Raw genomic sequence first — 72,089 nt, 5'->3', positions numbered from 1 at the left:
ATCTCATGTGTTGGTTGCACAACCATGTGAATGCATTTAATGTCACTGAACGCTGCACTTAAAAATGGTTGTAAGTTTTAAGTTATTCATGTTTTACCATGATAAAAAAAATAAACACATGGATGGACCTAGAGATTATTATAGTAAGTGAAGTAAGTCAGAAAGAGAAAGACAGATATCATATCACTTATATGTGGAATTAAAATATGACACAAATGAACTTATTTATGAAGCAGAAACAGACTCACCGACATAGAAAACAAACATAGTTACCAAAGGGGAAAGGGGGTGGGGGAGGGATAAATTAGGAGTTTGAGATTAGCAGATACAAATTGCTATATATAAAATAGATAAACAACAAGGTCACACTGTATAGCACAAGGAACTATATTCAATATCCTGTAATAAACCATAATGGAAAATAATATATATATATATATATATATATATATATATACTGAATTACTTTGCTGTACACCTGAAACTAACACAACATTGTAAATCAACTATACTTCAATTTAAATAAATGAATAAATAAATAAACAAACCTCATGAGTGTTATACAAAAGAGAAAAAGAGAGAGAGGATGATTTCTGGTTCTTCCTATGGGGCTTTTGAAAGGATATGTAATAAACTACAAGCAATAAGAAATTCAGTTTCTCCTTTAATTCTGTAGAACGAAATGATCTCTTTGTTTATAGGCTTACCTGCTATTCCTTTTTAATCTTAATGATAAGTCATTGGGTTACTCAGAAAACATCTGGAATAATTAAGATCTTACATAGTATATGTCAGTAACATTTCTTTGGTAAAGATATATGCTATTCCTCTCATACATTTCTTCTTTCTTCCATCTTGTTTAGTGATTTTTTTTCAAGCAGGTATCTGAGGGATATTCCAAAGTTTCGTCTGCAGTTAAGAGTCCATTTATTTTCATCCATGATGCCTAAAAATACACTGTTCACATGAATTTCCTGCCCATTTAGGTCCAACCTCTCTGGATAATGACTAAAGTTAAATAATTTTTTCTCTTATTGGAGCTCAAACTCTGTTCCAGAGATTGTGCTACACTGGGACAACAGAGATGAGTAGGACATTGTATTTTTCTCAAGGAGTTTTTATTTGTCCAGATGATAGATAACAAATAACTTCAATATACCATAGTAGTTATAAATGTCAGTCTTTAATTTCTTCATTCATTCATTAGAGAAACAGTAGAGCATAACAGTTAGCAGGTCTTGAAACATACCTTTCAGGCCTGATTTCCAGTTCTGCTTTTTTATAGTAGCCATGGGATTCGGGGCATATTACTAAACCCCAGCTTCTTCATCCCTACAAAGGGTAAAAATATATTACCTAACTCCTAGGATTATTGTAAAGATTACAACATGCAATAGGTGCAAAGATCTTATATGTGGCATATAATGCACATTATACAAATATTAATTATTCATTCATTTATGCATGCATCTGTAAACATTTCATTTTGCAGAGATTCATCTCAATTCCATTGCAGTGTCCAGCTGTCCTGGGTGTGAGTTTGTCACAGTAATTGTCTCAAAGGGTGAATGCTTTATTTCCAGCTTTGCTCCTTGTGTAGGGCAGAGAGACATTTAAAAAATAACCTGTTTCCCGTTATCTGTGAATACTTATATATACCTATGAATCAAGCATTTTGACCTGCTGACTTTTTAACTTAAATTCCTTTTCTTGGTAAAAAGACGCCTAAGTTTCTTGTGCTATTTCTGTGATTTCTTCTTCCCAATCTGGAGTTTTCCATTTGCTTCTGTTGGGGAGAAAAAGCTTTTCCTATATCCTGTTGGATTCACACTTGGGAACTGAGAATTAAACTGACAAAAACCAGACTTCCTTGGTGGTGCAGTGGTTAAGAATCCATTCGCCAATGCAGGGCACTTGGGTTCGAGCCCTGGTCTGGGAAGATCTCACATGCCGCGGAGCAACTAAGACAATGAGCCACAACTACTGAGCCTGCACTCTAGAGCCCATGAGCCACAACTACTGAGCCTGCGCGCCACAACTACTGAAGCCCATGCGCCTAGAGCCCATGCTCCACAACAAGAGAAGCCGCTGCAATGAGAAGCATGCACACTGCAACAAAGAGTAGTCCCCGCTTGCTGCAACTAGAGAAAGCCCGTGCAGCGATGAAGACCCAACAGAGCCAAAAATAAATAAATACATAAATAAATAAATTTATATTTAAAAAAATGACAAAAACCAGATTTTCAAGAGAAAAGACAAATTTGATCATTTACACATGAGAGTTCACAGAAAAAATGTGACTCAAAGATGTGGGTAGAATTTGAGGAGGACAAGAAGGGCACTAAAGGGCAAACAAATGACTTTTTGGAAAGATACGGACCTTTAGCAGGATAGATGGGAGATGATAAGTTTGTGACGATGGCTGTTTAGTGGGGTGTGGAGGCTTCTTATCGCCAGTGATAAGAGTCAACCATCTTCTCTGGTTGCTCCTGGGGAAGGCATCTGTGGCAATGGAGGGTTTTGAGTTCTTTTGGGAGGCTCTGCTTTTAGGCAGATGAGAGACTTCAGGAGCTCAAATGCCTTCTGCTCAAAATAATTTTTTTGCCACATGTATTCTGGACCCCTTCACTTGTTCCTCAGGATTGACTGACACACCATCACCTTTCATCCGGTGATCACCCTCCCACTCCTTTACTTCTACTAAAGCTTTGCTAAGCATTCTCTCTACCCAGCACCTTTTCTCAATTCGAATTTCCTTTTCAGATTGCCATTCCTTCATCACCTCTTATTTGTTTGCCCTCTGGAGCAGACCTCCCAAGCATATCTGTCTCCCTCTTCTCTTCTTTTCATAGGGAATGCAAGAGTTAGTAATGGAACTTTTCTTTCTCAGCAGTCAGCTTTTTTTCTGAAGGAAATTAATGGAGATTTATCATGTCAGGCACTCTCTTTAAAAAGGCACAGAAGGGCACATTGATTTTCTTGATACTCCCTTTGATGTGAAGTTGAAAGCCAGAGCCACTCACTGTCCTCTTACCTACAGTGATATTTAGCGTTCCATTTCACTCTTACTGTTGACTTTGTATTAATCTCAACTTTTTAAAAAATGAACACATTAAACTAACAATAAGGAAAGATCAAACTGACTTTTCTCTCTGGCTGTCTTGACCCTTATTCCCACGTATGGGTTTTCCAGCATCACTTGAAGGTCTCTGGGTAGCTGCCTTCCCTCTACATCTGGCTTATGGAAAATAAATGCTAGACTGACACTGAGACATCATAATTTTGAATTTTTTTGTTCTGTTGTTCATCTGGGTTATGACACACCACTCAGACGCTGATAAAAATTCACCAGTTTACCAAGCAAGACAGGCAATAGTAAGGGACACATTTTTCTGCTACAGGGATGATAACTATGAAAAGCACCTGCTGAGCAGGGGATAAAAAACAGGGATACCAAGAATTATTTTTGCTCAGATATTAAGTAGGTGTTTTATCATGAGCATTTTTTTGCGCTCCAAAAACTTGTACATAAGAATTTTTATCATGTCAATAAAACAGTAAAAATAGTGGATGTATACGAAAGCAATTTAAAAAATAATCTTAAGCTACCTGCAACAGGATCTAAGTGCATAAAGTGTTTAACCATGAAAAGCACATCAATAATTCCAATAGTTTGTATTCACCATGACCCAAATGCTGCCATCATTATGGGAGATATGGGGCACATGTGACCTCCAACAAGAGAGCAGAAAAGGAAAGAGCCTTGCTGTGGACTCAGGCTTTGGAATCCAGCTAAATTCTAAGAGATACATCATACTAGGAAATTTCCTATGGCCTGAAGAATGGCCACCATAACCCAGGGGTATTCCTTCTCGGTTGCCCTTAACATTAATGGGTTAGCCACCATGTCTGAGTTTCTAATGGCAGTCACCAAGAATTTTTCACAGACCAGAACTCTTAAATTTTAATTAATATAGATAAGGACCACTGGAATGTTTGCTATAAATGCAGAGTCCCAGACCCCATCCTCAAAAATTGTTGATTGTGAAACAGAGTCCATGCCATTACCCACGAGACCTTGCACAATTGAGTCCCTGCCCATCCCTTCCACCTCAACTTGCACCAGGTTCCCCTTTTGTCTTTCAGCTCCAGCCCTTCCTTTTTGCCTGCAATGTTTCCTCCTGCCAAAAGTCCTTGTCACATACTATTCTTTGCACATGAAACACCTTTTCCTTCTTGCTTCACTTAGTAAATTCCTAGTTCTATTTTAGATGTTAGTTAAAACTTTCCCTTCTACAGGGAAGTATTCTCTGACTTTCTAGGCTCAATCAGATACCTTAATTATAAGTTCCCTCTCACACTGTATAGCTTCCTCTCAGTAGTAATTTTATGTGTGTTTATCTAATTACTTAACTGATGTCTGATTCCTCTTTCAGGATATAAGCTCCATGTGAGCAAGAAGTTTACCTTTTCCACGTTATCACCAGTGCCCATGACAGAGCTTAGCACACAGTAACTGTTCAGTATATGTTCAGCACATGTTTTTTATCAAGGTTTTTTTGATGATTCTCTGAAAGTGGTCTATAAATAAGACCTTGAGAAATAATGAATTAAGAAAGCACTAACCTATCTTGCTCCTCTAAGAACCTATAAGGAAAAACTCAAGACTCTTTTTCAGGAAATAATTTTATTTCCTGAGCAAATTAGGAGTCACAGAAAATTAACAACACAAGTCCAAGGTGTCTGACTGATAAGCCACACCACATAAATTTGGAAATCAGTCATCCATCATTCCATATCGTTTGTGGGCTCAAGTTCATCAAGACTATATACCCTTTTATGTAATGCATATATATTTATATTTTTAGAGAAGCGCTTTCTTTCTTTATTTCTTTTTGGCTGTGTTGGGTCTTTGTTGCTGCGCCTGGTCTTCCTCTGGTTGCAGCAAGTGGGGGTTGCGGTGCACGGGCTTCTCATTGCAGTGGCTTCTCTTGTTGCAGAGCACAGGCTCTAAGCACATGGGCTTCACTAGTTGTGGCATGCAGACTCAGTAGTTGTGGCTTGTCAGTTCTACAGCACAGGCTCAGTAGTTGTGGCGCATGGACTTAGTTGCTCCGTGGTATTTGGGATCTTCCTGGACCAGGGCTCGAACCCGTGTCCCCTGCATTGGCAGGCGGATCCTTAACCACTGAACCACCAGGGAAGTTCTCTATGCAATACATTTCATATTGGATATTTTCTCAGTCTTCTTGTTTTATTTTAAAATCAAAGAAATTGTAGTTTTTAATAGGAGGTCCCACATGCTTTGACACGTTCATGCCAATGTGACTTTAATGATACTGTGGGACATCTTCTGGGCTCCTCATATAAGCATCATAGGTGTGCCAGAATGAGACAATATGTCAGCTCTCTTAAGCAGTATTTTATTCTGCCCTAAGCAATATTTAATTCTTCTATTTCTAATTAACTATTAAACAGGGTCACTTGCTCAGAAAGTATATTCTTTAACTCTCTTAGGATACATTTTAGCATTCAAGAATTTCACAGGTAGGACATTTTTATTAGGATACAGAGAATGGGCAATATCTACAGCAAAATCCTGGACTCCTCCAAGGCTGGATACATAATTTGCAGGACCCAGTACAAAAAGAAAATGTAGAACCCCTTGTTTAAAAACTAGGAGTGGGAAAATGCCATTAGTGGACCACGCGGGCCTCTCACTGTTGTGGCCTCTCCCGTTGCGGAGCACAGGCTCTGGACGCGCAGGCTCAGTGGCCATGGCTCACGGGCCCAGCTGCTCCGCGGCATGTGGGATCTTCCCGGACCGGGGCACAAACCCGTGTCCCCTGCATCGGCAGGCGGACTCTCAACCACTGCGCCGCCAGGGAAGCCCCCATGTGTTTTTATTGACTATTTAATGTTCCAAGTAAAGAAAAATTAAAATTTTAATTTACTAGCATATTTTGTTTCTTACTATTCATCTTTTATGCAAGGCCAGTTTTGAGTGAATGCACCATTTAAATTGCATGTGGAATCACTGAAATTAACAGAATTCATAAGTTTATGGCTTGACCAGGGAGGGTGCCTAAAACAGGCCAGAACAATAAACACAAATCATACTCAGGAAGATTGGAAAGAGAAAGAAAGCATTGCCCCACTCACAGAGCTTGTCAAGAGAGTTCTCCTAGGCAAGTGACACTCATGGGGCACGTGCAGACTCACAGAAACCAGTAGCCCCATTTTACCACAAGCCTGAGGATGATAGGTTAACACTTCCACCAGCTGCCAGACTGATGTGCCATATCTTCAACTGAAGCAAACTTTAGGATCATCTAAATAAATCCACACATATTTTACATGATGAAAGTGAAGTACAATGAGTTAAATAACTCATTCCTTGGATCACTGTTCATTAGTGACACAGCAACAGTCACAACCTTCATTTTCTAAATTTCACCCCAGAGATTTTTCTCTAACAAAACATGTTTTCCATAATAACATCTCCAAATATTCTCCAACATCATAAATGGAAATATCCAGTTGTTTCAATTTTTTTTTGCAGGAAGGCAACTAAACTTTACTGAAGAACTGCTATGTACATATTGTTTTTGTTTAAATTAAACTTTTTAGGACATAATTGTAAATGCATATGCAGTTACAAGAATAATATAGAAAGATCTCGTATACTTTTGAACCATTTTACCCGAAGGTAACATCTTACAAAACTACAGTGCAATATCATAGCCAGGACATCAGTTTTGATACACTCAAGATTGAGAATCGGGCCTCCCTGGTGGAGCAGTGGTTGAGAGTCCACCTGCCGATGCAGGGGACACGGGTTCGCGCCCCGGTCCGGGAGGATCCCACATGCCACGGAGCGGCTGGGCCCGTGAGCCATGGCCGCTGAGCCTGCGCGTCCGGAGCCTGTGCTCCGCAACCGGAGAGGCCACGGAAGTGAGAGGTCCGCGTACCGCAAAAAAAAAAAAAAAAATACTGAGAATCCTTCCATCACCACATGATCCTCCCTATTGCCTTCACATAGGCACATCCACTACCCTCTCCTACCACGTTCCTGACCCCTGGCAATCACTAACATGTTCTCCATTGCTATCATTTTTGTCAATTCAAAGTTGTTATATATATAGAATCATACAGTATGTAAACTTTTGGAGTTGGCTTTTTAAACTCAGCATAATTCCCTGGAGTTTCATCCAGGTTTTTGCAGGTTTATTATTTATTGCTGAGTAGTATTTCATAGCTTGGATGTACTACAGTTTGTTTAATCATTTGCCCATTGAAGGGCATATGTGTTGTTTCCAGTTTGATACTATTACAAATAAATTTGCTATGAGAATTTGTGTGTATGTTTTTGTGTAAACATAACTTTTTGTATTTCATGTGTATTATATAGTCTCCATAGTATAGATAGTATACAGTATGGTGGATATCACATGTATATATACTAATATACATATTATGTATAATATATATTGTAACACATGGTGTCTACATATAATGTAACTTTTATATTGTATTAATTTTCTGTTTACCACAATCTTAGTGACTTGAACAACACAAATTTACTATCCTATATTTCTAGAGATCAGGGGTCCTAAAATGAAGGTGTCAGCAGGATGGCTCCTTCTGGAAGCTCTAGGGAGAATCTGTTTCCTTTCCTATCCACCTTTGAAAGGCCATTCTCACTTGTCACCTTTCCCTTTTCTTCCATCATCACTTCACCTTCTCTCTTACATTGCCTCTATTGCTTCCTTCTTATAAGGACTCTTTTGATTACATTGGGTCCATCTAGATGACCCAGGCTAATTCCCTCACCTCAATATCCTTAGCTAGATTATATCTGCAAAGTCCCTTTTGCCATGGAAGGTAACATATACACAAACTCTGTGGTTTAGGGGATGTACATCTTTGTGGGGACACTATTCTGTGTACCATATGTAGTGTAATATACTATATAGCATATATTACATGCAATATATTTATATCAATGTATAGATAGATTGCACATACATAAACATTCATACACAGACTTACAGGATAGTGTCTATCTTCTTCACTGCTTTATTGCCAGATCTACTGAGAATAATGCTTCACACTGAACCTCACTCAATAAAATATTTGATAAATAAATAAGACCCTGTATCTTCTTCAACTTATGGAGAATATTTACTAACAAGCTTCCCTTACTTAAAGAAAAAGATAACAAGGATTTTGTAATACGTATACTAAAGCTTGTTTTGAGGCAAACAATAATTATGATTGTTGTAACATCAAACATCATTAAATCTATTGCAAAAATCTTCCATCTAAATGTAGGGATTTGAAAATGTCTTGATTTTGCTTAAAGCTTTGTTTCTGCAAAATAAAGAGAAGATGGAGGAATACTGCCTTAGATCTAATTGCAATCAATGAGGAATAACGGCTGGTGAGATAGACAGCTGAGACCGCTGATAGTGGCCCTCGATTCACTGAGGGTGGTCATTATTGAAGACAAGACAACATGGTTGGATCAGACATATCTCTTGGGTCCTAAGTTCCTAAAAGACAACACAGATCACAAAGAATGGGAAAGGATGAAAGGGATGTTCTGACAGTACTATTAAGAGCTAATACTCTACTGTGAGGTGATGGATGTGTTAATTAACTCAGTAGTGAGAATCCTTTTACAACACAGATGTACATCAAGTCATCACTTTCTGCACTTTAAATATATCACAATTCTACTTGTCAATTATACTCAGTAAAGCTGATAAACAAACAAACACTCTTGAATCAACTGGGTGTCACTGAAAGAAAGGAAATAGGGATTGAGCAACCTACCAATGGACACGCAAACTTTTAACCTCCAAATGTATATTCTACTTTTACTACTAATATTAACTCATAAACAGTTTATCCTGTCATTAGAATCTTTACATACACAATGACTTACATATAATTCCATCGTTTCCTGTATTTGCCTTGCCGTAAAAATGGTTTGGAAACATTGATCTCTCCTACATCTCCTTACATCCTACCTATAGTTCTCATCATCTTCTTAACCATTCACCTTTATTGTACCTTCAAGTAACCTCAAAACGTGTGCTCTCTTCTTATTAGACTGTCTTTTGCAAACTTAAATGTTTGATGCAAACAATGCAAGGAAGAAAATACAGGAAAATTAGAAGATTTTTTTTAACTTTATTTTTTTACCAGTTACAGGTTCATGGGAGCAAACAGCTAGTAACCAGCTAAACAAGGGAAAGTCTATAACACAAATCCTGTTTAATAGGACTAGCAAGGTCTGGGGTCATGAAAGGTACAGGAACAGTTTCACTATGAAACTAGTGACTGTTTATGTTTATAGAGTAGCAGAGTCATCTCAAGAAAATAGGGTCACAATTCCAAACAAGCTACTGCCCTGACCTTGTTAGCCTGCTTACAAATGCCTTATTATTCATTTCACCTATGTTAGCTTTTTACAAGTTCTCAGAGCAACTTTATAAAGCAGATATCATTGTTCCAACTTCACAGAAGGGGAAACATAAACTGATAGTTTATTTGACTGGATCCTCACCATTTGGTTTTTTAGCTCAGAAAGCATCTGCTTAAAAATGTCTTTCTTCAACACCTTATCCATCACTACCAACCCTTTCTTTAATCTGCATCATATAACTCTCTTATTTTTCTGTTACAAGTCTCATTTTATATTACATTTAAATATATTTATTTTTTGGTCTGTCTCTACCACACAAATATGTAAACTGTTTGAGGGTACAGTATGCATTTGTCTTGGTTTCTTCTGTTTTCCCAGAGCCAAGAATGATAACTGGCCCATAATCAGCACTCAGCATTTATTTTGGAGAGATCAAACACCGAGGTTTTGTGGACTGCAGAGATGTGACTACATGTAACAGGAGAATTCAGAAACATACATAAGTTTAGAATCAGGCATTTAAATTTAGCCTGGTATTTCTTTTATGGAAAATATGAAAAAAAATTCTTTTTTTTTAAGAAGATGTTTGGAGTAGGAATTAATTAATTTTTGCTGTGTTGGGTCTTCGTTTCTGCGCGAGGGCTTTCTCTAGTTGTGGCAAGCGGGGGCCACTCTTCATCGCGGTGCACGGGCCTCTCACTGTCGCGGTCTCTCTTCTTGCGGAGCACAGGCTCCAGACACGCAGGCTCAGTAGTTGTGGCTCACGGGCCTAGTTGCTCCGCGGCACGTGGGATCTTCCCAGGCCAGGGCTCGAACCCGTGTCCTCTGCATTAGCAGGCAGTCTCTCAACCACTGCGCCACCAGGGAAGCCCAATAACTGTAATTTTCCTGTACTTATGTGACAATTTTGTCTAGTTGCAGAGTGAAATGCAGTAAAAATCATTGTGCTGGCAATGAAATTAGCAAGTATATCAAAGTTCCTTGATCCTTTTATTTATTACATTTCAAAAATGCCGCTCGTCACACACTGCAAAATATCTTCATGTAATATGAACATATCTTCCAGGTCATTTTTGCAAATGTGGATAATAAAATTCATTGTTTTCCTTTTTGCTACTAGCATGATATACTCTCATGCTATTGGTGCTTTAAAAAATGTTGGACATGGGCCAAGTCGTAATCAAGTAAAAATATCTTAGGCTAGGCTAGATAATTCAGATCATTTAGATTAGGCTAGATAATTTCCCAAGCACTTTAAGCGGCTGCAACTTAGTTCTCTTAAACAGCATTGGCTCCATTCCCGTCAACAGAATGCAAAATAGAGATACCTGTCAATGGGAAATTTTTCAAAAAATCCTTTCAGACATTGACAAGATGAATGATCTGTCTTGCAGGTGCACTATGTTCAGGTTCTTTGTGTCTAGTAAACAGACACCACAAGTGGTTTCCTGTCAGGCAGGTGCCATGAAAAGTTTTCTTTTGCCTTTTTGAGAATAGGTAATTCACTTCATTAAGCAGAAAAAATATCAGGCCCATTTTGTTTCTACACCACAGGTAACAAGTGATTTTTTAGTAACAGACATAGTTCTAGGGTCCCCACATATCACATATTCCTTTAGATTTAATAACTAGTATACCTAACAGCCACAGACATTAGGATTTGAAAATATTTGTTTTAAAAGGATAAGTTTGATCACTTTGTAGGAAGTAACACTTAAGCCTTAAAAACAAATTTCTTCCAAAAAGTGATAGGAGTTAGAGGAGAGCATATTAAAAATGGAAAAAAAAATATTTGTTTGTTTCAGTCCTCAAATCTTTACTGAGTACTGGCCAGATGCTATGTCCTATGTTATACAATGTCTATCAGGTCTTTTTCTGAGTTATTTCTACTTTCCCTTCAGGCCTCAGATGAGGAATCTTGTCCACAGAGAAGCCTTCCAAGAGTGGACCTTGTATTGTTTCATTCCCTTGTCATATATCCCTATATCTACCTTTATGAATCAATTATGAATATTATCAGTTAATTTACAATGTGCGCATTTCCCAACTCTCTGTAAGGTTCCAGAGATTAGAAACTCTGTCTGTTTTGTTTATCAACCCATCTCCAGTACCTATTACTGATTGCCATAAAACAGTTGCTCAATTGTTTCAGTATATGTATCTTGCATAAATGCAAATAATGAAAAATAAAATAATAATACGTAAAATGTAGATCTGCTAAAAGATACAGTAGGGGCCTATGACTTATATAAACCCTGGTACCTGTAAAAGTCAGGAAAATTTTCATAGGGAGAAGACAATATAATTTACTTTGCAAAGAAGGTAATCAGGGCCAAGCAGATATAAGGGCAGTAGAAAGGAAATAAGGGTGTAAGCCCAGAATGTATGGAAATCTACAAACTGGAGCATAGACTGTGAGGTACAGAAGTGCCAGGAAATAAATCCAGGGAAGCAACGCTTTCTAGTGGTCAAGCATCAGTGACAGTGGCAGCTGCCACATCACTCCCACATTTCCATATACTGTGCCAGTAAAGAAGCAGTGGACCAAATGGATTTCAACAGTTTAATATTCACTCTGCAGCAGGCAGCATGAGCTTCGTGTTTCTTTTCCCCTGTCCCCAAGTCCCATGGGGAAGATAGGAAGCAGGCCCAGGTGAACAATGCACAGTGGATCTATAATACAACTGAAGAACCCAAGCTTTGTAACCCCACACCCCCATTTTTATAAAGAGAAACCTGAACAACCTTTGCCTGGCAGGGAGGCATTATCTTTATTATCCTAGTTCAGAAATATATCTGCCTTCTGACCAAGAGGGAGAGACTACCTCTAGCTTCCGCAGCTGTCTGCTATGCAAACCTCCTTGGGAACAAACTCTGTCACAAGGTAATGTAGAAATGTCTTGGAGAGAACTCCTTCTCAACAGTGGTGAGAATACATTTTTGAAAAGGCTTCTTTATTCATTAAGACATTTTAATTTATATTTTTCTGTTGATGGGGAAATAATGACTAACCGAATGTGAGTGAAAAGTGGTACTATATTTCTAGATGAGAGAGTTAAAAAAATGTTCTTATCAAGGATGATAGGTGAGTAGTAGTTGCCTCATATCTCTAATACCCAAACACTAAATGCCTAGAATATCCAACCAATTTAGTCACTGGACCTATCTTTTGAGATATATGCATAGAAACTCTTAGTGGAATGTAAATTTATAGTGATGACTAGAGTTCAAAACTTTTCTGGGTTTCTTTAGAATTTTGTGTGTGTCAATTCACACCTTTGAATTACTTCACGTTTTATAGCACATAAAACCTTTATGGCATGTAATGTGATTTTTTTGTTCATATCACCTTCCCAAAAGCCATATTTCCTTTCGTCTTCCAAATTTCAATAAGAGATGTTTTTTTTCTCCCTGCAATGACTTATTTCAGAACAGTAACTTTTTATGAACAACTATGTCTATTACAAAGTTAAGTTTCAGAGTTGCTTTACACTTAGATCTTCTTCTAGTAAAAATGTTCCCACAGTGAAGATTTTCTCTTTGAAACGTTAATAAAGCTGAGGAGATGATGTTAGGTGTAGAAAATGAGAGCTATATTCTTTGCTTTCTAGACAGGTATTAAATTAAAATTAATCATAAATTTAATTCACCAGAGATGGTGGATGTTTGAAGAAAACGAGAATGAAAATGGGTCTAATTCACCCATTTGACATTTATTTAGTGTTTTATATAGTCTAGGCCTTCTCATGTTTTCGTGGAATCACAAGAAAAGAATAATTCTTGGTGTATACCCTCAAGGAGCCTTCAGCATAGTGATATAAACAAAAGAAAGAAACCCTTTTTAAAAAGCACGGAAACCTTGAATACGTTAATACACACAGTAGAATAAGAAGTTTCTCCCCATGGAGTTTTATACAAAGTTGTTTAGCAGAGAACCAGAATGAGATATTGGTTTTGAGGTATGAGTAGAGATTAATAAAGTAGAGTCTGAAAGGAATGATAGAAAGAATGGTATGTCACATTAAAGGAAATATGTGAAAATGTGTGTTATTTTAAGGAAATCCTAGAATGTGTGTGAGGGGCAGGGCTGGGATTACAAACTGAAGGAGTCACAGGAAAGGGACAGGATATGAGACTACGAAGTTAGGTTGGAGCAGGTCACAAATGTCCTTGGATGCCTTGCTGCACAAGCGCTTTGATTTTATTTTTTTAGAGGTGATATAAATCAACAAGAAACTTTTGACCCCTGTTCTAAAAAGGGTAATTCAAAAATATTGTGGGAGTGTTTTGGGAGGAGACAAACCTGGATGCAAGGTAGGACTCCAGTTGAAATTGGAACATTAGAAGTGAGAACTGTGAAAAAATAAGGAATTGGAATATATTTCCAAAATTGATAATATTTGGTAACTGGCTGGGGTATGGGTATGAAAACAGAAGTAAGAAAGGTCATGAGATCTGGAGTTCAAACTAGAAATAGATTAGTATTTTGAGGAGACTGAAAATGAATTCGAAAGTAGGATAACATGAAAAAGAGCTTAGAGTTCATCCAAGTTGTCATCCAGATGCCTTAATGCATTCTATGAAGCAGAAAACTTTATTTAATGTGACTGTGTATTAGTAACTTCACTGGAAGGTCTAAACCTAGAAAACAGATATGAACAATCTGATTCATGTCCCTCTTTGCACTTAATCAATGAAATTGCAAATCAACAAAATGGAGTGTAAATAACTTGGCAGTTTTTCTAATAGTGTTGTGAGACTAATTATCAATAAAATCAATGTATTGTATACCAGAAATATCCTATTGAAACTTTGCAAAATCAAAACAAACAAATCATGTGTTTATTTTCTTCCCTCGTGAAGGAGGAAATGATTGTTTGGTCAATGTAATTGATATATCATTATGTGAAGTATAGTAATAACAATTGTACACCTTTCTCTGGAGCACTGCCTAGAAAATAGTGTGTCCTTAATAAGCATTTGCATGAAAGAAAAACTCAGTTCTCCAGATGTTATCTGCAGACTCTAGTATGTCAGTAGAATTAAAAATTTTACACACGACCTTTGATAATTCAAGTTATTCTTGTGTTAACTATTTTAACATCTGATATTAAGCTTATAGTTGCATAAAAGTCTTTAAAGGTGCTCAGTAACTTTTTGTTTGAGGTCACATTTCCCTATAGCTGAACTCAGGCCCAGCCCAGGAGAATTCAAGGATCACAGCGGTTTAGTGTGTCAGTGAAGAGATGGGTGCCCCTCTGTGAGTCTGGCACTGTCTAATCTGGGTTATAAACTAGCAAAGCTCAAAGCATACATGCCTTCCCTGCTCAGACTCAGATCTACTCAGAGAATGTGCCTCTACCTTAAACATGAAAACTCCTAGTAATTCCTCACCCTTACAGGGCTGGGTTTGTTCAAAACTGGTATGACAATTTGGCATTTGGAGAGTGTGAATTAGGATAAGGGAAAGTCAGTAACCTTGAGTTATGAGGTCATGATTTACAGAATACCGGTAAGAGGTCTTGGCTCCAGAGGAACTGTATTTATTTGAATCCTGGTACTGCCAGTTACTTATTGTAAGTATCTAGGATACAACAGACTTGTCTGATCATTCCAAAATAATAGTTGGTGTTAATTATATGCCAATTATCATCCTTGGCTCAAGGAATACAGAAGAAAACAAGACAAATGCATTCTGTACCCTCAGAGAGTTTACATTCTTACGGTAGAGAAAACCAAAAAAAAAAAAAGTTAAATGAAATATAAAATTAATATTGTAGTAAAGAAATTAAAATAATATTACATGATGGGGCAATACAGGAAAGGGAACATATTGAAAGAAAGGCCAATTCAAGTCTCTACTGAAAACCTCTATGGGATTTACTAGGAGCAGGGCATTCAAGGGAAATACCAGGGTACTGTACATCATAGACAATCAGAGTGGGGAGGCATCTGCTAGTCCAGGGCTGCTCTAATAATCACTTACTGAAGACCAAAGATAAAATAATCAGAATGGAGTAAACTGACGAGATACCAAGTTTAATTTTTATTGCATGCTTTTCTTCTTCAATTGTGCACATATAACATTCCTGACTTGCCCACAGAACACACCCTAGTTTTAGACAGGACCCACTTCTTTAAACTAAAAATTTTACTTCATCATTATTACACAGGTATGGGGTGATAAGGCAGATACACCAGTATAAATTCAACACCACTCCAGAATACAGAACTCAACATGCCCACCATCCTGTTTGCAGGACACAGATATCCTTCTCCTATGTAGCACACAAGGAACACATCTATTACAACACTTAGGTATTCAAAATTTACATACAATTTCTCTATATATATCCTGTGATACTGTTTGATATTCAATCTGGGACAGAAACTGAAGTATTACTCCCTCCCTTTATATTTTGCTAATATATTTTGAGAGTGCACACTGAGATTAATTATATAAGATATATATTGGTGGTTATGAAGAGTGGTGGTTAAAGCACCTGGAGACTGAAAATAAGCCCATATGTCCTTGACTTAAGAGGGTTTTTTAAAGCTGATCAAAACTGATCAAAAAAAAAAAAGGCAAGTATCTCCCTGAAGCCATCAAAGAAGAGGTTCTTTACACACACCACATATGCATGTACTACTTTCTGGACAGTGTATATTGTTGAGACAAATGATAATAAAATGATTTGTCAAACGTATGCACCAAGGACAAATAATAAAATACTAAGAAATCCAATTTGTCTTTCAAATGCCTAAAACTGAACTCCTGATTAAACTGGTTATTACCTGTGATGATTTTAAAAATTTCTCTGAACATGGACAAAACACAGTAGAGAAAATACTTCCAACAAAAAAAAGTGACATTGGTTATGAGAACTAAAAACTGATGTTTTTTTCATATTCCTTTTATTTAAATTCATGGCACTGAATTTGTGATAAAATTATAAAAATAATAGAGATTCACTAATGTCACCATTTTAACAAGGACATTTGGTTTTAATATAATAATGGATATATGAACACATTTCCATTCTGAATTATGCATGTACAGTTGACCCTTGAATAACTTGGGGGTTAGGGGCATGAATCCCCTGCATAGTCGAAAAGGATAACTTTTGACTCCCCCAAAACTTAACTACTAATAGCCTACTGTTGACTGGAAGCCACATAACATAAACAGTCAATTAACACATATTTTGTATGTTATATGTGTTATATATGAATTCTTACAGCAAAGTAAGCTAGAGAAAATAAAATGTTGTTAAGGAAATCATAAGAAAGACAAAATACATGTATAGTACTATACTGTATTTATCTATACTGTAAGTTTACTTTGCCTGTTTACAGGATGAATTGTCTGTCAGTACCTACATCAACATTGTCTTATATGATACAAAACACTGTAGATGTTATACATATTACTAACACTAGACATAAAAAAGGGAAAAGATAATGTGAAAAAAATCATATTTTTTTACAGATATAATGATTCATGCATTGATAATGAACAAGTAGCAATATGATTGCTTTATGGTAGCCTAATGCCAACTGCCAAATGACTACATGACAAAGGTATAAGTTGAAGATTCTTTGTAGTTTAGAGAGTTTACACAGTTTATACTGGAGATTTCATTATCTATTACAAAATGGTCTTGAAATGAAATCAGAATTGAAGAGGTTTTTTGTTTTTGTTTTCCCCAAGATAACTAGTTTATTCTTATCCCCTTGGGACCTTTCTTTCTCACCTGTGGGGCTCAGTAAACAAGAATATCAAGGAAACATTCAATATCAATGGAATAACCAAACATATGGACAGAAATGTTCACAGTGAAATTTCATTTCTATCTCACCCTGTACTGCATTAAAATATTAAAAATGCATTTCACTGTATCAAATCAACATGCTGTACACCTTAAACTTATACAATGTTATATGTCAATTACATCTCAATAAAGCTGGACAAAAAGAAAAGCGTTTCTGATTAAAAAAAATACTGCAGGAGGGCTTCCCTGGTGGCGCAGTGGTAGAGAGTCCGCCTGCCGGTGCAGAGGACACCGGTTTGTGCCCCGGTCCGGGAGGATCCCACATGCCGCGGAGCGGCTGGGCCCGTGAGCCATGGCCGCTGAGCCTGCGCGTCCGGAGCCTGTGCTCCGCAACGGGAGAGGCCGCAGCTGTGACAGACCCGCGTACAGCAAAAGAAAAAAAAAAAAAAATACTGCAGGAGGTGATTGTGGCACTTTGCAGGGTCTTGACTTTTTTCTGGGGGATAGGGTTACTGAGTTTATGGAGTAATCATGGGCAAGATTATGGAGTAATCATGGAGTAATTAGTGTTTGCTCATGTTTGCCTAATAAATGCAACAGCCACAGGAACTGCAATTCTTAAGAACTTGGTACTCTCAGTACTGATTCATTTACAATTATTGATGGATATCAGATAAGCAGAGATGTTGAAAACATTTTTTCTTACAAAGAGGTGATATCAGCAAGAACCAAGATCAACTTGTCATGGAATTCTCATAACAATTAAATGACAATGGGTCTGAAAGTTTGTGGAAGTGAGTTTAGAAAATCTTCTGAACAATGACCTTTCTTTTTCCTGCAGCTTTACTACTATGGCTGCAGCTAGGCTCCCCGAAAGTACATTACTACCTTTGGCTGATGTCCTCTGGAGTTCTTAAATGGCTCTTTTAATCTGTAGAGGTTATACGGCTAGTTGGCTATAGGAGGATCATTAAAAAAGAACATCCAGATAATGGAATTTTACCCAAATGATGCACTGGAAGATCTACAACTGGATAAACCATTTCCTGAGCTGAGAGAACATTTTCAGTCTTATGATTTGGATCATATGGGGGGAAAAGGTCCATAGCCACACTCCACAGATTATAATCATCGCTAAATATTTAGCACAGTGGAACAGTGAAACAAATGGACGAACACCTAAAATGTATAAAGAAAAAGAGGACTTTAGATGTGTGATTAGATAAGGGGTTCTAAAGTATGAAATTGGGGCTCCAGAAGCGAATTTTGAAGAAGCTATTAAAAATATAAACACAGCAATAAATATGACTCAGACTCCAATCAATATTGAATATATATTTAATGATGATTGCTCTTGAATATCAGCAAATAGACACCATCCTTTTGGATTTCAGCTTATGCCTTCAATGACTGTGTGGCCAAGGAGGAACAAAGATGCCTGTTTGAGGCATAACTTCCTACATGATTGCAGATTTTGGTGTGTATATATAAAACTGCAAAATGTTTACAGTGTTAAAGCGAAGAAAGATGCTTTTTCTGTGAATGATTATGTTGACAAAGTACTGCAGTCCATAGGCCAAGCAATGGAAGCTGTTTCAGAGAAAGAATTAAATTTTTTCTGCAGTAATTCTTCATTTCTTGGAGTTGGTAGATGTTGATCTTTAACTAAAAAATGTGGTTTGGACACAATTAATAAAGATGGAATCATTTCCAGTATGAACATTCCAGATAACGAGACAGTACTGTACTTAGTGTTATGGGCTGTCGACGGATTTCATAAAGGACATAGTAGACATCCAGGGGTATCTATTAGATTGAAGAAAACATAGGAAAGTCTTGTCTCACTGGTCTCCTTTAGGAATATAGGTTATCTGTAACGGTGAAAGATGATTATGTCCACAAATTGTGCTGTCATGGAACTGCTGAGCCACACATGATTACTGCTGCCCAACGGGTTACAACAGTTACCACCGAACATTGCCATTTTTAATAACCTACTTATATCTGCATGTCATAAACTTCAGGAACTTCCTCATTATAAAAGAAGCACCCAGTGCAGTGTGTTAATAATCAAAATTAAAATTGTCTTCAGATTGTGCTCAAGTCTATAAAATTCAAAGGGAAAACTTCTAAATTGTTGCTTTCTTAATAATCCTTTTTCTCACTTGTAAAAAGAAAAAAATGTATTTCAAGTTATTCTGCCATCTAATGAAACACAAAGGACTGATACTATCCTATACTCTTTATCATAATAAAGAGTAAACAATTTGGATGAAAACCTGAAGCCCACATTCCTAATGAGGGAATTCGATAATGGTGGGGGAAAAGGAGAAATGATCACTTTTCTTCCTTGAATCACTCTGTCTTTGCTTGACTTTTTGGATCCCATCCTCACTTGATTTTCTTCTTACACTCTTTTTTTTTTTTTTTTTTTTTTTTTGCGGTACGTGGGCCTCTCACTGTTGTGGCCTCTCCCGTTGAGGAGCACAGGCTCCGGACGCGCAGGCTCAGCGGCCATGGCTCACGGGCCCAGCCGCCCCGCGGCATGTGGGATCTTCCCGGACCGGGGCACAAACCCGTGTCCCCTGCATCGGCAGGCGGACTCTCAACCACTGCGCCATCAGGGAAGCCCTCTTCTTACACTCTTACTGTTCTTTCTCAGTGTCCTTGGAAAGTTCTTCCTCATATTCCTGACATCAAAAAATTGCAATGCTCTGGGGCTTCATTCATGGACACTGTTCTCTCTTCTGCCTACATGCATACCTTAGGTGATATAATCCAATTGCTTTACTTTGAGTACCACCTTCAAAGGAATAAATCCAGATGCACACTTTAAATCCATCCTGCCTCCCTGCGTTTTGGGTATACTATGTAACTGACAAGACGAGGTGGTTTCATCTTGGGTCAACCTGGCCAATCTGGGATAATATTTCCCATAATTCCCTACTATGTATATTTCCAAGTTAGGGTAGACCACAGAAGAAAATGAGATTTGAAAGCAAAGCCATGGACGTTAAGTACTGAATGTGCCTGGTGCTGCCGCAGCTCACACACATTTCACTAGTCTGCTGGCTCACCTTGTTAATGAGGAAGGTCACACTATCCAATCCTTTCTGGCTGCCATTGCATTTTCTCTTGTCAACTTCTCTGGTTTAGGCCAAGCACGTCATGCATCTCTGTAGCAAAGTGACCCAGCTTCTTCTGCAAGGCAACCCTCATCATCGAGGTTAGAGGGAGTGAGAGAGAGACATATGTTCTGATTTGTTCTCACAGGTTTTCTTTTGTCATCGTAGGTTGTTCCATGCTGTTTCAGGGCTCATTTTGTACTGTTTACTTTCTCTTGCTGTCTGTTTTCTCCCCAACTGCCAACGCTGCTGCAGAGCAGTGATTTTAGGACCACACCAGATGCAAAGATTACAGCTTTCCAAAAAATTCTTCATCAGTTCCAACAATTTTGGAAGTCTAATCTCTAGAATGCTCCCCTTCTTCCCTACCATTCTTACTGGTTCTGATTCCCTAACTGAATCCTAACTGATGTGCTACTTGACACTCAATACCTACTTGGCCTCTGAAATGCAATATATCCAAAACTGAAATTCTGACATTCCTCTACCACAAAATTTCTCTTTCTAATTTTCTCCAACATACATATAGCAACTTGATCTTTCTTTCTATTAAAGCCAAAAGTCTTGGTGTCACTCCCAATACCTCCCAGTACCACTCACACTCATATTCTACATTTCAGAAAATATTTTCAGTCTACGTTTAAAATGTATCTAGAATCCAACCTGTTTCTGTCCTCTTCATGGTACCCCATTCTATCCCAAGTAAATCATGTCTCACTGGGATGATTATATCAGTCTCCTAATTTGTCTTCCAGCATCTATTGCTACTCCTAAGTCTATTACCAACTCACTAGACAGAGTAAGGCTGTTAGAAAACAAATAAGATAATGTTACTTCTTTGTTCAGAACCTCCTAAGGCTTCCCATCTCAGAGTAAAAGCAAAAGTTCGTACTCTGATTCAAAAGGCTTTACTTCATCTGGTGCCATCATTATTCTCCTCATATTCTTATTCATTATTCTTCCCTCTGGCTTACCTCATCTACCCATATGGACCCTCTCCTCACACCAGGCATTCTCCTGTCTCAGGATGTGCATGCTTGCTTTCCACTCTGCCTGGAATGCTTTTTACAGACAGCAACACAACTTGTCCTTCACTTCCTTCCAGACTTTTTCTTGAAATCTCCCAGAACAACAACTTTAAAATTACAACCCCATCCCCTCATAAAATATCTTCCTTCCCTGCTATATATTTTTGTTCTTAGCCATTAATACTGATTAAAATAATGTACATATATTTTACTTATTTATTTTATGTGTCATCTATTATATTACAAATTTGATGTGGGTAAAGATATCGGTTGTTCTGTCCGATAGTGTAACCTAAGTCCACAGTACCAAGTCTGCCAAATAGTAGGCCCTCAATAAATATTATTGGATGGATAAAGAAATAGTAGTGTTACAAGTAATACAGTGGCATAAGTCCATTAGGTCCTGAAAAAAAAAAAAAAAAAAGAGGCTACTCTCATGGTATGGCATAGCTCCATGAAGAGACCTGCGTCATTTTGTCTGTCATGTTGAACCATATGAATTTCTAAGTCTTTTTGATTTATATGAATAGAATTTCATGTGGTTCAACCAATATGTAAAATGAGATCCTACAAAATATATGGCAGGCTGGGTAAATGGCCTGTGAATAATATTAGTCAGTTGTTGTGCTTTGTTTTTTCTCAATGCTGATTGCTTTTCACTGCTGATAGCTTACAAATATAGTTCTCAAGTTCTAAAATCTACATACTAAGTGGATATCAGTAACTCTAATGATTAGATAGGTTGCCAAATATTCAGAACCCAATCACTTGTGATTCAGCTGCACCTCTGCAATTGCCTACAGGGTAAATGCTGCCATTGATATTTTAATGGTACAAAGCTTAACTCAGGCATCCATGAGCTTTTTCAGCATCACGAACAGTGATCATTAAATGTCTTTTTCTTGTATTGTAGAAATATAAAAAGAAAAAAATCAATACATCTACTAAAGATTTTGAACATTGAGTCTAGTTCTCATTTCCCCTTTACATTTCCCTTTTAAGTACTTGTCCATTGAACAGATCAGATATTTAATATTGAACAAAACTCTACAGTTTGTCTCTTTCATAGGGGTAAAAAAGAAAATAAGAAAGATTTAGCTCTTTTACTCTCCAGTGGACAATAATTACGAGCTTGATACTCATTAAAAATATCTTTAAAATAATAGGCTAATAGTCACACATCTTCTCCATTACTTATTTTCAATCTACCTTAATAATAAGATGTGGCCATTATATCCAATCTATTTTTACAAGGGCGGAAAAAAATCTACAAGTAAGATAAAAATAAGAAAAAATGGAACATCAGTTCGGAGTTCCTTGAGTCAATAAGGCATGAGAAAGGAAGAAGCGTGTCCTTGTAATTTGGGGAGGCAGTTCTAGATGGCATGCTGAATTGGTAATGGAAAAGAAATGATAAATGGGTGAGCAGCCAAAAAAAAGAAAAAAAAAGAAACATACTGATCTCCTGTGATGTGGTCAGCTAAGTGTTAGTTTTTTTCCCTAGCAACTCTATTAGGTAAGTTTTTCTATCCCTGAATAAACTAAAGGTAAGAAGCTTGTCTGAGCTATCATGTATATTACACATACAATACACATACTTTATATATTTATATCTTGTCACAAAAATGATTTGAAATAATTTTAAGAAATTGCAGCTGGTGAGCAATGGGAGTTAATTTAGAAGATATCTCTGTTTGATACCAAATATTTTGCTCTGGTAAGTAAATTATGTCATAATTCTTTAGGCAAATTAAAGTGTATCAGTGACCAGATAAATATTTATTGCCTTTATTGCTTGCTAGAAAACATACCCCTTATTGGCTTTATCCTTTCTTTTTCTCACTTCTTCACTCCTTTATTGGTATTTCCTCCACTCTCAAATACACTATTTGCACTCAAAGCCTTCTTAGGGTATATTTCTAGCGAAAGCCAAACTAAGACACATATTTGGCTTGATGGTCTCAATGGCCAACTCCAGCTCTATTTTTAAATGTCCTCAATACTTCAAAAGAATATGTCTAATGGCCTGACTTAAATGAATCATCTAGTAAATGTTTTCTGAATAAATTAATTGCTCTGGAGAGCTAATATAGACATCTGAAAAAAAAAATAAAGAAGCCAGTTAGTACCTTCTGTAACCTTCATATTTTGAGGGAAACATGGCAGAAACTTAGACTTTAACTGAGTGTCCTGGTTGTCTGTCTGCAGCCTTCTCAGTTGACTAATACTAACGCTGCCTTCTCAGTTGACTAATACTTATGCTGCCTCTTTGTCTTCTACATTGCACTTGCCTCCAGTAATTCAATCTCTCAATGCCATTCTCTATTCTCTTGCTCATTTAGTATGAACAATACCTAAAAAATATTCAATCCTTGAAGTCCTTGAAATTAAACCTTCAGTGCTGGGAATAAAAAGCTCTATTTAAATTTAATAACACTGCCAGCTTTGAAAGCCTGCTCTAGGCACTGTAGAGAATATTTTTTCATTTTACATTAATAAAAAATTGAGGTAGTATAAGATTTATTTTGCAGAACAGTAACAGGCTTAGACAATTTAATAGTTTACCCCCATATGACCCAACTATTAAGTGACAGTCAGGTTTCAAACTTAAGCATGTATAACCCAGAGTATTTTCATTATATTATTTTCCAGAAAAACAAATATGCACACGCACACGAAGTTAAGAACAATTTGTCAACACTTCGCAGTAGGTATTCAGTTATCTGTGCCCTTGTAGATGTTGAAGAATAAATACCCAATTAAGGGATCTCCCAGTTTTCCCAGTCACAGATCCATTTTTCATTAGCTGTGTTACATCAAGAGACTTATTTAACTTCTTTAGGTCTCAAAAAACAAAACGAAAGTGGAGAGCAAATTCAGTACCCACTTAATGGTACTGGTGTTAGATTTGAATGAAACAGCAAATCTGAAGAGCTTGACATGATCCCTGAAGCATAATATGTCACCCCAAACTGGAAACCATTATTGTTAATGATCTGAATAAAAAGTGGTTTAATGGTACATCAAGAAGTCTTTAAAAAGACAGAGGGCATGAGCTATAAAGGTAAGAAGTTCTATTTCTAGAATAGGGAAATAATGTTCCCCTATTACCCTTGCTTAATAAAATTTAGACTCTGTTGTAGATACTTCTAGAAATTCTATCACTGATAGCTTTGATGTGATGGGTAGTATGCTGACCCAGCAGAAGGAACATTTCCTTTGGAGACAATAACCCACAGAGAATATTGTATTATAAACAGTGGTCCTTTTCACAAATGTAAATGTTGAAGGCAAGAAAATTAAAAAAATAGAAAGAAAACAAGATTTCATGATGTAGCATGAAACAAAGAAGTGTTATTAAGGTTAGATCTATTCTGCACTTTCGTTACAAATCATTTTCATTCTGGTGGCAAATGCAGACACAATTCATAATAGTCTTTCCATGATACATTAGACACTAACACTATAACCATAAAGTAAGTGCAAATAAAGCAAAAAATCCATTGTCCTTCCAGGGGAGAATTCAGGAAGGCATTTTAAGCAAAGCAAAGTTGACTGAAAATAGAAAATTGTTTTGTGAAGTTAGTGCATTTTTAAATTTCTCTTATGCTTTGGAAACATTCCAATTGGGCACTTAGTAAAATTTACATGCATTGAACATCTGTCTAAAATCACAGAGAACAGTCCTGGAAGATGCTACTCATTCTCCCAGCATGAACAATGAATTGGAGATGACTGTGTATATATACATGTAGAGTCACTGCTGGGTTGAATGTGAACGTAACATGGGTAGGCTGGACGTGCAAGCACTTTATCTCTGACTATTCAGTACCCCCTGCCTGAATTGTTGTCCTACATCTCATCTATTCAGCAGACTCGGATGGTAATATAATGTCATGGACTGGGTTGATTTTGTTAACTCAGCTGAATCTGAAGTTAGTGTGTGGCAAACATCATCACGGTACAATACAGTGTGACACAAGGTAGAAAATGCTAACACTGTTTGTTGTGTAAGACAGGGAGCTGCCTCAAAGCTCCTTCAAAAGGATTTCCAAACAAACACTTTCCGGGAAAGCTTTCAGTTTTACCACCTTCAGAGTTTCAGGTATGCATCTGGAGAGGACTGGAGAAGAGTTGAATGGTTTTCTCATTCTCTAGACCACATGTAAATATAGAACTCTGACCTATAACCTGTGGCAACCAGCCCACCCAACCTTTGTAATAATCCACCCAAAATGGACAAAACTTAGTTGGTAACTGTCAGCTTCCTAATTTTTGCCCCCGCTTCCACTTAGCCCTTACTCAGGAGCAAATATGCTCCCCTACACAGTCACATCGGATGCCTCGCGTCTAGTTAGCCAGTCTTCAGCTTCACCAGGCTAACGACCTCCAATCAGTGCACACCTGAAGGCTTCCCTATTTGTTCCCCCACTACAAAGCTTCCCAACTCCCCTGCCTTTTAGTCTCTGCCAAGTGATGGTGGCTGACCCCTTTGTTAAGCAAACTCTGAATAAATAATTTTTGCTTGGTCTCATTTGGGCAGTATCCATTTATTTTTACAACAGTTTTATTGAAAAGTCTCTATTGTAGCAATCAATCAACAAGATTTTACCAGGGCCTAAGCTAGATTGTAAGAGAGCATTATACTTCATTAATTCTTTCCGAAACACACAAAACCAAAGTTTAATAAAATTTTATTTTGGGATACTAAGTCTCACTGCCAGATATTTTATTTAATATTCATAACATCTCTTGAAGATAAATATTATTTACTCCATTTATGGATGAGGACACTAAGGCTTAGAAGGCTACGTAACTATAATTGGTTTCAAAAAAAAAAAAAAGCTGGGATTTGGTAGAGCTAATATTTGAACACACTTCAAACTGAATCTAGAGCCAAGATCTAAATTACTCCAAGAAGGCAATACAGTGCAGTGATTAAGAGATGAACCCTGATATCAGATGGCCTGGAGTGAGTTTACTAGCTGTAGACACTAGCATAAGCTGCTTCTGCTCTTTGTTCTTTTGTTTTCTCATCTGTAAAGGGATAAAATAATTTCTATCAAAAAGGAATGCTCTGATAATTGAGTTACTTCATAGAAAGCACTTAAAATAGTGCCTGAAAGTAGAAAGTACTCAATTTGTGTTAATCATGAAGAAAGAAGGAATCTGAGGAGAGGAAGAAGATATAATGTTCTGCTTTCGTCCTCTCCTCTTGGGTAAACCTTCCACTTCTTGGTGCTAGTTGTATCTCAGATAAAGAATGGGTTGCTTTAAAAAAAATTCTTAGAAAGTGTTATATTATGCTGAAAAGGCTAGCCTCGGCCAAAATGAACCTAACTATTGATTTACGTTTCATACACTGGTCATAATGCTTCCACCACCCATGATGGCCAACTTCAGCGCTGTTTCCACAGGAAATGTATCCTGAGGTCCACTTCAAAAGTTGGAAATGCAGCTTCTTCTCCACCTCTCTCCCACTTCCCTAGATCTAGAGCATCTCTTCACTTCTAGGGGAGTTAGAATGATGTTTCTGCATCTCCCAGCATAGGTACAACAGTTCTTTATATACTTGAACAACTTGTTAAAAGGGTAGAGGGAAGGCTGTGTTTCTTTATCCTAACCCTCTAAATCGATTCTCCCTTACGTGTTCTCCTTGTATTGCCCTCAGGGTGATGAGAATTTAGAGGCATCCACTCTAGCACACCCTTCTGGTTCTGACTCTTTGCAAGTCTCTCAACTTAAAATAAGCTTTGAGCTTCAAAGAAAGAAGCTAGCAAAATACTTTGATTTTTCAAATTGTGTTTTATTTTGAAACCCCTCTGTGTTTCAGAGAGCATCAGTGTTAAGAAATGACCTAAAAATACTCTGTGTATTGTTATACCTTTTCAAATTTGGAAAATTTATTCTTTTTTATCTCCTTTACTTTGTGTCTGTCTTACTACTATTTCAGAGACCATCCTTGAGATTTCCCTTCACAAATAATGAAGGCTTCAAAATATCTTTAAGGAAACAAAGGGGAAAAATGTATAATTCAGTAGCACATTTTAAAATTTAATCCAAAACCCTCCTTAATATCTTGCCAGCAGATGTTTTAAGAGGCCTCAATAAATAGAGCTCATGATCAATATCATTTGTTTTGTAGATTTTCTGTGATAAATCCTGAGAATAATTGTTAGCTTGGCGATCTGAAATTAAGACCCTAGTGAAAAACTGTTTTCCTCCCATGTGATAAAAAAGTGTCTATGAATAGACAGGGAGCATCTTCCCTGACTAACTGGGAAAAGAAAAGACCTTGAGGATTGAATTTTGGTTATGCTACTTGCTTGCTTTGTGACCTAGAAGAAAATATTTAAACTTCCACATTTTAAATGGAGGGAATTAATAATTAACTTGAAATACCGTTTCTAGAATTATCTAATGTACCTACCACACTCATAGAGCATATGCCAAATCTAAGTTTCAAGAGAGTGGCTGGCTACTCCTGAATGACCAAGTATGTGATTAGAGGGCTGGAAATTTCAGCCTCACCCCATCCTTCACCTCCACCGGAGGAGACAGGAGCTGGAGACTGAGCTCAATCACATGGCCTGTGACATAATCATACCTCAATAAAACTCTGAACAACCAAAGCTCAAAAATCTTCTTGGATGCTGAATATATTAATGTGCAAGGAGGGTGACACACCCTGGCACGGTACCTCAGCATCTAGACTCCTCAGATTTTGCAACGTGTATCTCTTCCACTTGGCTGTTCTTGAATTGTATCCTTTATAGTAAAACTGGAATTCTAAGTATAGTGTTCTCCTGATTTCTGTGTCATTTGATGATGTTATTGAGACTGATGGGATCACGGAAACCCCCAAATTCATAGCTGGCTGGTTAGAAGTACAGGTGGCCCTGAGCTTTGTGGCTGATGAGTGAAATGAGGTAGTCTCCTGGAGGATTTGACCTTTTAAACCTCTGGAGTTTGGCACCAACTCCAGGTAGTTAGTGCCTGAATTGAAATGAATTGCAGAACACCAGCTGGTGTCAGAGAATTGGGTTAGTAATAAAATAATAATATGATACTCAATGACCTCCCTACCAAGTGAAGAGTTTGAGTATCAGAGAACATAGCCAAAGGGGAACTTGAGAATCAGGTTGCTCAAAAAGAAATCAATGTGATTTTGGAAGAATGTACCTTGCTTCACATATATAGTTTGTCTAAGATTTTGCAACACTAAAATGCTATTACCCTTAAGAAATGTGACTACTTAAGTCACCAGCCTCACTCACCAGACTTGACTCCAAATCAGTTGCAAGTGCGTTCAAAAACAGACCGGTCCTGTAAACACAAAATTGTGCCATATTTGAGAAAATTCAAAATAATTTGCTTAAGGAAAAGCTGGAGTTTGTGGAGGGAAATGCACCTCCTAAGCATCTCTAAGCAGCAGAAAATGGGGATCATTAACCTCTCACAGATAATGAGAACATGGCCACAGTCACTGCATGCCATGCTCTCTGGAACTGCTGGGGTTGTGCTGGCATGTACAGAACATACAGAGAGGCTGTACATCTTGACGGAGATAATGCAGGTAGATGTTGACAATTAGTTCCTTTAATGTCAATACAGTCTACATCACTGTATTTGTTCATGTCTCCCTAATCTCAAAGTCCTAAATCTAAATTAAACAAGCAACTGTACAAGTAGAGGAGGGAAATGACATCCCGATCATATACTGACAGAGTAGCACCCTGTATTCCTAGAAAATACTCAGGCTTCAGAGTCACAAGATGTGATTTCAAGTTACTGTCACTTAGTAGTGAGATTTGTGCTAAGTCACTTAAATTCTATGTCTCAAATTTTTAATTGATAAAATAGGGGTTAATAAATTATATCTCACATGGTTTAGAGGAGTTAAATGAAATAAGCTCATGGAAGTGATCTGTGAGATGCAAAGCTCTCTACACAATTTTGACATTTATTATTTTTATTTTCCTCTTAGTCACATAAATTACATGCTTTTTTATGCTGTAAATATCAGATACTGTTAGAGATTAATTAATAAACTTCCAGGCATAAAAATAAACATTATATTACTAACTTTTTACCAATTTTCAGCAAAATGAAGTCAGAATAAGACAAAAAGCAGTAACAAAAAGGAGAAAGAATATTCCCAACATATCTGAAGATCTGAGGTTACTTTTATGTGACGAGATATAATATTAATAGTAAAAATAGTAAAAAAAAAAGGTTAAAAATACTAAAAATATTAATAGTACATGGAAGCAACCTAAGTGTCCATCAACAGAGAAATGGATAAAACAGATATTGTAAACATATACAATGGAAAGAATATTACTCAGCTATAAAAAAGAATGAAATTCTGCCATTTGAACAACATGGATGGACCTAGAGGGTATTATGCTTAGTGAAATAAGTCAGACAGAGAAAGAAAAATACAGTATGTTATTACTTATATGTGGGATCTAAAAAATAAACTAGTGAATATAACAAAACAGAAACAGATTCACAGATATAGAGAACAAACTAGTAGGTTACTAGTGGGGAGAGGGAAAGGAGGAGGGGCAAGATAGGTATAGGGAATTTAGAGGTACAAACTACTACATATAAAATAAATAAGCTACAGGATATATTATATAGCACAGAAAAACACAGTCATTAACTTATAATAACTTTAAATAGAATGTAACCTATAAAAATATTGAATCATTATAAGTACATATGAAACTAATATAATATTATAAATTAACTATACTTCAATAAAAAATAAAAAATTAAATTTAAGAATAAAAGATAAAAATATTAATAGTAAAAAAGTTAAAAAAATAATGTCACCCTATTTTCTAAAGTTTTATCATTAAAAATTATGCATACTACCCATGTGTCACCATGTTTGTACCAGATTTGTGGTTCAGAATCAAAATTTAGAAGCTATCATTTATAAAAAAAGGGTACTGTGGGAAGTGCATTATGCTAGAAATTAAAATAACTTAAATTTAGCACTACTTTTGGGGTTAGCATTGAAAATGTTTAATTTTTCTCTGCCAATTACTCAAAAATATGACATGATTATTCATGTCAAATGATCCCAAACATATTAAACCTTCAAACCTCTATGGTATTTAGAATTTGCTTCTAGAATCTAGATAATCACAAGGTTAGTATAATAGGCATATTTATTCTTCCATTCTGTTAACAACATAACATTTTTATTACTTTAATCAACACGCGCTTTCACATCCACACTTTATTTGACCCTTAAAATTAAGCCAGTGAGAAAAGTGGGATAGAGAATACTATTCTCACCTTTTAAATGAGAAAGTTAGGTATAAACTAACACAAACAGATTAAATACTTTATTTGTGCAAATCACAGCATTCCAAATTGCTTTGACTCCATAATAGTTTACAGAGCTTTATGTCCTTCTCCATTCCAAAATGGTATCTACCAAAATGTAAGTGAATATTCAGTTCAAGTGAGTAAACAAAATGTCCAGGAGTCCAAGGTTGGGGTTTTTGATTTTCACTAAGTCTGATCATTTCTTTTGGTTTCTCTGTCATGGACCCCAATCCCAGTTATTCTGAATATAGAAACCATTGGGCAGCATCAAGATCATGTGAATTTCTGAAGATGAATAAGTGTACCCTCATCACTCACTACTGGAAACTAAACTCAAAAAGCACAACTCGGCCGATTAGAAGATAAATATGTACACACATGGAACACAAACATCTAATCTTGTCACTTTGACTTCTGCTGAGTCTGAGTTTAATGGGTTTTCTTCTCAAGCTCTTGGTTTGACAGCTAAAGGGAACCCCTACAACACTAACAGGGTTAAGCTCTTGAGTTAGACTCTTAACCTTCTCCTTAAGATCCAATGGATATCTTGACATTTTAAAAGCATCCCTTCCAGCTCAGGTTATTTGAAATGAGAAATCTAAGGCCAGGGTTAATGAAAATAGATTCCACTTTTCTCTCAAACTCGGTGTTAGGACAACTGTATGTTTCTCTCCTTTCTAACAATACATGATTAATGATCATCTGAGCACAAAAAAAGAAAGGAGAAATGTTAGCAAATGTAACTCACTGTGACAATGTTTGAAACAGCTATAACATCAAGGCAGCTAGTAAAAGCATGTTAGAACAGCTGTTGCTAGTTGTTTTTTTCTTTTTTTTCATCAAGTTAGCATCAGGGCTATCCATAAAACTTCTCAACCACAACCAATCCATGAGCAGAGGGTATCCACAGGCATTTTCAGGAGGTCAGTAGCTGCAGCTCATGTTTCCATGTGAGGGCAGTGCCCAGAAGCACACATACAGCCCTGCAGGTTTACTCAAAATCATTTACCAAAAAATCAGAACAGAAAATTATAAAGAAAATCAATATAAAATAAAGCAAGATGCTATTAAGCAGAAAATCTCTATAATTTAAAGGTCAAACTATTAAAAAAAAGAGAGTAAAGTCTCAAGAATTAATATGTTAACAATGGCATAAACGAAACTAAACAATCTGATCTACTCCACTGGGCCACTGTTGGACTTAAAACAGGGCACAAAATCTCTTCGGAATAAAGTAAAATGAAATAACTTGTCTAAAACTGGTATGTTGCAGAGTAAAGATCCAAACTTAGGTTCTTCTGATTGCAAAGTCAAAACAGTTCCTGCCAGAGCAGTTTGCTTTTCACTCAGGAATACTGACCAGGGATCAGGTAGATCAAATTTAAAGCACTGGAATTAGTCAAAGGAGAGCAAAGACAGGAATTCTCAGGAATGCAAAGGAACCAGAGTCAAAAACATGATTGAGAATCAATAAAAAATAATCTATGAAATCATCTATGGGGCTTCCCTGGTGGCGCAGTGGTTGAGAGTCCGCCTGCCGATGCAGGGGACACGGGTTCGTGCCACGGTCCGGGAAGATCCCACATGCTGCGGAGCGGCTGGGCCTGTGAGCCATGGCTGCTGAGCCTGTGTGTCCGGAGCCTGTGCTCCGCAATGGCAGAGGCCACAACAGTGAGAGGCCCGCGTACCGCAAAAAAAAAAAACAAAAAAACATCATCTATGGATAACATATGTAATGTATATATGCCATTTACCTAATGTATACATGTAAAACATGTATAGATGCGTACATATATATAGCTATAATCAAAATGTAAATTAATTTCAAAGGAAGTTTGATTTTTATAACACAAAAGCAATTTTAGTTTCCAGAATAAAGCAGAGTGAGATAAGCACAGAACTGTAATCTAGGAGTCAATCACAAAGGTCCTTATCAGATTTTGCAAGTATTTTGACCTTTACTCTAAATGATATGAGAGGCCACTACAGAGTTTTGAGGGGAAGAATGACATATGTAACTTAAAGTTCAATAAAATTCCTCTGTTTCCTATGTTAAGGAGGGATGAGGTGGATTCCAAAAGACCAATTAGGATGTTACCATAACAATCCAGAGAAAGAATGGTGGCTAGACCAACACAGCAGTGTTGAAAGTAAAACAGGATTGCTTGATGGATCCACTGTAGGGTATAAGCGAAAGAGAAGTGTCAAAAATGATGCTCAGTTTTGTTTTGTTGCTTTGTTTGGTTTTGTCTAAGTAACTTCCACAGATGAGGAATTCTGTGGGAGGAATAGGTTGGTAGAGTGCCAATGATTCTGGTGGTTCACTTGTAATTGTTGGAAGTGGCCTTGAGCAAGAAAGATGAATGAATAAATGCAGCATATTGTTTCACTGAAGGGGTTTCCCAGTCACAGGATCTTCTTATGAACTGAGGTTTGTACACACAGCACATACTGGCAGTGATAATAGTGATTATGCTGAAGCTCCAGGGATAGCACCATCAAGTGTGCTGTTTGGAGGAACTAATTTTATGAGCAGTAAAGAACAATTATCAAATGCAAAGCCTTACCTTCCCTGTCTCATGATAACACTTAAAAATCAAACATCCTGTGAAAGGATAAAAAAGGGATGTGGAGGACCAGTAAAACTTTACAAACTAGGAATAAGTAAATTAGGACCATTAATTAAGAACCCTACCCTAGCAGCATGACCCTAACACCTCTCACTGATTCATTTTTAACAGCCATACATGGAAAATCATCTAAGATGTAACCTTTTTCCCAATTTTAAATTACATAAAAACAAGAAAACTAAATAACGATTGTGAAAAGAGCTAACATGAATAATGCTGACCTTGCTTTGGGTCTTTTCTAAGCACTTCCACACATACACCCTTTCTGTCCTCATATTAAACCCATGAGGTAGAGAGTATGATTATCTCTGTTTTCCAGATAAGAGAACTGATGTAAAGAATTGCCTAAAATAAATAAATATTTTTAAAAATTTAAGATATGTATCAACCACCAAAAAAAAAAAAAAAAAAAGAATTTCCCATAAACTGAGGTGCTGAATTTACTAGAATCAATATTTAGCTCAGTCTCCTTGAACTGTAGCAGCTGAATCTATCCTAATGAGAATTGATCTTCAAAATGATGAACTCAAGACCCTGCAAAAGGCTTAAATTTTCAAGGAATTCATTGTTAACGAAAATTAAACATTTGGGGTTTTAGAAAGATTACAACTTATAGCTGTTTGTGGAAGATGGGGAGGAAAGGAAGTAGACTGAGCTTCTGTTACTTATGTTAACAAGGACATTTGATTGACCCAGATACTCATGTCAAAACCTCTGATTAACTGGCAATGAATTGAATAAGCAATTCTGTCAATTCAGTCATGTTTTAGTGACAGATATGGCTTCTTGATAATTTAAATTCTCTCAAGGAATATAAAAACTTATTTTTCCTTTTCAATATCGTGTTTACTTTGTAAAAGTTCAGTTTGTCACAAAAAATAACTAAGAAAATGTAGGTGAATAACAGATAACTAGGATAAAGATGATTTTTCTTATCACTAAGCACAGGAAGAAAACATAATCAATTGATTTTAATATTCTGTTGGTAATAGAAATCTTTAGTGATGCCCACCCCCTCAAAAATATAGAAAATATTAGCAAACTAAAGAGGAGGGTTCAGATGACACAAAAAACAGGTGTTTACCAAGAATATTTGATTAGAGAAAAAATTTATGTTACATTAAGTGTGACAGAACAGATACAAATCTATTTATGGTGGAACTCCAATCATATTTTAAAAAATACGTAAAATATGCCAGCATATCTTAAGTACTTATTTGTATGGTGAGAAAAGGGAACATAATATTCTGTAAGTTTCTTTAAGTGTTTTGCGCCTAAGGGAACACGTTTTACCATTGTTATTTGGAAAATAAGTTACTCCTCGAAGTGTCTTAATAAACATTTTAAAACAATGTATACTAGTAAAACATATGCCTTTTTCTTTAGGTTTCCACAAGTGAGCTGAATATTACAATCTCTTCACAGCCCTGAAACATTTTTGAGAGGTTAGACTGAAAAGAAAATAATTCCCCAGGTGTCAGTGGGTGACAAATGCTCCCACCAAGTGAATACAGGTTAAATGCAAAGATGTGCTCACTATCACAACTCACAACTTTAGCTGGAGAACCAAAACTCACAGTGTAAACCCAAGTAACTACACTTGGATAATGCGTAAAAGAAACTGTAAGCATAGTGTCTGTGGGTAATAGCTAATGCCAATTTGAAATGAAGTGTTTACAGGGAGAAATCAAACGCTCGTGCAAAGAGCCTTACTCCTGTAAGCCTAGGACTTCCCATCTGTAAAAGGATCAGGTTGTCTCCTCTAGGTCTGATCACTTAGATACTATCACTTAATGAGACTCCTAGCCACAATTTTATTACCAAACATAATGATATATTTGTTTTAAATGAGTTATTTTGCCTTTATTATAGTCATATTATAATGACACATTGTGAGTAGAAAAGGCCATCCAGGTCTTATTGTCAAGCTCAGTAAAATTCCTAATGAAATGTCAGGCTCTTCTACAGATCTACCATTAATACTCTTAAGTAAATCAGTCTTAATATACCTTTATCCACCAGCCTACTTATTAAATTTAAATTCCTTCCTTCCTACCTCCCTTCCTCCCTTCTAGGGATCCAATTTTTCCTCTTTTATCACCTAGAGTATTTCTACTGATTGCACAGTTGAAGACGGCCAGCATCACCTCGTTACACACCACCCACTGGCAAGGGGAGACAGGAAATGGATGACCAGTAGCATTCTGTTAATGGTACGGTTAAGAGTATGACTCAGAGGTTGTACCAATCATATCTGATCAATTCTAGCTGCCAAAACTTAATATGTGGTAATGCCCAATTGCAATGGAGGATAGGAGGCTAATAATTGTAGTCTCTAGTTAAGCTATATAAGCCCAGCTAAAACTTAGATGTTCTATTACCAAATGGAAGACCAGGAGAATGGACAGGTATATATATATATATATATATATATATATATATATTTAGCTGTCACATTACCTTATTTTAAAGTCAAGTGTCTGGGATTCAAGGGAAGGAAGGGATGGCAGAAAACATGTGAGCACTCCTTACAAAATTCTAAGCAGCACTAATTTTAGGATTCTGCCTTTATAATTTACTTCTTTGGGGCAATACATTATACAACATCTGTCTTTTTTTTTTTTTTAACCTTGAGCCTTTTGTGTCCCTGAAATTATATCTACAGGCCTTAATTTGAGAAAAATAATTTTACAAGCAAACATTATTTTAAGAAAAAGTATTTCATTTGTCAATTATCAATGCATATTTTTTAACTAGTAAAATGTTACCATGCATAGCAGGGCAGGGCAGTCATTTTATTAAGAACCAATTTCTCAGAATTGAAAATTAACAGACTCCTGTTTGGAAACAGGATTAGGTGACATCTGTAGTCAAAAGAGGTTTGATTTCTATAAAAATCATATCCAAACATCAATATTCCCCAGATGGAACTGCAATAAGAAAAAAGTCTGATCTTGTTTGGAGCAAAAGTATAGTGCCATTCAATGAAAAACCCAGAGTAGCAGCTCTTCACCCTGCAACAGAAGTACATTCTTATCTAGAAAAGAATGCATGGGAAGATAAGAAGAGTAGCATTCAATGTGTCAGATAATTCTTTATACAGAAAATAATGAATGGTTTCTTTTCACTTAGCTGTGGTACGAAGAGTGAGTCCCAAATCTGGGCTTTGCCTGTTAAAATCCATATGTCATATTTATCAGGACTACAAATTATTTAAGTCCCAGCTTTAAGATATGAACCATGCCCACTGACCATTAGCGTTCGGTTCTAACACCCCAACTAGTACTACAGAACTATCTCTTTCTCATTGGATACAGTCTGGTAGGACCAATTAATCAGCAGTCCTTCTTTAATCTGTATATCAAAAGAATAAATGATATATAGACAAGACCAAGGATGTTCTTTCCTTGTAATTAAAATGAAGATGGTTGGAGGCATGGTAGCTATATGCATACCAGACTTTACATCACTACACCACTCCAGAAGCAGCTTCTTCCCAACCTTTCAGAGTTAACGGACTAGCAGCCTTCCCATCACTTCTACGAAACCCTTATCTATGCAATGAAGTTCCTCTTACCTAAATTTAAAAAGTACAGATTCTCAAGTCCCAAGTCAGGTATACCTACTGAGGCAGAATCATTAACGAGATTTTAGTACTCTCAATATCAATACATATGATTGATGGTACCCACTCAGCACCATCCACTGACTAGCATTTGGCATTCTCTCCTTAACAGCCTTGTACCCACATCAGTATCACTTGGAAGTTTTTAGAAATTTAGAATCTGAGTCCTCACTCTGGATCTACTGAAATAAAACAGCACTTTCACAAGATTCCCAGGTTTGAGAATCAGTACTGGGGACAACAGTTTCGGGAAGAAAAAAAAAAGTGTTGGAGTTGGGATAGCACTACATCCAGTGTGGAATATATGGTTTTAGATAAGCCCAGAGGTCCTTTGGTATGTGAACTTTCCCTAAAATGGCAACTTCTTTATAACTTTTTTTTTTTTTTTTTTTTTTTGCAGTACGTGGGCCTCTCACTGTTGTGGCCTCTCCCGTTGCGGAACACAGGCTCCGATGCGCAGGCTCAGCGGCCATGGCTCACGGGCCCAGCCGCTCCGCGGCATGTGGGATCTTCCCGGACCGGGGCACAAACCCGTGTCCCCTGCATCGGCAGGCGGACTCTCAACCACTGCGCCACGAGGGAAGCCCAATAACTTCTGTTTTTGTTTTACTTGCTCAGGACTTTAAAGAATCTTGAAATGCAAGTTTCACTGACTAAGGAACTAAAAAGCTCCATGTGATGTTATCTTCTCTAACTTTCAGACATAGGTCAGAAAGGTCTTGATATGGTTTTGAGGGACCTTATATGATGGTTCAATCTACTTAAAAAACGGCAGAAATTTTACTTTAGTGCAGAGTTTAAAACATCACTAAGCTCCTTCAAAGTTAAAATAAATCTGTGTTTTAACCTGAGAAAGCATGGGGAGTTTTATACACAGGAGGGAAAAAGTGGAAAGGGGAGAACAGGCAGAAATAGAGGCAAGAGTTGGCCGATGATTGAAATTATGTTCAAAGGAGAGGAAAAATTTGTTGATTGCTCAGTCAGGCTTAAAGTAAAAGAATCTGGAAGAGGAAATACAGTGACTTCAGCTCAAACAAGATTTTCACTTAACAGAGCTCTAACTCTGTAGGCAGGAAGCCTGGGTTCAAATCCCAGCTCCAATATTTTCTAGCTGTTAGATACTGGGGAGCTACTTAACCTTTATAACCTTCAATTTCCTTATTTACAAACGGTGACTAAGAATACTAAAGGGGAATTTGGGGGGTCCTAGCCCAAACTGGGATTTAGTGCATTATTAAAAACAACTAAATGAAAGAGAACAATGCAGAACCGATGCTGAAAATGTTTCATGGACTAAGAATTACTATTAACCAATGTAATTATGGGTAACAGTTATCTGTCTTTGCAAAGTAGAGCTCTTTTGATGGAGTTACATTTGATAGAGAAAATTCTTAGATTTATTTCCTGCATACTGAACTCTTTCTGTATTAATAAGGACAGGCTGCCCAGATGATTCCTTAAGTAGATAATCATAGCATTAAATGGAGACTGCTAGGGCAGTCTTTGCAAACAAAGTGGTCTGAAACTGTATTCAGTTACACAGCCATCAAATATAACTGTCTTAATACCACAAACAATAATTTTTATGTTGATAAAGGAACTTTTGAGGTATAAGCCTTGTGTTATTTGGCTTTCTTAGTTGTGCGTAATAGATGCAAACTCCTCTGTTGTCATTCCTTCCAAAGGCCACCTTTTTCATGAAGCCTTCAGTGGTTACCACACCTGGATAAGATGCTGCCCTCGTTTGACCATGTACAGCATTTCATTACATTTTATTTTATTGTAATATTTATCCCAATCTGTTTTATACTGAAGTAATTGACATGCATTTTACAAATGCTATATCATGCTATATATTATTATGTGGATGATATAACATAAATACTAATCTTGACTAAGAAAGGGATTATTCTGTATATTTTAAATTAAATAATTTTCTATTCTTTTGTAGAATCTAGTAAAGTGCTGAGAAAATATTAGGAATTCAGTATAGATTTATTTTTTAAATGTCTGGATAAATGAACCTTACTATATGTGTATGTTAAGTAAGAAATATTAATGGAGTATTCCATAGACAGTCTTCCATCAAATAAAATGTTTCCTCTTTACCTATTCATTAAAATTGTTGTTTGCCTAAAATACACACTAAGTAGAGATGTGATAAGGTAAACTTTATTTTATTTATTTATTTATTTATTTTTGGCTCTGTTGGGTCTTCGTTGCTGTGCGCAGGTTTTCTCTAGTTGTGGCGAGCAGGGGCTACTGTTCATTGTGGTGCGTGGGCTTCTCATTGCGGTGGCTTCTCTTGTTGTGGAGCATGGGCTCTAGGCCTGTGGGCTTCAGTAGTTGTGGCACGCGGGATCTAGACTGCAGCCTCAGTAGTTGTGGCGCACGGGCTTTGTTGCTCTGCGGCATGTGGGATCCTCCCGGACCAGGGCTCAAACCCGTGTGCCTTGCATTGGCAGGCGGACTCCTAACCACTGCACCACCAGGGAAGCTCATGAAGGTAAACTTTAAATACTATATACGTTATTAACCAAAGCAATGAATTACCCAGAACTTCTCAAGATTCACCACTTAAGATGGGCAAAAATGAAATAAAGTAAATCACAGTGATAAAATCATTCAAAAACATCTAAGTCATGTCTTGGACTCAGTATATAAGTGACTCAAACTCCTACCCCTATTTCATCTGCAGACATGAGAATCCACTTTCAGAATGATGATCCTGAAGCATTCTATCACATTATGAACTAACCCATCGTCTTCACTTCAAAGCATTTAATGAGACAAGAACATAGAATAATTTATTGTAGAGAGATTTACAGCCACAAGAGTTGGACAAAAATTGCTTTTCTTCTTAAAACTCACTAGAGTTCTCTCTAGATCAGTGGTTAATAAAGTTCTTTTTATTTTTTCAGCCATCTCCCTTTGAGAATCTGATGAAAGCTCTGAGTTCTCTCACCTGAAAAATATACAAATATAACTTTCCTTTTTCTTTATCATTTCAGGAGGTCCAGTGCTCCTCCTACAGCCAGCCTTACACTGTTTATGCTACTGAGAACCTCCATTCTATACTATAGCAAATTAGGAAAATCAGCCTTGCTCTCCAACTTCAGACATAGATTTCTGTGTTTCCTTGATTTATTTAAGCACTGGTGGAAGAGAATTTGTCTCTGCTATTTAATGCTAAAAGGGAATTTTATTTCACACACTGTACAGAGGTCTGGGACCATGTGCTATGCTTCTGTGAGGATTCTGAATGAGGAAATCTTAGGGCAGCTAGGTCTTTTAACACTTATACCTCTTAAGGAAAGTTCTTGTAGAGCATGTTACTTCACAAACTTTTTGAATATTGCTTCTAAAATTTGATAGTTCCCACAGTGTTAATCTCATATTTCCAAGGAAACTTTCAAACAAACTACACCCTGTCCCCCACTTTCCCAAGATCTCTTGCAACTATAGGGCAGACATAACGTTAGTTTTGCTAGTCAGATATACATCCCTACAAGATGTAGATATAAAAGTTAATTACCCGAGAAACAGTCTAGCTGCGTATTATCCATCTTGCCTGTGCACAAAGTGCTAAGTCTAGCCAAAAGTAACATGCTCAGCTGCCAGCTCTAAATTTATAGAGTAATAGCCACATAACTCCCCCCTCCAACCCCATCACTAACTCCTGGCAACCACTAATCTGCTCTTCATCTACACAATTTTGTCATTTCAAAATGTTACATGTACCTTTTGATATTGACTTCTTTCTACTCAACATGATTCCTTTCATATCCACCTACACAGTTTATCAATAGTTCGTTCATTTTTATTGTTGGATAGTTTTTCATGGTACGAATGTACCAGAGTTTATTTAACCATTCACCCAATAAGGACATTTGGGTTGTTTGCAGCTTTTGGTTATTACAAATAAAGCTTCTTTGATAATTTGTGTACAGGCTTTTCTGTGACCATAAGTCTTCATTTCTCTGAAATAGATGCCCAGTAGTGTAATTTCTGGGCTGTATGGTAAGTGCATAATTAGTTTTACATGGAATTGAAAAACTGTTCTGCAGAGTGGCTATACCATTGTCCATTCCCACAAACAATGTATGAAAGGTTCAGTTTCTCTGCATCCTTGCCAGCATGGGTATTATCCCTTTGTATTCTTGCTGTTTAATAGGTGTGTAGAGATACACCAACCTGCTCTTAATTTGCATTATTCAAAGGCTAATGGTGCTGAACATCTTTTCATATATTTATATGCCATATGAATATCCTCTTCAATGGAATGTCTGTTCATGCGTTTACCCATTTTTTTGGATGATGATGATTGTTTGCTGCTGTTGATTTCTTTTTTAATGTTTATTAATTTATCTATTTTTTTCTGATTAGTCATCCATTTTATACACATCAGTGTATACATGTCAATCGCAATCTCCCAATTCATCACACCACTATCCACACCCCCCCACTGCTTTCCCACCTTGGTGTCCATACGTTTGTTTTCTACATCTGTGTCTCAATTTCTGCTCTGCAAACTGCTTCATCTGTACCATTTTCTAGGTTCCACATGTATGAGTTCATATACGATATTTGTTTTTCTCTTTCTGACTTACTTCACTCTGTATGACAGTCTCTAGATGTATCCACGTCTCTACAAATGACCCAATTTTGTTCCTTTTTATGGCTGAGTAATATTACATTGTATATACGTACCACATCTTCTTTATCCATTCTTCTGTTGATGGGCATATAGGTTGCTTCCATGACCTGGCTATTGTAAATAGTGCTGCAATGAACACTGGGGTGCATGTGTCTTTTTGAATTATATTTTTCTCTGGGTATATGCCCAGTAGTGGGATTGCTGGGTCATATGGTAGTTCTGTTTTTAGTTTTTAAAGGAACCTCCATACTGTTCTCCATAGTGGCTGTACCAATTTACATTCCCACCAACAGTGCAAGAGGGTTCCCTTTTCTCCACACCCTCTCAAGCCACTGTTGTTTGTAGATTTTCTGAGGATGCCCATTCTAACCTGTGTGAGGTGATACCTCATTGTACTTTTGATTTGAATTTCTCTAATAATTAGTGACGTTGAGCAGCTTTTCATGTGCTTCTTGGCCATCTGTATGTCATCTTTGGAGAAATGTCTATTTAGGTCTTCTGTCCATTTTTGGATTGGGTTGTTTGTTTTTTTAATATTAAGCTGCATGAGCTGTTTATATATTTTGGAGGTTAATCCTTTGTCCGATGATTCATTTGCAAATATTTTCTCCCATTCTGAGGGTTGCCTTTTCGTATTGTTTATGGTTTCCTTTGCTGTGCAAAAGCTGTTAAGTTTCATTAGGTCCCATTTGTTTATTTTGTTTTTATTTCCATTATTCTAGGAGGGGGCTCAAAAATATCTTGCTGGGATTTATGTCAAAGAGTGTTCTTCCTATGTTTTCCTCTAAGAGTTTTACAGTGCCCAGTCTTACACTTAGGTCTCTAATCCATTTTCAGTTTATTTTTGTATATGGTGTTAGGGAGTGTTCTAATTTCATTCTTTTACATGTAGCTGTCCAGTTTTCCCAGCACCACTTATTGAAGAGACTGTCTTTTCTCCATTGTATACCCTTGCCTCCTTTGTCATAGATTAGTTAACCACAGGTGCGTGGGTTTATCTCTGGGCTTTCTGTCCTGTTCCATTGCTCTATGTTTCTGTTCTTGTGCCAGTACCATAATGTCTTGATTACTGTAGCTTTGTAGTATACTCTGAAGTCAGGGAGTCTGATTCCTCCAGCTCCATTTTTTTCCCTCAAGACTGCTTTGGCTATTCAGGATCTTTTGTGTCTCCAAACAAATTTTAAGATATTTTGTTCTACTTCAGTAAAAAATTCCATTGGTAATTTGATAGGGATTGCACTGAATCTGTAGATTGCTTTGGGTAGTAGAGTCATTTTCACAATATTGATTCTTCCATTCCAAGAACATGGTATATCTCTCCATCTGTTGGTATCATCTTTAATTTCTTTCATCAGTATCTTATAGTTTTCTGCATACAGGTCTTTTGTCTCCATAGGTAGGTTTATTCCTAGGTATTTTATTCTTTTTGTTGCAGTGGTAAATGGGAGTGTTTCCTTAATTTCTCTTTTAGATTTTTCATCATTAGTGTATAGGAATGCAAGAGATTTCTGTGCATTGATTTTGTATCCTGCTGCTTTACCAAATTCATTGATTAGCTCTAGTAGCTTTCTGTTAGCATCTTTAGGATTCTCTATGTATAGTATCATGTCATCTGCAAACAGTGACAGTTTTACTTCTTCTTTTCCAATTTGTATTCCTGTTATTTCTTTTCTTCTGATTGCTGTGGCTAGGACTTCCAAAACTATCTTGAATAACAGTGGTGAGAGTGGACATCCTTGTCTTGTTCCTGATCTTAAAGGAAATGCTTTCAGTTTTTCACCATTGAGAATGATGTTTGCTGTGGGTTTGCTGTATATGGACTTTATTATGTTGAAGTAGGTTACCTCTTTGCCCACTTTATGGAGAGTTTTCATCATAAATGGGTGTTGAATTTGGTCAAAAGCTTTTTCTGCATCTATTGAGATGATCATATGGTTTTTATTCTTCAATTTGTTAATATGGTGTGTCACATTGATTGATTTGCGTATACTGAAGAATCTTTGTATCTCTGGGATAAATCCCACTTTATCATGGTGTATCATCCTTTTAGTGCATTGTTGGATTCTGTTTGCTAGTATTTTGTTGAGGATTTTTGCATCTATGTTCATCAGTGATATTGGTCTGCAATTTTCTTCTTTTGTAGTATCTTTGTCTGGTTTTGGTATCAGGGTTATGGTGGCCTCATAGAATGAGGTTGGGAGCTTTCCTTCCTCTGCAATTTTTTGGAAGAGTTTGAGAAACATGGGTGTGTGCTCTTCTCTAATTGTTTGATAGAATTCACCTGTGAAGCCATCTGTTGCTGGACTTTCATTTGTTGGAAGATTTTTAATCCTAGTTTCAATTTTATTACTTGTGATTGGTCTTTTCATATTTTCTATTTCTTCCTGGTTCAGTCTTCGAAGGTTATACCTTTCTAAGAATTTGTCCATTTCTCCCAGGTTGTCCATTTTATTGGCATAGAGTTGCTTGTAGTAGTCTCTTAGGATGCTTTGTATTTCTGCAATGTCTGTTGTAACTTCTCCTTTTCATTTCTAATTTTATTGCCTGGAGTGCTCTCCCTCTTCTCCTTGATGATTCTGGCTAATGGGTTATCAATTTTGTTTATCTTCTCAAAGAACCAGCTTTTAGTGTTATTGATCTCTGTTATTTTTTTCTTTGTTTCTATTTCATTTATTTCTGCTCTGATCTTTATGATTTCTTTCCTTTTTCTAACTTTGGGCTTTGTTTGTTCTTCTTTATCTAGTTCCTTTAGGTGTAACGTTAGATTGTTTATTGGAGAGTTTTCTTGTTTCTTGAGGTAGTATTGTATAGCTATAAATCTCCCTCTTAGAACTACTTTTGCTGCATCCTATAGGTTTTAGATCATCATGTTTTCATTGTCATTTGTCTCTAGGTATTTTTTGATGTCCTCTTTGATTTCTTCAGTGATCTCTTTGTTATTTAGTAGTGTGATGTTTTGCCTCTATGTGTTTGTATTTTTTACAGATCTTTTTCCCATAATTGATATAGTCTCATAGCGTTGTGGTCGGAAAAGATACCTGATATGATTTCAATGTTCTTAAATTTACTGAGGCTTGATTTGTGACCCAAGATGTGATCTGTCCCAGAGAATGTTCCATGTGCACTTGAGAAGAAAGTGTAATCTGCTGTTTTGGGATGGAATGTTCTATAAATATCAATTAAATCTATCTGATCTATTGTGTCATTTAAAGCTCATGTTTCCTTATTAATTTTCGGTTGGATGATCTGTCCATTGGTGTAAGTGAGGTGTTAAAGTTCCCCACTGGTATTGTGTTACTGTCTATTTCCTCTTTTAGAGCTGTTAGCAGTTGCCTTATGTATTGAGGTGCTCCTCTGTTGGGTGCATATATATTTATAATTGTTATATATTCTTCTTGGATTGATCCCTTGATTATTACGTAGTGCCCTCCATTGTCTCTTGTAACATTCTTTATTTTAAAGTCTATTTTACCTGATATGAGTATTGCTCCTCCAGCTTTCTTTTGATTTCCATTTGCATGGAATATATTTTTCCATCCCCTCAGTTTCATTCTGTATGTGTCCCTAGTTCTGAAGTGGGTCTCTTGTAGACAGCATATATATGGGTCTTGTTTTTGTATCCATTCAGCAAGCCTGTGTCTTTTGGTTGGAGTATTTAATCCATTCACATTTAAGGTAATTATCAATATGTATGTTCCTATTACCATTTTCTTAATTTGGGGGGGTTTGTTTTTGTAGGCCCTTTTCTTCTCTTGTGTTTCCCACTTAGAGAAGTTCCTTTAGCATTTGTTGTAGAGCTGGTTTGGTGGTGCTGAATTCTCTTTGCTTGCCTGTAAGGCTTTTAATTTCTCCCTTGAATCTGAATGAGATCCTTTCCAGGTAGAGTAATCTTGGTTGTAGGTTCTTCCCTTTCATCACTTTAAGTATATCATGCCACTCCCTTCTGGCTTGTAGAGTTTCTGCTGAGAAATCAGCTGTTAACGTTATGGGAGTTCCTTTGTATGTTATTTGTTGTTTTGCCCTTGCTGCTTTCAATAATTTTTCTTTGTCTTTAATTTTTGCCTATTTGATTACTATTGTCTTGGCATGTTTCTCCTTGGGTTTATCCTTTATGGGACTCTCTGCGTTTCCTGGTCTTGGGTGGCTATTTTCTTTCCCATGTGAGGGAAGTTTTCGTCTATAATCTCTTCAAATATTTTCTCGGGTCCTTTCTCTCTCTGTTCTCCTTCTGGGACCCCTACAATGTTGGTGCGTTTAATGTGGTCCCAGAGGTGTCTTAGGCTGCCTTTATTTATTTTCATTCTTTTTTCTTTATTCTGTTTCACAGCAGTGCATTCCACCATTCTGTCTTCCAGGTTACTTATCTGTTCTTCTGCCTCAGTTATTGTGCTATTGATTCCTTCTAGTGTATATTTCATAACAGTTATTGTACTGTTCATCTCTGTTTGCTTGTTCTTTATTTCTTCTAGATCTTTGTTAAACATTTCTTGCTTTTTTTTTTTGTGGTACGTGGGCCTCTCACTGTTGTGGCCTCTCCTGTTGCGGAGCACAGGCTCTGGACGTGCAGGCTCAGTGGCCATGGCTCATGGGCCTAGACGCTCCGCGGCATGTGGGATCTTTCCAGACCGGGGCATGAACCCACGTCCCCTGCATTGGCAGGCAGAATCTCAACCACTGCGCCACCAGGGAAGCCCTCTTGCATCTTCTTGATCTTTGCCTCCATTTTTTTTCTGAGGTCCTGGATCATCTTCATTATCATTATTCTGAATTCTTTTTCTGTAAGACTGCCTATCTCCATTTCATTTAGTTGTTTTTCTGGGGTTTTATCTTGTTCCTTCATCTGGTACAGAGTCCTCTGCCTTTTCATTTTGTCTACCTTTCTGTGAATGTGTTTTTTGTTCCACAGGCTGCATAATTGTAGTTCTTCTTGCTTCTGCTGCCTGCCCTCTGGTGGTTGAGGCTACCTAAGAGGCTTGTGCAAGTTTCCTGATGGGAGGGACTGGTGGTGGGTAGAGCTGGCTGTTGCTCTGGTGGCCAGAGCTCAGTAAAACTTTAATCTGCTTGTCTGCTGATGGGTGGTGCTGGGTTCCCTCCTTGTTGGTTGTTTGACATGAGGAGACCCAACACTGGAGCCTACCTGGGCTCTTTGGTGGGGCTAATGGTGGACTCCGGGAGGGCTTATGCCAAGAAGTACTTCCCAGAACTTCTGCTGCCAGTGTCCTTGTCCCTTGGTGAGCCACAGCTGCCCCCTGCCTCTGCAGGAGACCTTCCAACATTAGCAGGTAGGTCTGGTTCAGTCTCCTATGGGGTCACTGTTCCTTCCCCTGGGTCTTGATGTGCACACTACTTTGTGTGTGCTCTCCAAAAGTGGAGTCTCTGTTTCCCCCAGTCCTGCCGAAGTCCTGCAATCAAATCCTGCTAGCCTTCACAGTCTGATTCTCTAGGAATTCCTCCTCCCATTCCCAGGTTGGGAAGCCTGACGTGTGGCTCAGAACCTTCACTCCAGTGGGATGACTTCTGTGGTATAAGTGTTCTCCAGTTTGTGAGTCACCCACCCAGCAGTTATGGGATTTGATTTTATTGTGATAGCGCCCTCCTACTGTCTCATTGTGGCTTCTCCTTTGTCTTTGCATGTGGGTTATCTTTTATGGTGAGTTCCAGTATCTTCCTGTTGATGATTGCTGTGCAGTTAGTTGTGATTCCGGTGTTCTCAAAAGATGGAGTGAGAGCATGTCCTTCTACTCCGTCATCTTGAACCAATCCCCCACTGCTGTTGATTTTTAAGGGTTCTTTATATATTCTGGAACCCAAGTCTTTTGTTACATATGTAGGTTGCAAATATCTTATCTTAGTCTGTAGCCTTTCCTTTCATCCTCTCAATTGGTGGGTCTTACACAGAATAAGTTTATTTAATTTTGATGAAATAACATTTTTCAAAATTTTACTTTATCATGTTCTTAATGTCATGTCTATGAAGTCATCACTCAAACCAATTCCTGAAGATTTTTTTTTAAATTTTGTTTTACATTTAAAGTTTAAAAAGTTTTATGTTTAAATCCAAGGTCCATTTTGAGTTTTCATTCTCCCCCTCACCCTGTTCCAGTATCAGTGGTTGAAAGTGGTAGCTTTACCTGAAAAGCTACCTGTCCTCCAATGAATTTTTAGAAAGCATATGGATTTTACAGGGATGGAAAACAAGTGTAGGAATAGAAACATTTAAAGAGAATGGTTTTGTTTGAAATGCTCGAGAGCTTTGTAGTATGATAGCTAAAACCTCAGAGAAGGTGAATTTTTAAGATTTTATTGTGGAACGTCCTCTGGGGACAGAACCAGGCCACGCTAGAAACATCCATCAATAAAATTAATGAAACAAAAAGAGTCTTGTAATTTCTGAGCTACAGAACTGGAAATATAAAGAAGAACTGGTGGATTATTATGTTAAATATATATATTTTTTAAAGTCAAGAATTTTCCTAGAAGTGCTTCATCATCCTCCAACATTCTAAAATTACTATGGCTAAATTTGTATCTAAGAATAGCATATCAATGACTTACAGGCATTTCAGATACCCTTGGAAGATAGATTATGTCACTCTTGGTATCTTTGCCTCATTTTCACTAGCCACTTTATGTCCTTTATGATGGAGGGAAGATAAAGCCTTAATAAATATCTACCTGCCAATGTCATTGTCATATAACTCAGAAATTACAGCTTGGTTTAGTTGACAGAGCAAAAAGTTTGATTAAAAAGGGAATTTAGATTCAGCTTCATTAATTAGTAGCTGTATATTCTTCAAGATTTCTCAAATCTCCTGCCACAAGTTATAAATAAATAAATAAGCAAGCAAGCCCATTAGCTATGTTTATTAACTTGAGGTTACTCCTTTGTACAATGGAGACAGGCAAATCTTAGTTTGCAGGATTGCTGTGGTAAAAGATTAGGACTTTGGGGACCACATAATAGGTGGTCAATATATTAGTTGCATTTTTTAACTGCCCACCCACTTCAGCATCCCATTTCCATTTTATTATCTCCTTTGGGTCTTTGGAGATTCCAAGGACACTTATTACTCACTTAATACTATGAAAAGAAGTCCCATTTTTTTCTTTGTTTCAATGTACTGAATCTTTTAAATTTCTCGTTATCTGGGCTAACTGTACAGATGTAAATGTCTAGCACAGTAAAGTAAGGTAGGTAGGAAATAAAAAAAGAAGGGTCATTTAACTGTTTTGTTTTGCTTTGTTTTGAAGTGTGTCCCTGGTAGTTACTGACCACTCAAGGGCAAAGTAATAATATAACTTTTTTTTTTTTCCCTCATCTTATTTTCCTCAACTTCTGTGAAAGGAGACAAGCTATAAGATCTGGCTCAATGTACAATTGTTAGATTTGCTCATGGGAAGACTACATAAAAGGGAATTATCATGATAGAAGGCAAAAAAAAAAAACCTTACTCAATATTTCAAAATCTTCAGTAGTTGATATTGATTTTTTTGTATTTTTATAATAGAAGAAAAAATAGTTATTAAGTTATTATCTTTTCATGATGCTGCAAATCACAGATTGCAGAGCTTTTCTCCACTAAGCTACCTAGTGCTGGTATTTAGCCTGAATGTAACCACAGAGGAGCAGCTGAATCCTGAATAGTTGGGTTCTGGAATAAGTGATAGCTTTTTTTTCTTAACTGAAGTTACTGGTATTTGTTTAGTTTGTAGATTTTAGAATATGGGAACTATACTTCTGAATCATCAGAATGTCAAAGTCAATTTCTTTAAATATCCATTTTTAAATACTAGCACAAACTTCTCTATAGAAATGTTAATATTAATAAATCTACATCACTTATTTCTATAATTTCACTACAGATAATAACATTAAAAATTAAAGCTATGAAAATAACATCAATATTTGGGTTAGAATCAATGAGGTTGTTATATATGTGTATATGTGTATATATGTATGTTTTTCTGAAAGCACTTTCTCTATTGACTTTGGTGCATGATTGAATTAATATTAAAAATGCATCTCTGGAGATGATCATGAGTGTAGCTTTAGGTATTTTGGAGAATACTGAATTGTATTTCCTAGTACCTCAAATTTACCCTTTGTGAACAATTTAAATTTAAACTTACCTCAGTAATAAACACTGCCCAGCCCAGTGGGGCCAAAAAACAAGATCAGAGGGTAGAGAGAAAACAGAGCTCTTGATCAGAGGGTAGAGAGAAAATAGAGCTCTTTTCTCATGATTTCTAGGCTATTCTTGCTTTGTGAATAGCTTTAAGCAGTTCATCACATCTCACTTAAAGAAAGGACAGATGGGTTGGTTTTTCACCTTTCAGATCTCTCAGTTTCCACTTAACTTAGTGAATTGTCCTGTTGGAGATCCAATATATCTCTTATACCATAAGTTTACAGGTGCTTGATGCTATTTGTAGTATCAAAATAGGTTGGCAAAATTCATTTTATAATGAGCTGGAATGTAAGTAACTCTTACTGCTAGAAATCAAATTCGGTCTTGTGTAATAAAATTAATTACTGGTCTGTAGATACTAGCAAGTTTTGCCTGTTTTTGTATCTACTTTTAAATTTATTTCAACATTTCATATTTGACTACAGATGTGTGGAGTGGTACTGTGAATTCTCCTTTGAACCTATTATAGCATCATAGTGTGTTCCCTCTTTAATTAATGAATTAAATGAAATCTTTAGCATGTGTATACTTTATATCTATATTAGAATCATGATTATGATTTTCAATAATAATAATGACACAAATTATCTGGAGGAAGAATCACTCAAAAATGCGTGGAAAATTTCAAATTAGTCAAAATTCTAGAATAATTATTATTACTATTGTTATCACTAGTATCAAATAATACTGAATATAAAAGATAGCAAAACAATTCAACAGCATTAATTAATAAAACAAACCCTTCAGTTATTCCATTCACACACTGCTCAAGTCATAATTTTAAATATATTAATGAAATTAATGAAAAATATTATATTAAGAAAAGCTGTTCAGTTGTTTTCTTGTCTTTAATGCTCAGTATTTCCATTTCCAGGCAACTAGTCTACTATAAACAACTGTACAGCAACTAATTGGACAACCTGGAAGAAATGGATAAATTCCTAGAAACATAAATACCAAGACTGAATCATGATGAAATTGAAAATCTGAACAAACCAATTACTAGCAAAAAGACTGATCAGTAATCAAAAATCTCTCAACAAACAAAAGTCTAGTACCAGATGGCTTCACTGATGAATCCTACCAAACATTTAAAAAAGAATTAATACCAACTGTTCTCAAACTTTTCCAAAAAATACAAGAGGAAGGAACACTTCCAAACTCATTTTATGAAGCAGCATTACCCTGATGCCAAAATCAGACAAGCACACTACTTAAAAAGACAATTACAGGCAATATTCATGATGAACACAGATGCAAATATCCTCAACAAAACATCAGCAAATCCAATTCAACAGTACATTAAAAGGATCATATACTATGACCAAGTGGGGTTTATCTCTGAGATGCTATGATGGTTCAAGATTCACAAATCAATCAATATGATATATACCACATTAACAAAATAGAGGATATAAATTATATGATATCTCAATAGATTCAGAAAAAGCTTTTGACAAAATTCAACAACAATTTATGATAAAAACTCTCAACAATCTGAGTGTAGTGAGAATGAACCTCAACATGATAAATGTCATATATGACAAGCCCACAGCTAAAATCATATTCAATGGTGGCAATCTTAAAGCTTTTCCTCTAATATCAGAAATGAAGCAAGGATCCCCATTCTCACTACTTTTATTCAACATAATATTGGAGGTTCTAGTTTGAGAAATTAGGCAAGAAAAAGAAATAAAAGACATACAAACTGGAAAGGAAGAAGTAACACTGTCACTGTTTGCAGGTGATATGATGCTATATATAGAAAACTCTAAACACTCCACCAAAAAAATGTTAGAACTAATACAAAAATTTTTAGTAAATTTTCAGGATGTAAAATCAATATACAAAAATTGGCTGTTTCTATACACTGAAAACAAATGATCAGAAAGGGAAATTTAAAAATTCCACTTATAATTGCATCAAAAACAATAAAATACTCAGGAATAAATTTAACCAAGGAGGTGAAAGATCTGTACATGAAAACCTGTAAGACATTGATGAAAGAAATTGAAGAAGGCATACATAAATGAAAAAATATTCCATACTCATGGATTGGAAGAATTAATGATGTTAAAATGTCCATACTACCCAAAGCAATGTACAGATTCATTACAAAATTAAAACATATCAAAATTAAAATGACATATTCCAGGGCTGCCCTGGTGGCACAGTGGTTAAGAATCTACCTGCCAGTGCAGGGGACACGGGTTTGAGTCCTGGTCTAGGAAGATCCCACATGCTGCAGAGCAACTAAGCCCATGCACCACAACTACTGAGCCTGTGTTCTAGAGCCTGTGAGCCACAACTACTAAGCCCATGCGCCACAACTACCGAAGCCCATGTGCCTGGAGCCCGTGCTCTGCAACAAGAGAAGCCACTGTAATGAGATACCCATGCACCGCAATGAAGAGCAGCCCCTGCTTACCACAACTAGAGAAAGCCCATGCAGCAATGATGCCCCAACACAGCCAAAAATAAATAAATAAAATAAATTTTAAAAATTAACATATTCCACAGAAACAGTAAAAGCAATCCTAAAAGTTGTATGGAACCACAAAAGACCCCAAATGCCAAAGAAATCTTGAGAAAGAACAAAGCTGAAGGACTCACACTTCTGATTTCAAACTATACTACAAAGCTATAGTAATCAAAACAGTATGATATTGGCATAAAAACAAACACATAGGTCAATGAAACAAAATAGAGAGCCCAGTAATAAACCCATGCATATATGGTCAACTAACTAACAACAAAAAAGCCAAGACTATACTTGGGGAAAGGATTACCGTCAGTAAATGGTGTTGGGAAAACTGGACAGCCACATGCAAAAGAATGAAAGTGGATCCCTATCTTATGCCATACAACAAAAACCAACTCAAAATGGATTAAAGACTTGAACATAAGACCTAAAACCATAAAATTCTTAAAAGAAAACAAAGGCAATGAGCTGTTTACATCACACTCAATGATGATTTTTTGGATTTGACACCAAAGCAAAGGCAAAAAAAAGCAAAAATAAATAAGTGAGACTACATTAAACTAAAAAGCTTCTTCACAGTAAAGAAAACCATCAACAAAATGAAAAGTCAACCTAAGGAATGTGAAAAATATTTGCAAATCATCAAATCATATATATGATAAGAGGTTAATGTCCAAAATATATAAAGAATGCATGCAACTCAATAGCAAAAAAAAAAGAATCTGATTGAAAAATGAGGAACTGAATAGCCATTTTTCCAAGAAGACATGCAAATGGCTAATAGGTACATGGAAAGAAAGGTCCACAACACTACTAATTATCAGGATATGCAAATAAAAACCACAATGGAACATCACCTCACATCTGTTAGAATGGCTGTCAACAAAGAAAAAAAAAAAAAGAGATAACATGTATTGGCAAGGATGTGGAGAAGAGGGAACCTCTGTGCACTTTTGGTAAGAATGTAAATTGGTGCAGCCACAATGGAAAACAGTATGGAAGTTACTCAAAAAATTAAAAATAGAGCTATCATATGACCCAGCAATCCTACTTCTGGGTATATATTCAAAGGAAATTTTTAAAGGATATTAAAGAGATATTGACACTCCCATGTTCACTGTAGCCATTATTCATGATAGGTAAGATATGGAAACAACCTAAGTGTCCACAAATGAATGAATGGTTAAAGAGGATGGAATGATAAATATATATATATATATATATATATATATATATATATATGCAGCTGACCCTTGAAAAACATGGGTTTCAACTTTGAGGGTCCACTTATACATGGATTTTTTTCAATAGTAAATAATACAGTACTACATGACCATAGGTTGGTTGAGTACATGGAGGTGGAACCTCAGATCCAGAAGAACCAAGGATACAGGGGGCCAGCTATAAATTATATGAAGATGTTTGACTGTGCGGATCATTGGTGCTCCTAATCCCCATGTTGTTCAAAATGTACATACAATGGAATATTAATCAACCATGAGAAAGAAGAAAATCCTGCCATTTGTGACAACATGGCTGGACCTTGAGGGCATTATGCTAAGTGAGGTAGGTTAGACAGAGTAAGACAAATAATTCATAGTAACACTTAAATGTAGAATCTTTAAAAGAAAGTCACACTCATAGAAATAGAGGGTAGAAAAGTGGTTTCCAGGGCTTAAGTGGTAGGGGAAATAGAGAGAGGTTGGTGAAACAGTACAAATTTTCAGGGTACAAACCATAAGATGAATATGGTCTGAGGATATAATGTACAAAACAGTATTATATTTGATAACACTGCATCGTATGATTGAAATATGCTAACAAAGTAGAACTTAAATGCTATCATCAAAATAATAAGAACAAGGAGAAGGAGAAGAAGTGGTAAGATGATAGATGTGTTAATTAACTAGATGGGAGGAGTCTCCTCACAACGCATATGTACATCAAATCACCACGATGTACACTTTAAATGCCTTACAATTTTATTTGTCAATTATACCTCAATAAAACTGAAAAAAAAAAGAAACTGAGGTGACGAGGTTGTCAGCTTTTTTAGAGTTGACAGTCTTTGACGGGCAGAGACAGGATTGTACCCTCCAGAATCAGCATTCTTATTCAACCTACTACACTGCCTCTTTAACTGTCTTAATTCTCATAACATCATTTGCATGTGTGTGTTACTGTCCCTATTATATAGAAGCATAAACAAGTTCAGACATCTAAGTTACATAGCTAGTAAGTAGCACACTACAGTATTTCAATGGCTTCTCTTATGCTCTGCTCTTGCAAATTCTTTCTTACTCTCATGTCTGATATTTCTCAAATTCATGTAGAGATTCCCGTGACTCCTCCCCTCCTCTAAATGACAGCATGTTCCATGTTTCTATGCCTGACCTTTCAATTTTATTTTTATACAGTTACCTCTGTTGCTATTATTTTGTCACTCAATCTAACAAATTTTAAAGTTGAAATTTTAGTCAACATATCTTGTTCAGTTTCTATTCCTAATGCTCCAAGTGCAGTATGGATAATTCCCACCCAGAATCATGCCATCAGCCTAAACATGACTAAACACTACACCTCTGCCTTAGATATTACTCTTTCTAATCTCCTTTTTCCTTTTAAAGACTTTCAACTTTTTTCCCAGCTACTGAGACCTGAAACCTCTCAGACACTTTTAACCCCTCCCATATCTAGTTACCTGTCACACCTTTCTTTTCCTCCTCTCTTGTCCACTGCTCTATCCAGATACCAGTGTAGTACCTGGCATGTAGAAACCATTCTGTAAATACTTTCTGTTAAGACTCGAGGGAAAAGTAGTGTTATTTAAGAAAGAACAGAAACACTAAAGTAGGTTGCTAAGATGTCTAGCGTAAAGCAATAAAAGGACTGTGATTATTTACCTTCAGTGACGAAATTCCACACATAATACTACTTTATTTCTCACCAAATCTCAGTTAGTTGAGTTAGGTACAATTATTACCTTTATTTTACAAATGAAGAATCCAAAGCTCAGAGAATTGTCTACCTAAATAACATTGCTGAGAAATGCTGGTGCTGGGATCCAAGCTTATCTGTACCTAAACCTCATTTCTCTTTTAGTGGAACTACATTCTTTCTACAATAATATAAAATTGCCCAGGGAACAATCCCAGACAAAAGAATGCCCAGGATATTGGAATGACATAAGGTTTTAGCTGCCTGAAGAACTCTGCTTACTCTAGTGGGACCACAAATGCCCCAGCAGATTTTTGACTAGCCACTTAGTCATTCTATGATATTTAGAAGGATGTGTAAATATCTAACTGTTACCAACCAGGGTTCTTGGCCTCCTTAATCAATAGAAATTGATCAGAGGTCAGACAAGAAATTCAGGCAAGGCTTTATTGGGGTGCCTGCTGCAGGAGGGGGGAGCAAGAACAAACAACAGGTTCCCTTGCTGGCTCACTCCCTGAGTGGGGGGCAAAGCTTGTTCCTTACATGGGGCCAGGGTAGGGGTGTGTCCAGGGGTTGGGCCAGAGGGGTGGCTTAGGTGTTTTGCCCACCGCTTAAGTGGTGTTGTGTGCAGGGGGCATGCTCAGTACCCTGCTTTTGCTCCCCACCCCCTGCTTTTACTCCAGGCTCTTCAAAAGTGGCAGTTGGGTTTTTTGGTCTCTTTGTATCTTTTGTCCAGAATTTGTCCCAACTGCATATGCACGCAGTTATTTTTAGTCCCATACAGTTTCTTTGTATTTTGTTGCTAGAGGAGAGATGTGTCCAGGTGCAAGCATTGCAGCACTGCAGCAAAGGGTCACAGGTCCCAGCCTGTCTCATAAGTATCAGACCAACACCTCATTTAGGATAACACACAACATGGCTGTACTCATGCTTACAGAGAACTGCACAGTGGACTGTACATAGCATAGGCTTTGGAGTAGGGAAGGTCTGAATTTGAATTTTGGCTCTGTCACTTAACCTGGGCAAGTTCCTTACTTTGTTTAACTTGCTTTTTGTCTGAACAATGGAATATTAAGGCCTACCTAAAATTGCTATTGTGAGGACAAAATAATTAAAGGAATTAGAGGTTTTCTATGCAATGAATGCTTAGTACTAAATATGTCCTTATTAAGCAAAAATAATATCTTGATTAAAAGAAATTTAAATAATACTTCCTTACCTTTGTGTCATTTTTGACCCAAGACCCTTAGATTTGACATAGGGAGTATGAAATTTAGATTGAGGGACTTTTGTTAAATGTTGGTTTTGCTCAGTGATTATGTATGAGTCCCTTATGAAGAGTTTTCAATGCTAAAATCTATCCAGTGTCAAGTAGATATTTGGAAAGCATAAGGAGAATCATTTAAAGGAGCATAACATTAAAATGCATCATTGAGGAGAGGATTCTAAGTATTGCCAGCCTCCAATATTAACCTTCATGTTTATGAAGATAATTAAATGAATGTTTATAAAGATAATTAAAAATCTCTCCATATGCTAAATACTTACTCACACGCTATAAATAATTATAAATTTGAAGGTTTCAGTCATAAAAGGTAATGTCATTTGTTTGAATTTAGCCATTTTCTAAAATAAAAGGCTACCTGGTCCATATATATAGCTTGTTTCTCCAGACCTGTTTTCTATCCTTTCTACATTCATTTATCTTTTATCTATCCAAGGTTGCCCCAGTTATAAAGAGAGTGCAGCAATATATTTTACTTTTAAAACATTTATGTCCTCTAACTCAAAGAAATTGACTGAAGTGGAGCAAACATGATTGTTACTTTAGTGCACAATTTAATCTGATAAGTAAACATTATGGGCACTCATAAATCACTGGCCTGAAAGGAAACGTTCCAGGCTTATGAAGGTCGAGGGTCTGGCATGTTAAAGTCTATTTACCAGACAGCTGAATTCCACAGAGTAAATACAGTTCAGGTGTTGGAAATCCCTTCATGAATTTACAGCCTGCAGTAGAACTTTCTTAACACTGTATGTTAATATTGAATATGAACTCATAGGAGGCTTATATTTTCACCTATTTTTATATTTGGCCCAAACAACTATATGGTCAATGCTAATCTGATCAATGCCTAACAAGACAGAATAGGCAAATACGTAGTTTTTGTCAGAGGTCTTCTCCATGCAGCTCAGGACAAATCAAGGAATGGTACGGGCTCACTTCAGAGATTTGCTATCAAAGATCACAATGGTCATGGTTAAGCTCATTCTCTCTAAATTCTGCTTTGTAATCCATAATTTTATCTATTTGATGTTCTACTCTATAAAACCATGCCAAGTAGTAATATAATGATGAATAAAGCTTGGCTTCTCCCTGATGGAACTGACAGATATTCAGTGCAATGTTTCATGTGGTTTCTGCCTTTATTCCCTTGAAACACTGAGCCAGGTATGGTGAAGCCTCCTGGATAAAAGTCAGGACCAAACTGTCAGGAGATGTGAGGCTACTTTGGACCTTCCAGCTTGGGCTATTATCCAACAAAATACAACTCCATTTGTGGACCCAAGTGAAACCAGCAAAGGTGAGAGAGCCCAGTTTCTGGGTTGCAAACTGACCACATCTTGTACCCTCAAGTGGCAGAAGGAATAGGGAGCTCTGCAGGTCTCTTTTTTTTTTTGCGGTACGCGGGCCTCTCACCGCTGTGGCCTCTCCCGCCGCGGAGCACAGGCTCCGGACACGCAGGCCCAACGGCCATGGTCCACGGGCCCAGCCGCTCCGCGGCATGTGGGATCCTCTGGGACCGGGTCACGAACCCGCGTCCCCCTGAATCGGCAGGCGGACCCCCAACCACTGCGCCACCAGGGAAGCCCTGCAGGTCTCTTTTATAAGGGGACTAATCACCTCCCAAAGGCCTCACCTCCTAATAACATCACCTTGAGGTGGGGGGAGGTTAGGATTTCAACATATAAATTTTGGGAGGACACAAATATTCTGATAAAATATTGCTTTGTATTTATCATAATTTACTTTATGTGGTATCTTCTAAGTCAGGGATCAGCAAACATTATCTCTGAATGGTCTAACAGTAAATATTTCAGGTTTTGAAGGTCCTATGGCCTCTGTCATACCTATTCAACTCTGCCACTACACTGCACAGTGTAGGTAAACAAATGGCATGGCTGTGTTCCAATAAAACTTTATTTAGAAAAATAGGCAGATGGACAGATGTGGTTTGCTGGCCATACTTTGCTGACCTCTGTTCTAATTTAACAGCCTAGGAGAATGTATGTAATTCTCATTTTATAGTATGAATTCAATTATTGGCCATTAGCCTTTTTGTTGTCTTCAGAAAATTCTATATTGAAGGAACCATACAGACATTGTTATAGAGAATATCAAGACCAACTATTGCAGTCAACAAAGTGCAAAGTGTGGAAAAGCCAGATAAACAGTTCTTATTACAGAATATTATACAGAACTTAGCAAATGTAAATAGTTTTGAATATCATATTTTCCCTGAAATAATACTACTGCTATTTTAAATACAATAACAGAAATTTAAAGACAATAATAAAAAATAATACAATCTCTTAGACTTTCTACTCTCCTACAATTATCAGAGCAACATAAAGTAATGTGAACCTAAGAAAAACAACAACCTATTCCAACAGAATGTTTGTATCTGATGAAATAACTGCATAAATAGTATAATTTAGCACCATGCATTGATTAATAAAGATGTACATGCGATGATCATTTGAATGAAATTGTATTTCTTTCACTCTTGGAACACCATTTGACACAATTTTTATGCAGATTCTCTAAATTTTTTCATTGTTCACTTGAGTTAAATATATCAATGAATAAACCAAAGTAAATAACATTGGAGACAGATAAGAGCATTCTCACTGGAAAAGAAAATAAATATAACTTCAAACAGACCAGCTTGTAGGAGATTAAACTTTTAAATGCTTCTTCTTACATGCTACCCAGGTTCTAACTAAATTAAACAACTGGCTCTTCCAAAAAGCTTCTACTAACTTCAAAATTGACATAGCACAGACAGCAATGGTAATTTAAAAAGACTGAGACTAACTAATTTGAGTTGAAAAAACTGTTTCTATAAATGTCATTTCCTGGAATTTCCAACAGCCCCTATCTTGATGTTTGAGGATTGAAATAAACAAAAGTACTTGTAATTCTAATAGTTACTAATTGATGAAGACTACCTCCTTTTGCTGCTGACACATGAATAGATAAATCAGTAGAACATGAGAGAAAGTTCAGAAGTATATTTAAGTACAGAGGGAAATCCAGGATATAAAAATCTCTCAAATCACTGAGGAAAAATAACTTATTAACAACTTATTGTGGGCAACCTGATAGAAATTTGGTAAAAAGAAAAAAAAAAAAGAACAACACTTTGCACAATACACAAGGGTAAACTCCAAATGGATTAGAGGTCAAAAAACAAAAACAAAACCCAAAAAACTAAAGCTAAAATAAAAGAAGCCATATGTGTAATAGAAAAAATAAACATATATTAATTATATTCTGAAGATGAGAAAACCAAACTTTTCCAACTATGGTTTAAAAATTCAAATTCAATAAAAAGTACATAATAAATTCAACTACATTAAAATACAGTTATAACGTGTAAAGACACTGTAGATAAAGTAAAAAGATACAGGAAAACAGGAAATATTTCCAAACGATATCAGTGATGACAAGATAATCCCCCTAATATAAAATGAGCTAATACTACGAAAGGAAAAGATATCAGAAACACGATGTTAAAAATGAGTAAACACTATAACTATGGCTCATCAAATAGATACGCAAAATGTCCCTAAAACTTACAAAAAGATGTTCAACTTCTTCCACAATAATAGTAACGCAAATGGAAAATACATTATGTCATTTCTCACATAATATTGGCAGAAAAACAAAAGCTTGACAAACCTATACCACATGTGAGTAAAACGCCTGGAAAACAGGCACTTTCACGTGTTGCCGGTAGGATTACAAGCATTCTGGAGAGGAATTTGGTAATATGTGACAAAACTGCCTATCAATTTACAATGTACTCAGCAACCCTACTTCTAAGAATTTACTCTGAAGTCTCATTGTCAGAAGTATGAAAAAAAAAAAAATGTAGGGCTTCCCTGGTGGCACAGTGGTTGAGAATCTGCCTGCTAATGCAGGGGACACGGGTTCAAGCCCTGGTCTGGGAAGATCCCACATGCCGCGGAGCAACTAGGCCCGTGAGTCACAACTGCTGAGCCTGTGCTTCTGGAGCCTGTGCTCTGCAACAAGAGAGGCCGCGATAGTGAGAGGCCCGTGGATAGCGATGAAGAGTGGCCCCTGCTTGCCACAACTAGAGAAAGCCCTCGCACAGAAATGAAGACCCAACACAGCCAAAAATAAATAAATAAATCAAAAAAAAAAAAGTAACAAATGTTCAAGTACAATTGGTGTCTTTAAAAAAATATATGTATAGATTTTCTCACTGTGGCATTGTTTTTAATAACAAAATATTGGGAACAAGATCTTGCCAAACATAGAAGGTTATCTGAATAAATAATGATACATCCACAAATCCATACAATCATTACCATTCCTATGCAGTTGCCATAAAGAATGAAGACAATCTCTATAACTGATTTGGGGTGATTTCTAATGTATACTATTAGGTGGAAAAAGCAAATTGCAAAATATGGTAACTTTTGTGTAAGAAAAAAAGGAAACAAGAATCAGTGTGGGACTGCAGAAGTACAAAGGATCATGAGAGATTACTACAAGCAACTAGATGCCAATAAAATGGACAACCTGGAAGAAATGGACAAATTCTTAGAAAAGCACAACCTTCCGAGATTGAACCAGGAAGAAATAGAAAATATAAAAAGACCAATCACAAGCACTGAAATTGAGACTGCGATTAAAAATCTTCCATCAAACAAAAGCACAGGACCAGATAGTTTCACAGAATTCTATCAAAACTTTAGAGAAGAGCTAACACCCATCCTTCTCAAACTCTTCCAAAATATAGCAGAGGGAGGAACACTCCCAAACTCATTCTACGAGGGCACCATCACCCTGATACCAAAACCAGACAAAGATGTCACAAAGGCAGAAAACAACAGACCAATATCACTGATGAACATAGGTGCAAAAATCCCCAGCAAAATACTAGCAAACGGAATCCAACAACACATTAACAGGGTCATACACCATGATCAAGTGGGATTTATACCAGGGATGCAAGGATTCTTCAATATACACAAATCAGTCAATGTGATACACCATATTAACAAATTGAAGATTAAAAATCATATGATCATCTCAATAGATGCAGAAAAAGTTTTTGACAAAATTCAACACCCATTTATGATAAAAAAAACTCTCCAGAAAATGGGCACAGAGGGAACCTACCTCAACATATTAAAGGCCATATACGACAAACCCATGGCAAACATCATTAACACTGGTGAAAAACTGAAAGCATATCCTCTAAGATCAGGAAAAAGACAAGGATGTCCCCTCTCACGACTATTATTCAACATAGTTTTGGAAGTCCTAGCCATGGCAATCAGAGATGAAAAAAAAATAAAAGGAATACAAATTGGAAAAGAAGAAGTAAAACTGTCACTGTTTGCAGATGACATGATACTATACATAGAGAATCCTAAAGATGCCAACAGAAAACTACTAGAGCTAATCAATGAATTTGGTAAAGTAGCAGGATACAAAATTAATGCACAGAAATCTCTTTCATTCCTATACACTAATGACGAAAAATCTAAAAGAGAAATTAAGGAAACACTCCCATTTACCACTGCAACAAAAAGAATAAAATACCTAGGAATAAACCTACCTATGGAGACAAAAGACCTGTATGCAGAAAACTATAAGATACTGGTGAAAGAAATTAAAGATGATACCAACAGATGGAGAGATATACCATGTTCTTGGATTGGAAGAATCAATATTGTGAAAATGACTATATTACCCAAAACAATCTACAGATTCAATGCAATCCCTATCAAATTACCAATGGCGTTTTTTACAGAAGTAGAACAAAAAATCTTAGAATGTGTATGGAGACACAAAAGATCCCGAATAGCCAAAGCAGTCTTGAGCGAAAAAAATGGAGCTGGAGGAATCAGACTCCCTGACTTCAGAGTATACTACAAAGCTACAGTAATCAAGACATTATGGTACTGGCACAAAAACAGAAATATAGATCAATGGAACAGGATAGAAAGCCCAGAGATAAACCCATACTCCTATGGTCAACTAATCTATGACAAGGGAGGCAAGGGTATGCAATGGAGAAAAGACAGTCTCTTCAATAAGTGGTGCCGGGAAAACTGGACAGCTACATGTAAAGGAATGAAATTAGAACACTCCCTAACACCATATACAAAAATAAACTGAAAAGGATTAGAGACCTAAATGTAAGACTAGGCACTATAAAACTCAGAGAGGACAACATAGGAAGAACACTCTTTGACATAAATCCCAGCAAGATATTTTTTGAGCCCCCTCCTAGAATAATGGAAATAAAAACAAAAATAAACAAATGGGACTTAATGAAACTTAACAGCTTTTGCACAGCGAAGGAAACCATAAACAAGACGAAAAGACAACCCTCAGAATGGGAGAAAATATTTGCAAATGAATCATCGGACAAAGGATTAATCTCAAAAATATATAAACAGCTCATGCAGCTCAATATTAAAAAAACAAACAACCCAATCCAAATATGGGCAGAAGACCTAAATAGACATTTCTCCAAAGATGACATACAGATGGCCAAGAAGCATATGAAAAGCTGCTCAACATCACTAATTATTAGAGAAATTCAAATCAAAACTACAATGAGGTATCACCTCACACAGGTTAGAATGGGCATCCTCAGAAAATCTACAAACAACAGTTGCTTGAGAGGGTGTGGAGAAAAGGGAACCCTCTTGCACTGTTGGTGGGAATGTAAATTGGTACAGCCACTATGGAGAACAGTATGGAGGTTCCTTTAAAAACTAAAAATAGAACTACCATATGACCCAGCAATCCCACTACTGGGCATATGCCCAGAGAAAAACATAATTCAAAAAGACACATGCACCCCAGTGTTCATTGCAGCACTATTTACAATAGCCAGGTCATGGAAGCAACCTAAATGCCCATCGACAGAAGAATGGATAAAGAAGAAGTGGTACATATATACAATGGAATACTACACAGCCATAAAAAGGAACAAAACTGGGTCATTTGTAGAGACGTGGATACATCTAGAGACTGTCATACAGAGTGAAGTAAGTCAGAAAGAGAAAAACAAATACCGTATATTAACTCATATATGTGGAACCTAGGAAATGGTACAGATGAACTGGTTTGCAGGGCAGAAATTGAGACACAGATGTAGAGAACAAATGTATGGTCACCAAGGAGGGAAAGTGGCAGAGGGGTGGTGGTGGTGTTGTGATGAATTGGGAGATTGGTATTGACATATGTACACTAATATATATAAAATAGTCAACTAATAAGAACCTGCTGTATAAAAAAATAAATAAAATTCTAAAATTAAAAAAAATAGAATCAGTGTGGGAGCCAAGAATACACAATGGAGAAAAGTCAATTTCTACAACAAATGGGGCTTGGAAAATTGGATGTTCATGTGCAGAAGTATAAAACTTGACCCGTAATTTACACCACTCACAAAAATTAACTCAAAATGGATTAAAGACTTAAATGTACGACCTAAAACCATGAAATTCCAAGAAGAAAACGGGTTCCTTGACATAGCTCTTGGCAATCGTTTTTTTGGAAATCTTGCATAAAGCACAAATAACAAATTAAAAAAAAAAAACTAACAGGTGGGCCTACATCAAACTATAAAATCTTTTGCACAGCAAAAGAAACCATCAACAAAATGAAAAGACAACCTACAGAATGGGGAAAAAAAATTTGCAAACCATTGTAAGGGAGGAGAAAATTCCCCACTCTACCCCTCTTGAGTTCTTATAATGGACTAATAATAAAATTGACACAAGACAGATTATCAGGAGAAAAAGAAACAAATTTTATTCATGTGCATGGAGGTCTCAAAGAAATAGGACCTAAAAAAAGGTCAAAGTAGGCAGCTTTTATACTCTTTTTTAGACAAAGAAACAATAAATTTGTGAGAAATTGACAGGACAAATAAACTTAGGTTTTGGGTGCTCAGTTTGTAAAGAATCTCAGCAGAATTTGGATTTGGGGTAGTAAATTAAAGAAGTAACAAGATTTGTATATATAGGCTCAGGACCTGAATTGCCCTGTCTCTGGCAATAAGGGTGTCCTTCTACCTCCAGATGCAGGGAGTGCACCTTTCACATGAGAGATTTATTTCCTGCTTTCAGGGAGACAGAAAGGAGGGTTAGTCCCTCTTGCATTGGCCATTTCTTAAGTAACTTTAATCAAAATAATATGCCATTGTGTTATATTTTGGGGCAGCCCTCCCTGAGCCCCAATACCATATATCTGATAAAGGATTAATATTCAAAATATATAAAGAACTCATACAACTTGATAGCAAAACCCTCAACTAATCAAATTTAAAAAATGAACATTTTTCCAAAGAAGATACATTAATGACCAAGAGGTACATGAGAAGATGCTCAACATCACTATTCATTAGGGAAATGCAAATTAAAACCACAATGAGATACCACTACACACCTATTAGAATGGCCATCATCAAAAAAGGTAAGAGATAACAAATGCTGGTATGTATGTGGAGAAAAGGGAACCCTTGTGCACTGTTTGGTGGGATTGTAAATTGGCACAGCCATTATGGAAAACGGCATGGTGGTTCCTCAAAACATTGAAAACAGAACTACCATATGATCTAGCATTTCCACTTCTGGAAGTATATCCAAAAGAAATGAAAACATTAACTCAAAAAGATATCAGCTCCCCCATATTCATAGCAACATCATTTCAATAGCCAAGGCATGGAAACAACCTAAGTGTCCACTGATGGAAGAATGAATAAAGAAGTTTTGGGGCTTCCCTGGTGGCACAGTGGTTAAGAATCCGCCTGCCAATGCAGGGGACGTGGGTTCTAGCCCTGGTCCGGGAAGATCCCACATGCCGTGGAGCAACTAAGCCCATGTGCCACAACTACTGAGCCTGCACTCTAGAGCCCACGAGCCACAACTACTGAGCCCACCTGCCACAACTACTGAAGCCCACGTGCCTACAGCCCCATGCTCCGCAACGAGAAGCCACCGCAACGAGAAGCCCGCACACTGCAACAAAGAGTAGCCCCTGCTTGCCACAACTAGAGAAAGCCCACGTGCAGCAACGAAGACCCAACACAGCCAAAAAATAAAGTAATTAAAAAAAAGAAGTTTTGGTGTATATATATATATATATATATATACACACACACACACACATATACACATGCAATGGAATATTATTCAGCTATAAAACAGAAGTAATCCTGCCATTTGCAACAATATGGATGAACTTGAGGGCATTATACTAAGTGAAATAAGGTTAGAGAAAGATAGATACTATATGATCTCACTTAAATGTAGAATCTAAAAACAAGACACTAATCTCATAGAAAAAGAGATCAGATTTATAGTTACTAGAGGTGGAGGGAAGGGGAGGAAGAAGGTGGTTGAAAGGTACAAACTTCCAGTTATAAGATAAATAAGTACTAGGGATATAGTGTACAACATGATGACTATATTAACACTGCTGTATCACATATAGGAAAGTTGTTAGGAGAGTAGATCCCAAGAGTTCTCATTATAAGGATAATATTCTTTTTCTTTTCTTTTAATTGTAACTATATGAGATGATGGATATTAACCAAACTTACTGTGGTAAACAGTTCACAGTATATGTGAATCAAACCATCATGCTATACGTCTTAAACTTATACAGTGATGAATGCCAATACATCAATAAATGTATGCCAATACATTTATTTCTCAATAAAGCTGGGAAAAGAAAAGAATGTGTATGTCTATGTAAAAACTATATATAAACACACATATATATGAACATTTACATATATGTATATACACACATATAGACATGTATATGTGTGTATATATGTAAAATGTGTGTGCATATATGTATATTTATATATATGTATGTATATGCACAAACACACATTTTGCAAAAAGGAACATGGGAAGATAAACCAAAATGAGTCAAATTGATCACCACATGGAATAGGTAGAATCACAGTGGAAAAGACAGAGAAGGGAATGTGATTTTTCTTAATGTTGTATAGTTTGACTTTGACACCCCCCTAAAAAAAATCAGTAAGGATGGAAAAGCTTTATAATTGATTATGAACAAAAACAAATAAGTCTAAATATATTTTAAACTGATAACCCAAGCATAGAGAAGAAAGAAGAAAAACAAATCAGATAACTTTTGAACATAGTACTGACTATATATGATCAGTGGGATATATTTTACAGAGAAAAAAAGAAAAAGAAATCTTGAATTTTAAAAGCAGGGTTTTTGGTAGTAGTATTGGCTGAGTGATTCTCAAACTACTTAATGTATATTGTAGCATTAAGCAAATGGTACAGATGTATTATTAAAAGTTTTGGAGAACCAAGTTCCCTATAAGAGAAAGGGGAAATGCAAGTATGGAATGGGAAAAGGAGAGGGAAGACTTTGTGTTTTAGGATCAGAATTATAATTGTCACTATGAACTCATAATTAAAAAACAAACAAACAACAACAAAAAAACATTCCCTAGCTCTGTCCACAGAATGGGCCAAATAACAATGCCAACCTAACTATAAAACATACGCAATCTGAGTTTCTAAATTCCTTTCACTACTGAAATAGCCAGGGCTTCATGGATAAATTGTTGCTGCCAGAGGAAAGACAAGATATAAAATGAGACAGTTATTTGTGGCTGAGTGTATGGAAATGCTCAAAAAATGCTCATATCAAAGGATACACAGGGCCCAATTTGAAGGGTCTCTCACTGGTCACATCTGAGACATTTTAAGAATCAAAATAAATAAAAACAGTAGTGAATTATAACACATTATGTAAAAAACGAAAGGAATCTATGAGTCCATGATGATACGAACAAAGCAAACAGAAACAAAGGGTGGGAATACTCAGAAGGGGAATCTAAGTTTTACAAAGAATGCCAACCATTAACTGTAGAAGAAATGGTTTTATTAGCATATCTCCATTTTAAAACCTATAATGGTAGTTTCAAGCAAATGTTATCAAATAGATAATAAAACACTGGGATCACTCTTCAGATTACTTATTAATGACAAGAGAGAATTACCTTTATATGACAACATCTTAACCCAGAGATCAAAGTTAGTATCACCAATAAAAGTAAAACCTGACTGAGAACAGCACAATATCACCTTATAGAATTCTTATTAAAACTAATTCAAAGGAAGAATAAGATAAATAAAAACTTACACACATTAAAGATAACTTGTCTGAAATCTTAAAATATAACAGTGTCACAAAAGACAAAAAAAAGAAAGATTCTTCCATATTAGAGGAAATTAAAAAAAAGAGGCAACTAAATACAATATGTAATTCTTGATTGGAAACGATGCAAACAAAACAAAAGACATTATGGAGACAACTGGGGAAATTTGAATATGGGCTACATATTAGGTAGTAGAACTGTATCAATGTTCAATTTCTTAGTGTGATAACTGTGTAACGGTTATTTAGGAGAAAGACCTTCTGTAGGAGATACTGGCTAGAGTATTTAGGAGTAAACTGGGATATCTGCAAAATACTTTCAAAAGGTTCAGCCAAAGGAAAAATAAAAGGTAAACTGCTCACAACTGAAACATCTAGGTGAAGGGTATATAGGTGTTTACTATTCTTTCAACTTTTCTGCAACTTCAATTTAAAAAAAAACAAAACAGAAATATGAAAGAATATTCCTTCTACTTTAACTACTACCTTGTAATTGTCTTTAGACACTTTGGTTCTTTAGGTGTTTCAGCCTAGACATTGCATGTTGCAGATGAAAAAATACCCCTCCACCCTACTAGGCTCCTCTGGGTGGTCTAAGAATTAAATTGACAGATTAAGAGGAGGAAATCAAACAAAAGTTTAATAACTTGTATACATTGGAGAGACCCAGAAAAACTGAGTAACTCACCAAAATGGCTTAAACCCTCACCTTAAATACCATTTTCAGCTAAAAACAAAAGAGGATGTTGGGGGTAGTGGCTTGAGATGTCAAAGGGGAGGAATACCATTCACAGGAAGATGGAAAAGCACATGTTTGTTAAACAAATTTTTACTGGGCCATGCAGAGACAATGGGTACACACAGAAGGATTTTTAACAACTAGACTTTGCTAGGTACCTCCTGGTCAACCACATCTAGTCCAAACTATAGCCATCTATGGTGATCGTTCCCTTCCTGTAAGAGGTCCTCTATCTAATTTCTTTAGGTGGCTAAGGGAGGAGGTCAACATTTCTTCCTGAGTCTTTTGGATCTTAATTGTTTTCAGCTCAAAATAATTTGTGTGCCAAAGAGCCATTTTGGGGTTGCGACATTTGTTTTCCTACACATACATATGAATCTACAGTATGATATGTTTATTGTACAGATTCCTAGGTTCCCACAATTTGAGATTCTGATATAGTAAGTGCAGGATACAGAGCTTCAGAAAAATACTTCTGGGATATTTTGAAGCTAATGGTCTAAGATCCACACTGCAGACAGTTCCCCAAAACTGGTTGATAGATAACCTGAGGAGGTGTTTTGCTGTTGTTGTTTTTTAAGTGCCTGGAATACTAAGCTGCCATCAACCTTACTAAGTAAGACTCTGCAGAATGATACCCAGGATTTGTTTCAAAAACTCCAAAACAGCAAAATAACCTAGCAAACAATTCTCAATCCCCAAAGAGATTTTGATTCCAGAATCAATAATATGACATTTTATGCTCATTAAACTTCTTTGCAGCTTCCTGTCAAACAAAGTGTGGTATGGTTTTGTCGAGAAAAGTTATAAATCCCAAGAAGTCACCCTGTATTGTATTTTAAAGAACAAAAGATAAATTCTATCTACAAATTTCAAGTGAGCCATTATTTTAACCACTAACTCCAGCTTCACCTGCACGGCTACCATACAAATTTTTTATTCGTTGTTGTACTACAGCAATTCCCTTGTTCTTTATAAATCAAACAAATAAGCATGAAAGAATCTGCACTTGCAAGGTATACGTGATTTGAGTAGATTTTGTGTGAAGGAAAAACAGTGGCTTTTTTTTCTCTTTATAAACAAAACATTGAGAGGGGAAACAAAAGAATTACCTACAGCATCTGGAGAGAGAAGCATTCCACTTTTCCAAGTGAGAGTTTTTGTAATAGCGAAGAACAAATCTGACTCCATATGAGATCTGTTTCTTTTACTTTAACCTTTGTATTCTATTGCTTTTGCTACAAGTTAAGAATGTTGCTTATAGCCTGAAATATACAGGAAAACCCATTCTCAAGGCTCTGACCTTAAAGGTATAATACTTTTCCATTCACATAGAGATAAAAAATTGCAGAACAGAGAATAGCATTTGTCTTTTTGGAGGTTTACAGTAACATCATGACCTGACTCACAGGGACTGCAGCAAGAACAAAGGATTCTGACACCAAGAAGTCTGCAACAACCAACCATACCCCCTCCCCTTTTAATGTAAAAGAAGCCCGAATTCTAACTCAGGTAAGATGGTTCTTTGGGACACTAGTCCATCATCTTCTAGGTCTGCTGACTTTCCAAATGAAGTCACTATTCCTTGCCCCAACAAATTGTCTTGATTAATTGGCCTGTCATGCGGTGAGCAGTATGAGCTTGGACATGGTAACATTTTCACAGCTATTTCATAGGTAAGAGGATGGCTAGGTGACAGTTCATCATAGCCCATCTACAATACCACCACTTGGGGGCTTGTTAAAAATGGAGGTGTTTCACAACTACAACAAGTGGAAGGGCTGGTAGGAGAAATAGCAAGTACTTCAGGGAGTATAGGGTGATAAACACAGGACTGGGGATGCAGTCACCGGAATGGGAATTTAGACTGAGCACACATTATACAGGATGGTAAATGCCAGCTGAATGAATTCAAATGTTATTTAGGTGGCAATGCTGAGATTTGAAAAGCTTGAAATTCAATCATCCTAGTGGTATGAATATTATCTCACTGTTTTGATGCACATTTCTCTAATGAGCAATGATGTTGAGCATCTTTTCATGTGCTTATTAGCTATTTGTATATCTTCTTGGGGAAATATCTATTTAGATTCTTTGTCCAATTTTAACTGGATTATCTTTGTAGCATTAAGTTTTAAGAGTTCTTTATACATCCTGGATTCAAGTGCTTTATGAGATATCTGATCTACAAATATAGCAGTTTCTTTAAAAGTAAGAAATGTGTCTGAGAACAAATGGATAAATTACCTAGAAAAGTAAACTGTGGTTAATTAAAATTTGGTTAAGTTTGTTTTTTGGGGGGAGAATTAGAGAAAAAAATTCTAGAGCAATGCTTAAGATTCCAGAATAATCACCAGCATAAGAATTTAGGTATAAGTGTGTAGGGGGGGTATTTTCTTTCTAAATTCTACACTACATGAACTGTCTTACTGTTAAAACCAGACCTCTTGTCAACTCATATTTCAGAAGTATGCTTTATTAAAGAGACTAGAAAATTTAACACAGGATATCAGAGGTAAGTGATTCTTTCTACACATATTATTGCAATTTGAAAATCTTAAATATCAATTCCCAAGGCCATTTCCTCCCTCATGAAACATTCTGTTTTTTCAGTTCTTAAGAAATATATTGGTCTTTTGAGGCAGTTTGTTTCTGGCTTCCCTCTTTCGATGATGCCATTGAGACTGACCTCTACTTTTACGAGAGGATTTGATGGAGACATTTGAAGCCAGAGGAATTTTACACAGGCATTTAGAAGCAATGAAGAATGCCTCTTTCACAAAGTAGTACCAGTTTAATGTAAGCTTTGGAGAATGCCTAGGCTATGAGAATTATTATGTTATTATCATACTTCAAGTATGCTGAAATTTGACTCAAATTATTTACTCAGGTGGCCAAAACATTTTTGTTCAGAACTTTAGAATAAAAATGAGAAAGTATATTTACAGAATGTATTTTAGCAAAGTCTCTTTCTTGACAATGGGTCTCTGAGGAACCATTTCAATGAAAAATATATTTCCACAGACACATTACAGGACTAAGGAATATCAGAAGAAAATGTATGGCAGAGGCTATAGACAATTTGCAACAAATACAGACTTCAGAAGTCACATATTCAGCAGCTTTGAGATGGCCCATCTTTACACGTTTTCTGCAATACACCAACCTAAATGGGTTTCTGAAAACAGCTATCCTATCAACAAAAGTACTGGCTTGGTTGAAAATGCAATTACCTATATTTTTGGCCACAGCCTCACCATATCTGCTATATTCTTGTGCTCTTTTAATCAAATGCAAAGGTACAGCCCCAGTGTTGAAATTATAGTCACTCTATAGAATTTTTTTAAAAACAACAATAATTACTGATTATTTTATATTATGTATTATTCTAAGAATTTTTTTCCTTATAAAATCATTCTCATGACTATTATTATTATCTTCATTTTATAGAAGGGGATACTGAGACATGAAAAGGTAAATTTAATTGGCCTAAGATCACAGAAAGATTAAATAAATTTGACAAGATCAGATCTAAAATTTGAACACCAGAGCCCACTATTTTAACTACTAGAATAAACTAGACTTTCTAAAATGCATTATTTCCTGAACCAGGAGTAAAATTTGTTTAACTGTT

At 36.5% G+C, this 72,089-nt stretch overlaps 1 pseudogene; it reads left to right on the top strand.

Moving 5' to 3' along the window:
- The first annotated feature begins 17,934 nt into the window (after positions 1-17,934).
- LOC111179757 (NEDD8-activating enzyme E1 regulatory subunit pseudogene) lies at positions 17,935-19,549 on the top strand (annotated as a pseudogene).
- The last annotated feature ends 52,540 nt before the right edge of the window (positions 19,550-72,089 follow it).

This window comes from Delphinapterus leucas, chromosome 7, assembly GCF_059928025.1.
Source record: "Delphinapterus leucas isolate spDelLeu-1000000601 "Yukka" chromosome 7, BTC_Dleu_Yukka2, whole genome shotgun sequence".
Lineage (NCBI taxonomy): Eukaryota > Metazoa > Chordata > Mammalia > Artiodactyla > Monodontidae > Delphinapterus > Delphinapterus leucas.
Note: the sequence above shows the minus strand (reverse complement) of the source record. Positions and strands in the feature narration are given on the sequence as shown.